The 71,413-nt window shown below is 48.8% G+C and overlaps 1 protein-coding gene across 1 annotated transcript; it reads right to left on the minus strand.

Moving 5' to 3' along the window:
- Positions 1 to 20,928: 20,928 nt before the first annotated feature.
- DISP3 (dispatched RND transporter family member 3) lies at positions 20,929 to 49,159 on the minus strand. The gene is made up of 20 exons (XM_056865223.1): positions 48,232 to 49,159; positions 46,369 to 46,588; positions 44,455 to 44,591; positions 42,683 to 42,817; positions 40,203 to 40,363; positions 38,713 to 38,852; positions 37,278 to 37,423; positions 36,600 to 36,761; positions 32,752 to 32,913; positions 31,694 to 31,819; positions 31,304 to 31,440; positions 29,558 to 29,739; positions 27,842 to 27,972; positions 26,977 to 27,152; positions 26,709 to 26,835; positions 25,976 to 26,121; positions 24,832 to 24,991; positions 23,349 to 23,462; positions 22,720 to 22,886; positions 20,929 to 21,291 (listed from the first exon to the last, which is right to left on the minus strand). Exons 1-20 carry the CDS (start codon positions 49,157 to 49,159, stop codon positions 20,929 to 20,931), a joined length of 4,020 nt encoding a protein of 1,339 aa, XP_056721201.1.
- Positions 49,160 to 71,413: the final 22,254 nt, after the last annotated feature.

Consider the following 71,413-nt stretch of genomic DNA (forward strand, 5'->3'; position numbering starts at 1 on the left):
TGAGCGCGTAGCCTCTCTCTCCAGCAGTAGGCGGTGGCTGGAGATCTCCTGGGATTATAACTGATCTTCAAATGATGGAGATCAGCTCACCTGGAGAAAATAGCTGCTTTGGAAGGTGGACTCTGTAGCATTATACTCCATTAGAGCCCCTCCCCTCCCCAAACCCCACCCTCCTCAGGCTCCACCCCCCAAATCTTCAGGTATTTCCCAACCCAGAGCTGGCAGCTCTAGCTTAAGTCTACGCTTCTCAAATTTGAGCCTCTAGTTCCACACCTCTTACCTTTTCACAGCTCAACACCAGAGGAGTGACATGGAACAGACGGTCCACCAACTTGGACTGAGCAGCCAGCCCTGAAGCTTCAGGCTTTATAGGGGCTGGTGGCCCTAGATTGGTGCAGGAAAGTCAGCTGATTAGGTGGAGCTGCTGCAGCGTAGATGGAGCTACTGAAGCCCAGATTTAGTTTGCTTGGCCTCCAGCAGCTCCAAAATGTGGGTGGCAGAATTTATTTATTTAGAAAAAAACTTATGCTGCCTCTCCAGGAGGATGCCCGAGACAGGTTGCCAAATAAAAACAAAATATTGTAAAAAACTAATTAAAACCCAGCATTAAAAAGTGGAATTCAGGCCTCTAATAGCCTTGGTTAAGACTTCTAGAACATAAGAAAAGCCCTGCTGGATCAGACCCAGGCCCATCAAGTCCAGCAGTCTGTTCACACAATGGCCAACCAGGTGCCTTTAGGAAGCCCACAACAAGACAGCTGCAGCAGAATCCTGCCTGTGTCCTACAGCACCTAAGATAACAGGCCTGCTCCTCTGATCCTGGAGAGAATACTTCTGCCTTGAGTCTCAGTGAGAAATAGGGCTGCCAATCTCCAGCTGGGGTCTGGAGATCTCCTGGAATTACAACTGACCTCCAGATGACAGAGGTCAGTTCCCCTGGAGGAAATGGCTGCTTTGGAGGGTCGACTGTATGGTGTCATTCCATGCTGAGGTCCCTCTCATCCCCCAAACTCAAACCTCCCTAGGCTCCAGTCCCCAAATCTCCAGGAATTTTCCAACCCAGGGTTGGCAACCCTGTAGTGCCTTTCACAACCATTTGGTGTGCAGATTGGTGACCTTTAAATAGGACTGTCTCCATTTGGGGCCTAACTGAACGAAGATGATGGCTTCCGCCTCTTCCTCCACCTGAATTTTAGCCCCACCTTTCACAGGTAACTCCTAGTTACCTTTCACCAGCGCTAAATGGTGCCGCTACATTTCTTGTGAAGAAAGATGTACGTAAAAATACATTGTCTTGAAGCAGGTTGCAGTGGCTCCTTAAATCATAAATAAGTTTGCCGCGCAACATGGTTCATGATATTCACCTCCATGTGCCTCTGTCAGAATCTCTCTCTCTCTCTCTCTCTCTCTTTCTCTCTCTCTCTTTATTTCAGGGTCTTCATTTATATTACATCCCACCCCCGTATCAAAACACCCAGTGCACCTTGTAGAATGAGCAGCAGGAGGTAGACAAAGAAGAGAAGGATTCATAAACTTCAAGGATGTTTGGTTAAAAAAAAAACTCCCACTTCTATCAGAAACTCTTGAATGTGCAAATAATAAGATGAAGGACCGTAATTAGCAGGCGGATTGTTGCCTTCTCAAGGCACCCGGCTGGTTCTCAGCAGAAAGGAAGAATGCGAAAGACTTTCTCTGGGTCCTTGAAGCTCCAGATAACATATTGCCAGGAGATCTGTTCTCGGTCGTCAGTCTGAACCCAGTCTTTCTCAACTCCCCCACATGACTCAGTCAGCCTTGAGAATGTCCTCTTTCACTCAGAGGCATCTTTCCCATCCCATAAACACTTGTACAGATGATACAAGCTGAATTTGAAGCACAGACGAGTATATTCTGGATGTCCGTGGGAGGGCTGTGGGATTTGGGATCTGACTGAGAATATAGGGCCCCAAAGATTTCCGTTGGAAAAAAACACACACACGCTTTTAGTTCTTTGGATCCTAGACCTTGCAAAAGAGTGGGTGGAATCTGAGAAACGGAATAATATGGGTAGGGTTGCCAACCTCCAGGTAGTGGCTGAAATCCAAAATAAACACCCTATGCTTGTAATGCCTGGAATAACTCAAACCAAGTAACAGCACGTAGCTCAAAATTATTCAATATATTTCCAACATACAGCACATACAGGACTATCTGGGGAGGGTATGATTGGAGTAGTACTGTTGGTATTATATGGTTTGTTGTGTTTGTATGTATCGTGTACTTTGGGAATTTAAAGTTTGTCTGTCTGTGCTGTGTGTTGGAAATATATTGAATAATTTTGAGCTACGTGCTGTTACTTGGTTTGAACCTCCAGATAGTAGCTGGAGATCTCCTGCTATTACAGCTGATCTCCAGCCGATAGAGATCAGTTCACCTGGAGAAAATGGCCGCTTTGGCAATTGGACTCTATGGCATTAAAGTTCCTCCCCTCCCCAAACCCCGCCCTCCTCAGGCTCCGCCCCAAAAACCTCCCGCCGGTAGCAAAGAGGGACCTGGCAACCTTAAACATGGAGGAGAGGAGTACGCTGCCCTATATCCTCTACCCAGGTTGCCAACTGTGGGTTGGGAAATTCCTGGAGATTTAGGGGTAGAGCCTGGGGGTGGTGGGGTTTGGAGAGTGGAAGAACCTCAGCCAGGTATAATGCCAAAGAGTCCTCCAAAGTGGCCACTTTCTCCAGGGGAACTTGGTTGTCTGGAGATCAGTTGTAATTCCAGGAGATCTCCAGGCCACACCTGGAGGGTGGCAAGCCTCCCCCCATAGGAGCCATGACTGCTGAGGGCAGCTGAGCATCACTTAAAGCAGTAAAAGAAAACAGCAGTAATGATGAGGGCCTGGGAAATAAATCTGCTTAGTAGCCTGGAGGGGAAATCTGGGATTGGGGTGGAATTTCTCAATCTCCTGCATTTTGCACAGGTCTCCAATTTTGCACATGCTAATTGCAAACTATCTTGCTGATGGGTTTTCCCTACTTTGCTTATTGTTCAAGGGCTTCAGTTCTTTCCCCCCTGAAGCATTCCCTCCCCACCCCCTCCGTACAAATTCTGTACAAGTTCTGTGTCTCCGTGCTCAAGGGACCTGTATAGCTGGACAGGGGATTTCTGCTTTTATTGAAGGGGTGGGGGAGTTGTATTGTACACCCCTTCAGGCAACTGCCTCGCCCCAATGAATAGAGTTTTAATGGTGCTATAAATTGCAAGGTTACTTAAAAATACGGAATCAATTTGGCTGCATTAAAGTACATTTGCTGAGAGGTTTTATTTAAAAAAAAAAAAACCCCAAAAGGAAGCTATTTAAGAAAAAAGTAAAATGCAGAGATGGCAGGAATTTACAGTCTGTTCTTTCTCCCCACTTCTCAGTGCTTGGAAGTCAGCAGTTTTTTCTTTTATGTAGATCAATATGTCCGCTGAGTGTGACCACACCGGTCCAATTATGGGCTTGGTTATGGGAGAAAACTGCTTGTGAATGTGCACCTATCCTCCTATTAAAAAATGGTCCATTCTATCCCCCCCCCCATTTCCCATTTCAGAAATGACAGCCAGGAGGTGGGGAGTATCATTAATCCACTAATTTGAAATCAATTTAAAGTGCATTTGCTTAATGGCACGAACCTTGTAAATTATCTAGAAATTGTTAATTTAAGAAGAACACCATGCTAAGGTTTTTGTTTTTGTTTTGTCATTGCCGTTTGCATCTTCCTCGTTTATTAATTGGCTTTTCCCAGATGTGTGTTGTTATTGGGAAACTTCATTAGCGCTCTCTCACTCTCTATGCAAGAAAGCTCTGCTGTTCCTTAATGAGGTGTTTCTTCAACCAAGAACAAGAAAGTTAAGGCAAACACGCTCACCAAACCGGGCGCTCCTCAAACACAAGAAAATTTGGAGATATCAGAGAAGGCAAACGGTGCGACAGCCCTGGAGAGCTGCTGCCAGTCTGAGTAGACAATTCTGTGATGGACCGATGGCTTGATTCATTAGATGGCAGCTTCATGTGTTCAAGATGAGCACAGGTCATCTGCAGTTCCCTGATGCCAGCCTTTCAGGGAGGCTTTTTGGTAATGCCTATTCTACCGTGATGGCCTAGCCTTCCCTAGTGAGTGGGCCCCTTCTGGGTCTTCCTTCCCATGATATGACAGAGGAAACAGGCTTGCCCTGAGTATTTGCGGGTGGAGAGTCCCACTGTTGTATTTAGCAGAGTGGGGCTGCAAGGCTAAATGAGGCTCGGCTGGGGTATGGAAGTGGCTCTTCTGTCTGGCTCCCTGTCTTGTGTGTTTGCCATAACTATCTGGTTGGACAACCACTTTGCTGTGTCCCACAGTCCTGAGACAGGCCTGCGATCTCAGTCCTATAGCTAAGCTAGCTGCCTGTTGGCCATGCATTGGCCATGGCAAGTCTGAGCCACCTGGCAGGATGGGACAAAGGGAACAAATTTGGATCCTCTTGGCTCATCATTTTGGTTTGTTTTTTAACACAAGAAGCGTGCGTAACTCTGTGCTTTGGAACCATGCAAAAGACTGCACAGGGTTATCCAGAAATGAAACAGAACCTGAGGAAGTGTGCACCCAGAGGAAGAAGAAGAGTTGGTTTTTCTATGCCGACTTTCTCTACCACTTAAGGAATAATCAAACCGGCTTACAATCCCCTTCCCTTCCTCTCCCCACAACAGACACCCTGTGAGGGAGGTGGGGCTGAGAGAGCGTGACTAGCCCAAGGTCACCCAGCTGGCTTCTTGTGTAGGAGCGGGGAATCAAACCCGGTTCTCCAGATCAGAGTCCACTGCTCCAAACCACTGCTCTTAACCACTACGCCTCGCTGGCCTCAGGAAGCCTCAGGTCAAATTATTCTGAGATGGCAGCTAGATTGGTGGAGAAACAGAGAGGTATTTGTGGCCCCCGGTACTGGTGTAGAGTATCATCCACCCCTCCCACCCCCACACCAGCTTGGTTCCTTGTGGTTAACCATATGAGAACAGTTGGGATTTCAAGCGGGCTTCCTCAATAAATATGAAGAATGCTAAGGGAAGGTGGCAAAGTAATTAAGTTAATTTTGGGAATAATTAGAAGCAGCCTCTATATTTTGAAAAGCGAGGGCTGTTTGGCCGCTCTAATCCCTGGGAAAGCTCAGGAGAGAAGACGGGGCTCCCTGGCACAGCTGAAATGCCAGCGACCATATGGAGGAACAAGGGAGCCAGTTGGCAACCCGATAATCGTACAGTTTGAAGGACCAGACAGCCACCTGTTCCCAACCTTTGCCAATAGGCAGGGATGCCCATCTGAGCCTTCTTCCCTTTGGGCGTCTTCCCTATCCATCCTTGTGTCCTCAACGCTATGCTTCACAGCTTCCTGCCTGCTTAGAAGAGGGGTTTTTTATATGCCGACTTTCTCTACCACTTAAGGGAGACTCAAACCGGCTTACAATCACCTTCCCTTTTCTACAACAGACACCCTGGGAGGTAGGTGGGGCTGAGAGAGCTCTAAGAGAGCTGTAATTTGCCCAAGGACACCCAGCTGGCTTTGTGTGGAGGAGTGAGGAAACAAATCCAGTTCACCAGATTGGCTTCCGCCACTCATGAGAAGGAGGAGTGGGGAATCAAACCCGGTTCTCCAGATCAGAGTCCACCTCTCCAAACCACTGTATGTAGACAATACTGACTTTGATGGACCTGTGGTCTGATTCAGTCGAAGGCAGCTTCGTGTATTCATGGACTTCCGATGGGGCAGCACAACTTTTACGTGGATCTCCAGAAACATCTTGTGATTCTCTGTTTGTTTTTGCTGCACGCTCATCAAGAGAAGGAAAAAAGACAGACCCGTCCCAATCCATCATCGGCACCATTGGATAGTAATAAGATGTATTGCATCCTTACAGCAAAATAACATTCTAGCAGGAGACCTCATTTGTTATGATCCAGCTGACTGGGAAAGGAGCACATATCAGGTCGGTAAACAGCCCGTTTGGAGGCAAGGCTGCGGAGCTTAATGCGTGCCAGCGATGCGCTGGCGCTCAGCTCTGGCATCTGTTTTCAGTGCCAGCTCTCAAGTAAGGATGGTTTGAAATTCATCAGCCCTGCTGTTTTGACCCCAAAATCTCTGTATCGATTTCGCTTTTCCGTTGCAGAGATTCAGCCTGCGATTCTTTTATTTGCATACTATTTGCTAGCGCTTAAAAGCTTACTCCTTTTCTCACCACTCTTGACTAAAGATCTTCATATTTATTATCTCATATTTACTGCCTCTCCAGGAAAGTCTCTCCTCCTCTTCATCTCCCTTCTATTCTCCATTTTACAAAATGATGTAGTTTTTTTTTTACTGTTGTAAAAATTCAAGGTCTTCCCCTGTGAAAAATGTGTTTGTCAAAAAAGCTAAACAAAGAATAAAAAAAACCCCAAACCCATTGTACATTATGATGTATATGCAACAGTGGCATTGACTTCCATGGACTTAGAAGGGTATAACTGCTTAGAATTACACTGTTAATTTTTTGATTTAAGTTCGTTCATGACCAGAGAATCAATTAAAGAATCGAAACCAATAATTTGACGATCTCTATGCATTTTAACTATTTTGTATGGTTTTTTTTTAAACAAAATCTTTTAAAATTGTTTGAAGGATGCATGCTTGGGAGGAGTGCTGGTTTTAATCATTTTATAATGTAAATCAATCGTGTCTGTTTTAAATTGTTAGCCACCTTAGCAACTCTTGTGAGTGTTGAAAGGCAAGGTACAAATTTCATAAATAATAATCATTCTGATAAGTGCCAGCTTCAAAGGCCAGTTCCGGGTGAGGCTGGCCAATCCTCTCCGATAGCTTGCAGAGCGATCTGTGTGATCTACTCAAAAGGAGGCAAAAGGTCAGTGCAAATAAATTATGCAAATCAATGCATGTATAAATCATGCAAATGAATACCTATTTTCATAAGCAAAGGCAGAGACGAGGACAGACCCCTGCCTGACAGAGCCTGCCTATTATATTTCAAATGTGTGGGACGATAAAAGGGTGAGGAGGTTATGGTGAGCAGGATCGCAGCAAACACTCCCCGCCCACAGTGCAGAATCCTGGGTATTTCTGGTTCATGTAGCCCTCAAGTTGGGATCCGTACCGAGCCGGCTCATTAGATCCATGTTCCACTTCACGACAATGAAAAACAACCCCTCCTTTCCTGTTGCGCTCCTGCAAAATGCTCTTGCCGAAAACAAACACTCCTCCTCCACATCATTGATGGCAAAAAGAAACACCGTGATTTATTGTCCCTTGTTGTGCATCAGTTTGAAAAATCGGGGGGGGGGGGTTAAAACAAGGGGGAGGAAATGCAATGGTCTAATGCCATTGTTTCTGCAATGTGAAGTTACCAAAAGGGGGGGGCAGGCACCATCTTTTCAAGGATGAACCACATGCTGTGGTCATAAGTGGGGCGGCCAGGTCCCTCTTCTCCATCGGCGGGAGGTTTTTGGAGTGGAGCCTGAGGAGGGCGGGGTTTGGGGAGGGGAGGGACTTCCATAGAGTCCAATTGCCAAAGCAGCCATTTTCTCCAGGTGAACTGATCTCTATCTGCTGGAGATCAATTGCAATAGCAGGAGATCTCCAGCTACTACCTGGAGGTTTGGCAATCCTAAAGCGTATGGATCTTCAGGCTCACTGGATGACACTCAACACCCCTAAGGAGATGGCCAGCCATGCCCCGCTTGTGGTGTTGCAATTCCATCATCAGGTCTGACTGTTTGCTATTTGCTTTGTCTCCAGGAGAAAAAAATGTATGCTCTCCAACGCTGGGCTTTGAAGGTGGGGAAGAGAGAGAAGATCTCATGTTCCCATCCAACAAACACATCTTTAAAATGGAGCTCACAGTTACGTCCTCCCGAAAATCGGCTCCCCAATCGCAGGAGGAGAAGCAATTTGCAGAATCTCATGCCGGGCTTATTGCAAGCTCTGCTTGGAAGGACCGTCCCCTCTGACCTTCTGCAGATGTACGCAGGGATGCTCTTGAAAATGGGTAGGAACATTCTTCTTCCATCAAGGATGGAAGGACCCCCCCCCACATATCGCTGAAGGCTCTTTTTCTCCCGCTGCGTTCATTTATTCTGCAAGCGCCTGTCCAGCTCTGGCTCCTGCTGCAAAGTGCATTGATAAATTGACCGTAACTGTTCTCCCTAAAAAAACCAGCCATTAACTATGTTTAATAGAATGCTTAAGCTCACAATGGATCCGGCTGTACCTATAATGGAACTGTTACAATTCAAATACATTCAGCAACTTTTACTATTGCAGGGAAATGTTGGTAGGGCAGCCACAAGAGAGAGAGAGCATGTTTCCTCAGCTGCGGCTCCTGCATTATGGAGCTCACTTCCAGCCCTTAGCCAGCCTCCCGCTATTTATTTCAGCCATTTCCAGCCCCGACATTTCTGTGGAACCATGCCCGACATTTGTCCATAAAAACACTTTGAAAACCTACAAAAACATCAGGGGAAACAAAAACCAGATTAAAAATAAAACCATTACGAATGGCATCATTAGTTTAGACAATAAAAGTCAAATATGAAGATGCTAAAACGTCGCAGCACGTAGCAAGAAACCTGAAACGAAGCGCAAGAGGCAGTTATGGAATAGTGATTAGTAGGGTTGCCAACCTCCAGGTAATCGCTGGAGAACTCTTGCTATTACAACTGATCTCCAGCTGACAGAGATCAGTTCACCTGGAGAAAATGGCTGCCTTGGCAATTGGACTCTATGGCATTAAAATCTTTCCCCTCCTCAAACCCCACCCTCCTTAGGCTCCGCCCCCAAATCTCCCATTGGAGGCGAAAAAGGACCTGGCAACCCTAGTGATTAGACTACTGGGAGACCCTGGTTCCAATCCCACTGTGCCATAAAGCTCAGAGTGGTTTTGGGCCAGTCACTTCCTCTCAACTTAGCCTACCTCCTTGGGTTGTTGCGAAAATAAGATAGGAAAGGGTAGACTCATGTACACAGCTGCCCTAAACTCTTCAGAGAAAGGGCTGTGGGACTGAGAGGGGATATGAGAACCATCTTCAAGTACTTGAAGGGCTGTCATATAGAGGAGGGTGCCGAGTTGTTTTCTGTTGCCCCAGAAGGTCGGACCAGAACCAACAGCTCGAAATTAAATCAAAAGAGTTTCCATCTAGACATTAGGAAGAATTTTCTAACCATTAGAGGGGTTCCTCAGTGGAACAGGCTTCCTCGGGAGGTGGTAAGCTCTTCTTCCCTGGAGGTTTTTAAGCAGATGCTAGATGGCCATCTGTCAGCAATGCTGATTCTATGACCTTAAGCGGATCATGAGAGGGAGGGCATCTTGGCCATCTTCTGGGCATGGAGTAGGGGTCACTGGTGGTGTGGGGGGGAGGTAGTTGTGAATTTCCTGCATTGTGCAGGGGGTTGGACTAGATGTCCTTGGTGGTCCCTTCCAACTATGAGGACTAGACCCTGGTGGTCCCTTCCAACTCTATGATTCTATGATTGTATGTGGACTAGGGACATGTACAGATTTGAGGCAGTGACATATCACATTCAACCAATGTGAATCCTCCTGTTCAAAATAATTCCAAGCAGAAGTTCTCTCGTAGAACTCTTTGGCTAGGTCCTGGCAGGCTTTGTCCCCAGTGAAGGATATTTCAGAATTTCACACGTACATTGAGTAATAGCGAGGGCATTCTCAAAACACGATCTCAAGAACCTGCGGTGTCGTTTTCTGCAGAAACCACCCAAGCGCTGTGGGGGAAAAACGTTAGTGGCTCTGAAAGTGAGAAAATGAAAACAGACACCTCCCTCAGCTGTAAATGAATCATTACATAAAGATTTACTTGCGGCAAATCAAAGAAACTTAGCCCCGCTAATGTGTAGCTTTTCTACCATTCCGAGGAACATCTGATGCTTTTCACACACCCCATCTCCTCCCCCGGGAAAAAAAGGCGCATATGGATATTTATTATTTTTAGAGCGCTCAGTTTGGGGATCTGAGCTGGGAGAAAAAATTCAATTCCTTCTACAGAATGCACATGACTCCGGCATGACACACGTGTTCAGATTCCTAATCTCTGCACAAAACTACTTGGTTTATGAATGTTTTCAAATTTCTCTTTGTTTGAATTTATCAATAAATCAAACCTTTATTGGAATACACAATACCTGCAGGGGACATATACAATTTTACTCAACAGAGCTCGCCTGTTCCCATTTACAGTGTCCTTTCACGAATTCATCAAATTTTGGAATACTGAATGACCTGACGTGTTAGAAAATCTCCATTGCTCTGACCATGGACGCTTGCGACAGCTTTAAGTTCTTGTCATTTAGTTGTGTTGACTCTTTCCCCTTGATGTGGCACAGTGGCAGAGCATCTGCTAGGCATGCAAAAGGTCCCAGGTTCAATCCCCGGCATCTCCAGTTATAGGGACTAGACAAGCAGGTGATGTGAAAGACCTCAGCCTGGCACCCTGGAGAGCTGCTGCTGGTCTGAGTAGACAATATTGACTTTGATGGACTGATGGTCTGATTCAGTATAAGGCAGCTTCTTGTGTTAATGTGTTCATGTGTTACTGATGCACTATTACTATGGGGGTAGAACCTGGATAGGGAAGGGTTTGGGGAGGGAAAGGACCTCAGCAGGATATAAGGCCATTGAACCCACCCTCCGACACAGCCATTTTCTCCAGGGGAACGGATATCTTTGTCTGGAGATCAGTTGTAATTCTTGGGGATATTCAGGCTCCACCTGGAGGTTGGCACCCGCAGTGTAGCTGCAGGTCTTTTTTGATAGACATTTGAGGTGGATGGCAGACAAGCCAAAGAATCAGAGGATTGGCTCATGGGTGAGTGTGGTTTTCGAACATGGTTTGAAACATGCTCCTTTTCTAAATTTTAATTTTTGAAATTCTTCTCCTTAAATTAGGAAATCCCTATTTATCTATGGGACACTGGAATAAAACCAGATGGAAATTTAATGTCAATAAATGGATGCCGTTTGTTTAGAAAATGTATATCCTGAACACACAAGGCCACCTGTTACTGAATCAGCCCATTGGTCCATCAAGGTCAGTATAGTCTACTCAGACTGGCAGCAGCTCCCTGCCTCTGGCCCATGGATCATGTGCAGGATTATGTTCATTGCACCCCATTTTTGCTCATGGCTGAACATCTGCTTGACACAGGCAGGGAGCTGCTGCCTGTGACAATTTCAAGGTGCCGTTAGAATTCCCAAAGATGCAAACCCACCCTTCTTTACGCATGCCTTTGTAGCAGTTATAACTATCAGAAATGCATGTATTGCAACGCCCATCCGTAGAGCAAGAGGAGAGAGAGGGAGAGGGAAGCTGCTAAGCAGAGAGCTGTAAGATTTAAGGACTCTGCATTTCTCTGCCCACCAAAGGGTGGAGAAACTCAGAGGTGGATATTTAGAAGTCAGGCACATAGTGGAGGGGGAGGGTGTGGGAGGAGAGCGCTTGGAAGAAATTCAGAGTGGTTTCTTTTTTTAGCATGGGGCTTTTGCCTCTGGGGCTGGGCATAGAAAAGGGTCAGGTCCTGGCATCTCCAGGTCAAAGGTCTCTGGCTGGTGTCGGGAAAGACCAGCAGACCCGCTGCCAGTCGAAGCAGACCATTCAGTGCTAAATGTAGCAATGGACGGGCTTAGAAGAAGGCAGCTTCACATGTGAACCGGTTTAGGGCAAGCTGCATTGCAAGTATTTTGCCTGCAGGAGACCATGGGTTCAGTTCCCGGCCCCTCCAGCTGAAGAATCTCAGGCACCTGAAGAACTGCAGCCAATCCTGGCAGAGTTCTCTTCCTGTTACTTTTTGGCCCTCCCCATGAGGAGGAGGAGGAGAAGAAGAGCTGGGTTTTATATGCTGACCTTCTCTACCTCTTAAGGAAGAATCAAACCAACTCACAATCACCATCCCTTCCCCTCCCCACAACAGACACCCTGTGAGGTAGGTGGGACTGAGAGAGCTCTAAGAGAGCTGTGACTAGCCCAAGGTCACCCAGATGGGGTAAGTGCAGGGGCGGAGGTGTTGACCCCGGACAAGAGGATAAATTTTTGACCTGTTTGGCTGGAAGACTGCAGGGGAGTCACAAGGGCACCCCTCCCTGATTGATAGGTCAGACCTCAAGAGGAAAGTGCTAATCTCTAAAGCCATTTGGATTTCTCTTTATATATTTGAGCACCTTGAAAGAAATATCCCTCACATGAAGCTGCCTTCTACTGAATCAGACCCTTGGTCCATCAAAGTCAGTATTGTCTACTCAAACCGGCAGCGGCTCTCCAGGGTCTCAGGCAGAAAAGGGTCTTTCACATCACCTACTTGCCTAGTGCCTTTAAGTGGAGATGCCAGGGATTGAACCTGGGACCTTCATCATGCCAAGCAGATGCTCTATCACTGAGCCACGGCCCCTCCCCAGAATAACCAACAGTGCCAATTATCAAAAACTTCTATCCACATGCTTTCTAAGAATGAACAAAATGCTCCCCTGTTGTGTTCCTTTTGAAAAATTTTGTCAACAGATTTTGGGTCTCTGATTTTTGGCTGTGGTTTGCATTGCGCACACCTGTCGTGCTGCTCTGAGACACAATTGAATATGGTATGCTTATGTGCATCATCTGTATGCATCATGCTGATTAATTGACTGGCGTCCATTTAATGGGGACAAATTCCATGTGAGGAAACCGAACGTAGCACGGAAATAAAGAATCGTGGGTTTGATTCGTAGAAGTGGGGAGCAGAATTAACATGGGAATTTTCCATTCGAAACAACTGGGATGAGAAATCGGAGATCCATACTAGTTCTCCCAAAACTTCCATTAAGGTGTGCTGTCGACGGGCTACTGGGAAGAGCAGTGCCTCTGCCAGAGTGGGAGAAGAAATTGGATTCCCAGCTGCTGGGAATTTGCACTCAGCACCTTGTGCCTGAGTAGAAGCTTTCACCAAGCCCCTCAGGAAGGGAGTCAGAAGAAGAAGAGTTGGTTTTTATATGCCGACTTTCTCTACCACTTAAAGAAGAATCAAACCGGCTTACAATCACCTTCCTTTCCCCTCCCCACAACAGACAACCTGTGAGGTAGGTGGGGCTGAGAGAGCTCTAAGAGAACTGTGACTAGCCCAAGGTCACCCAGCTGACTTTGTGTGTAGGAGTGGGGAAACAAATCCAGTTCACCAGATTAGCCTCCGCCACTCATGTGGAGGAGTGGGGAATCAAACCCAGTTCTCCAGATCAGACTCCACCGCTCCAAACCAGCGCTCTTAACCACGACACCACGCTGACTCTCAGAGAGACCCAGACTTCCCTATAGATTGATACAACTGATGAGTAAAGATCCAAGTTCTAAGGAGGAGCACAGAGATTTGAAAAGGATCAAAAAGGGACTGCAACACTTAGGAATTCCTTGGCATGAAGATAACCATGATGCTGGAGGGGAAGGGCTGTGGCTCAATGGTAGAGCATCTTCTTGGCATGCAGAAGGTCCCAGGTTCAATCCCCGGCATCTCCAGGTATAGGGACTAGGCAAGTAGGTGATGTGAAAGACCTCAGCCTGAGACCCTGGAGAGCTGCTGGTGGTCTGAGTAGACAATACTGACCTTGATGGACCAATGAGCTGATTCAGTATAAGGTGGCATCGTGTGTTCAGGATATATACATTTTTCTGAATCAGATCAAGGGTCTGAGTCAGTAGAAGGCAGCTTCATGTGTTCATGTGTTGGAGGTGGGGAAGATTCAGAACAGACAAAAAAGAACGCACATGAAGCAGCCTTTTACTGAATCAGACCCCTGGTCCATCAAAGTCAGTATTGTCTACTCAGACCGGCAGCAGCTTTCCAGGTTCTCATGCAGAGGGCTTTCACATCACTAGCATGGTGTAGTGTTTAGGAGTGGCGGACTTTAATCTGGAGAACCAGGTTTGATTCTTCCACATGAAACCTGCTGGGCCAGTCACAGTTCTCTCTGAACTCTCTCAGCCCCACCTACCTCACAAGGTGTCTGTTGTGGGGAGGGGACGGGAAGGTGATTGTAAGCCGCTTTGAGACTCCTTAAAGGTAGAGAAAAAGTAGGATATACAAACCAACTCTTCTTCTTTTTCTATTGCCTGGTCCTTTTAACTGGAGATGCTGGGGACTGAACCTGGGACCTTCTGCATGCCAAGCAGATGCTCTACCACTGAGCCACAGCCTCTTACCTCCATATCCCCTTCATAGTCCTTCACATGCATAAACCATATAATTAGCTTATGGAAGTTGCCACCATAAGATCCAGAACACCAAGCGAGAGACGGCTGGGTTCTGTTCAGGTCTCTGAATTCTTTATCAAATAGGCAGAGAGAAAGGAAATGAACCAGCCCCGAAAGGTGAATGTCAAAATCTTTTATTTACAACAGTCTCAAAAACAAACCAAAAACGTTTGGAACAAAGGGGTGGGGCGGGGGGTGGACCAGAAGGGTGGAGAGAAAGCATCCAGAACGCAAGCTCTTAATGGGTACATTACATGAGAAAATTGTGCTATGTAACCTTTCCAAGCAACCCATCACTAAAATCCACAACCCTAGGAGGAGAAACCTGTTCCCAACCGCCATCCCATAATACTCAGAATTCTAGCCAACAGGCCTTTCCCCTTGCCCTCTCTTCCTGGCATCTCTGCTGTCTCCATTTGTGCATAGCTAAGGCAGGTCAAGCCCACACTGGGACATTCCCAGAGAGTGGTTATGATAGAGCCAAATAGAAAATTATGGGCTGGAAATTTCAGTAAGTCGCCCACAAACCCACCCAATCCAACGTTAGAAAAAAGCGTTGATGTTTCTTAGAACACACACACCACCCAGTTTTGGAAACTGAAAAAGAATTAGGAATATTGTCGAAGGCTTTCACGGTCAGAGTTCATTGGTTCTGCTGGCGAAACGTCAGGAAAGAAAATGCCAAGACCACGGTCACACAGCCTGGATAACCTACAAGAACCGAAGAATTAGTAATATTTGCTTGCCCCCCCCCCTCATTTGAACAATGGTGCCCTCCTATTGCCTTTCCTCTAATGCAAAATTAACTGTGCATCTGGAGGCCTTTCAGGAAAACGAGGCATGAAGAAATGATAGTGAAAATCCCGGAGACGCTGGCGCAAACCTAAATGAAGGTCTCCCAATAGAACAGTCCAGAGAGCGGCTGGGGTGGGGGTGGGGGGCTGGCTTGATCTTGACAAATCTCAGAAGCTAAGCAGGGTCGGCCGTGGTCATTATTTGGATGGGAGACCACCGAGGAGTACCAAGGGTGCAACACATGAAGACATGAAGCTGTCTTATACTGAATCAGACTCCTGGTCCATCAAAGTCAGTATCGTCTACTCAGACCGGCAGCGGTTCTCCAGGGTCTCAAGCAGAGGTCTTTCACATCACCTACTTGCCTAGTCCCTCTAACTGGAGATGCTGGGGATTGGACCTGGGACCTTATGCATGCTGAGCAGATGCTCTACCACTGAGTCACACCCCCTCCCCAAATTTTGGACACATGAAGCTGCCTTATACTGAATCAGACTCTTGGTCCATCAAAGTCAGTATCGTCTACTCAGACCGGCAGTGGCTCTCCAGGGTCTCAGGCAGGGGTCTTTCGCATCACTTACCGGGGATTGAACCTGGGGCCTTCTGCATGCCGAGCAGATGCTCTACCACTGAGCCACAGCCCCTCCCCAAACACAGAGGCCCAACCTAACACAATGGCAAACCACCTCTGTTTCTCTGTTGCCTTGAAACCCCTATGGGGTTGCCATACGTTGGCTGCGACTTGACGGCAAAAATAAAAACAGAAATTCAGTAGTAAAAATGTGGTGAGTGCGTGTGAGCTGAAGATGGTGCGGGGAGTGTCTGAGCACTCTCTGAGGCGAGCATGATTTACCAAAGGAACAAGGAGAAGCCCCCACCCACCCACCCCATGTGTGCCCGGCTGGTCTCTAAATCAATCAGCAGCCGCTCCGCCACTGGAGTGTTTGGGAGGATTTATGTCAGTCGCGGTGGTAAATAACGGGCGCTTTATTACCTTCCCTGGAGAAGCAGCTTCTCTTGTAAGGAAAATTCAAGGCAAACAAATTATGCTCGAAGAACGGGCTGGCCGTGACTGGAACTGTGAAAAACACAGAAAGGGCTTGCCAAGGAGAGGGGCCTGAGATAAAACGGGGGCTGAAATCTTGCCCCGTTTCAAGCGCGGGGGAATTCCTGCTTCATTTATTCCGTTCATCCATCAGGACCATTAAAAAATAGCCCTGATGGCTGAATTAGGGTTGCCAGCCTCCAGGTGGTGACTGGAGATCTCCTGGGATTACGAGTGGTCTCTAGGCAACAGAGATCTGTTCCCCTGGAGAAAATTATTTTGGAAGGTGGGCTCCATAGCATTATACCCCATTGAAGTAGAGGGGTGTGCAGTGAGCCTCCTGCGGGCTGAAGAGAAGGCATAAAGTTCTCCACCCTACCAGGCAGCCCATCAACTTCCCATATACCTCTTTAGGTTTGCTGGGGGTAAGAAGCTGATTTGGCTCTGTCTGTCCTTCCTGCCTACCTGCCGGATCTCCCTTGGAGCTTCAACCCTGGAGGTTTTGTGGCCTCCTCCAGTATCAGAGGAACATGCTCATTAGATTAGGTGCTGTGGAGCACAGGCAGGATGGTGCTGCTGCAGTCGTCTTGCTTGTGGGCTTCCTAGAAGCATCTGGTTGGCCACTGGGTGGACAGACTGCTGGAATTGATGGACCTGGGTTTGATCCAGCAGGGCTTTTCTGATGGTCTCCTGCTCTTCGCTCTGCTTCCCTCAAGGCTGTAGAAGGGGCCCAGCCCCTCCACCAGAGCTCAGGATCAGGTCACACTGTAGATGGGAGAACCTGTCTCCTCTTTCCTTTCTGAAGCCAGCAGGATGACTGGGAATCTAAGCCCTGTGTCCAGATGCTGGGCAGCAGCTGTTGCAGAGAGATATCTCCAGCCTCGGCCATCTGGAGAGAACTCACAGCCCCAGCAAAGTCGACTCGGCAACACTGGCTGCAGAGACTTTACCAGGCGCTGCCTTCCACCCTTCCAAGCAGACCTTGGCAACCGTGAGGGCTAGGAGCTTGAAACAAAAGGGAGCCTGAATTTATATCAGTGCGTGCCAGCGTAGAAATGCAGTGCACACACACAGCTCAGCATAAGGCAATTCCTTCTGTTCACTGAATCGCTGTATCTAATTGTAAACTGGCTGCCACCCCCATGCAGATGATGAAAACTGCATAACCAGGTCAACCACAAAGTAGGGATTTCTACCTACTTGGGAGCCACACCCAGCTATGCAGAAAAAACAGGACTTTGTAAATTACCCTAAAGCACCCCCCTCCCCTTAAAAACAGCCTTGGAGGACTGAGTAAGCTCCGGGAGTCTTGGCATGGTGGGAGCAGCCAGGAGCCAATGAAAGGGTTAAAAGGGGGGGGAGAGTCAGGCTGCTTAAAATTTTGAGAGCTAAAAGAAGAAGAGGAGGAAGAGGAGGAGTTGGTTTTTATATGCCGACTTTCTCTACCACTTAAGGAAGAATCAAACTAGCTTACAATCCCCTTCCTTTCCCCTCCCCACAACAGGCACCCTGTGAGGTAGGTGGGGCTGAGAGAGCTGTGACTAGCCCAAGGTCACCCTGCTGGCTTCGTGTGGAGGAGTGGGGAAACAAATCTAGTTCACCCGATTAGCCTCCGCCGCTCATGTGCAGGAGTGGGGAATCAAACCCGGTTCTCCAGATCAGACTCCAGCGCTCCAAACCACTGATCTTAACCACTACACCACCCTGGGGAGTGTGTTCCAAACTGTACTCACTGTGTTCCCTTACACACACACACACACACACACACACACACACACACAGTTTTAGTCTATATCTAGCAGGTGTTCCACCTTGCCACGGGTTCAATATATTGAGCAGACACCTTGGCGTGGCAGAGAATTTGCATGACTAAACAGGGGCCTGAGGCATGCACAGAGTTCAGACGCTGCTGATATATCAACCCACCACACAACCTTCATTCCTTGTACTCCAGCTTTGCCAGATTTCACAGCAACACCACGAATCCTAGTTCTATGGCCAAACGCGGGTTGTGTGCAGATGAGTGGGGGGTGGGCCCTGTGCCAGACCCCTCATGGGACTATCTTGGCCACACAATAAGGGCTGAGTTGTCAACTGGATGTGTGGCCACAGCAGTCCCATGATGGTGGTGGCGCACCCCCACCCCACCTGCTCATTTGCACACCACCTGCCTTTGGTCTAGGGTTGCCAACTGCCAGGTACTAGCTGGAGATCTCCTGCTATTACAGCTGATCTCCTGCCGATAGAGATCAGTTCACCTGGAGAAAATAGCCGCTTTGGCCATTGGACTCTATGGCATTGAAGTCCCTCCCCTCCCCAAACCCTGCCTTCCTCAGGCTCTGCCCCCAAAACCTCCTGCCGGTGGCAAAGAGGGACCTGGCAACCCTACTTTGGTCACAGAACTAGCCCCAAATGGATTCTCAGCTTGTGCCGCCCACAGGAGGAACTGAGCACCAGTTCTGGATCCCTGTAAGTAATGTTTAAAATGCAGCACCCTGACAGACACCCCCCCCTCCACGCATGCGCACTTTTTCCTGCAAGGGGAACGGCTGCGGTGCACATCAGGGCAGACACTGACTAGTTCCGGTCTTAAGAATATGATGGGATCGGTGATGCGTCAAATATATGTGTTAATGGAGCTGGTTTTCGATTTCATTTGGAGCTTAATACAAACCATCTGTTCTGAACAGGCGGTTTGGGGGGGGGAAGGGAGGGCACAACACCTTTGGTAGGAGGGAGAGAAACGGTATGTAGACTTGGGTAGAAGCTGGTGCTCCTACGCCATATCCCTGAGCCTCGAGAAATCCTAACAGGAAAAGGCCAACGACTCCCTGTCACCGAGGAAGAACTTGCTGTAGCAGTTCAAGAACGTTTATCATGAGGACTAGAAACCTAATTTGAAAGTGGAAAAAATGCACGCACGGGCCACAACCCAACCACGGCAGAGCCTGGGCGATGAAACCGCCCCAAACGACAGCCCCCGCAAGCAGAGAACACAGTTCTGGAAAACAAAGGCTCCCCCACCTTTTTAGGACACAGGATGTGGGGACGACCCCCTCCCATTCCATCAGCCTCTGCACTTCTTCTTGCTATTATGGCACCCTGCCCCCAACAGATAAAATCTCACCCCCCCCAGCCACCCTGTACAGGTGTTCAACATCCATCACAATAAAATCGAACCCAGGTTCGGAGCAAGAGAAGCAGCTGGGAAATAAGGTGCTCCTGGAAATCCTGCGGGTGCGGGGAGGGGAGAGGGGAGACAAATCGGGATTAATTTTCTTCTGGCCTTACAAAAAAGTCTTATAAAACTAGATGCAGAAATCAGTGGTGCCAACTGAAGTACAAAACTGCCAGAGCTGGAAAGAAGGAACCCACAAGCTCTTGTCCCTACAAGGTAGGAGCAAAAGGTTGAATTCTCCTTCAGATCCTCCCCTCCATGTGTCATTTAACCTCCAAAAACAGACACAGGAGTATGTGTGTGTGGATCACAGCTGTGGCACTTATGAATGGGAGGTTAGATGTTTTCCGCCTGGCTCATTTCCCTGACAGAAATAACCACCAATTGCTGGTTTTAACCCCAGCAGGGTCAAAAGATTGGATATCTGTATTGTGCCTCCCCGCCTCCACTAGGGATAAAAGCATGCCTTGACTTGGAAGACCCAGACTAGCCTGATCTCATTAGATCTTGGCTGCTAAGGAGGGTGGGCCCTGATTAGACGAAGAAGAAGAGTTGGGTTTTATACACCGACTTTCTCCACCACTTAAGGAAGAATCAAACCGGCTTACAATCCCCTTCCCTTCCCCTCCCCACAACAGACACCTGTGAGGTAGGTGGGGCTGAGAGAGCTCTAACAGAGCTGTGACTAGCTCTAGGTCACCTAGCTGGCTTCATGCGTAGGAGTGGGGAAACCAACCCGGTTCACCAGATTAGAGTCAGTCGCTCACGTGGCGGAGTGAGGAATCAAGGCCGGTTCTCCAGATCAGAGTCCACCGCTCCAAACCACCGCTCTTAACCACTACACCACGCTGGCTCTCTTTCGTTACTTGGAAGGGAGACCCCCCCCCCCGCAAGGAAGTCCAGGGTTGCTCTGCAGAGGTGGGCAATGGCAAACAACCTCTGAATATCTCTTGCCTTAAAAAACCCCATGAGAGGAGTTGCTCGATGTCAGCTGGGATTTGACAGCACTTTCCACAACCACCGGGGCTAAAAGCAGCTTGGGGAGGGGGGCGGTTTTGATGAGGAAAACATCAGAGAGGGAAGAGTCAACACCCCCCCCCCCTTCTCCAGCACTCTGATCTTGGTCCATGCTCCCATGGTGGCTTTTTGAAGCTAAATTATGCATTGGGGGGGGCAGGATCCAACCACAGAGCTCCAAAATAACATGTAGTTTGACCCCAATTCTCCTCCACCTCCCCTCTCCCCCACCCCTGGCCAAAGGAAATAATCAATGTTGGCAACGGGAAGGGCTGTTGTGTTGCCTTTCCCCATGGAAACTCCAGTCCCCTTTAGACAAGAGGGAGGGGATCCAAGAGGGAAGATCAAGCAAAGAGGAAGCCGCGTGGGGCTGCAGGGCTTTCAGAGCATCTGGCATTCTCTGTGCACCCACCCTGCCCCCATGGAGGTGGGGCTGACCGTGCACACAAACACGGCACCCAGGAAATTGTGAGTGGGGAGAAAGGTCAAGTTCCCGGATTCTTCCTGGTGCATCCCTGCCTTTTAACATTCATTCTCCCAGGATTCCTGCGGTTCTCCACTTTCAAAAAAAGGGGGATGGAAAAGGAAATTGAAAGAGATTGTGGTTTTTTTTTTGCGTGGGGGGTGGAACTATAGGACCGTCCCATTGGGGAGGGGGATCTTGAATCCGCTTCTTAGCAACACCAGGCAAATGCAGAGACCCACGGCCACGGCCACGAGCACCCCTGCCAGGGCCTTGAGGAAGGAAGTCCGGGTGCGCGTGAAGGCCGCGGGTCCCATGATGCTCAGCAGAGCGGTGCTCACGGTGAGCGTGTACAGGATGGAGACGCCCGTGTTGAGGGCCACGATCTTGCCAAACTTTGCGAAAGGGGCGATGATGCAGAAGAAGAGGGGGACGGTGGCGATGACGGTGGTCACGGCGCTGGAGACGATGGCCACCCCCACGTGGCGGACCGCCTCGATAGTGCGCCACTGGCGGCTGGAGCTGGGGTCCTGAGGGTCGTTGGGGGAGGGGGACAGAAAAGAAAAGAGGACTTGTGGGCAAACAGAGGCAGACAGACACATCTGGGCTGTATCAACAGAAGTATAGTGTCCCAGTCATGCAAAATGATGGTATCGCTTTACTCTCCTCTGGTTAGACCTCACCTAGAGTACTGTGTTCAGTTTTGGGTACCGCAATTTAACAAAGATGTAGACAAGCTGGAAGGTGTCCAGAGAAAGGCAACAGAGATGGTGAGGGGTCTGGAGACCATGTCCTATGAGGAAAGGTTGAAGGAGCTGGGTATGTTTAGCCTGAAGAGGAGAAGACTGAGAGGGGATATGAGAACCATCTTCAAGGACTTGAAGGGCTGTCATATGAGGAGGGTGCCGAGTTGTTTTCTGTTGCCCCAGAAAGTCGGACCAGAACCAATGGCTCGAAATTAAATCAAAAGAGTTTCCATCTAGACATAGGAAGAATTTTCTAACAGAGCAGTTCCTCAGTGGAACAGACTTCCTCGGGAGGTGGTGAGCTCTCCCTCCCTGGAGGCTTTTAAGCAGAGGCTAGATGGCCATCTGTCAGCAATGCTGATTCTCTGACCTTAGGAAGATCATGAGAGGGAGGGCAACTTGGCCATCTTCTGGGCATGGAGTAGGGGTCACTGGGGGTGTGGGGGGAGGTATTTGTGAATTTCCTGCATTGTGCAGGGGGGTGGACTAGATGACCCTGGTGCTCCTTTCCAACTCTATGATTCTACGTGGACTGTATGGCAGGCTGAGAAAAACAGTCAACAACACAGTTGGCAGGTGGAAGGCAAAATACCATTAGGAGATTCATTTGAAGCTTTTCACCCTTTGATGAGTCACTTAGTTGCACATCTTTATATCTATATAAATATATATACGCAGTTCCCTACACCCTGCTATGAGCTGGAGTTTACTTGATTGCAGCCTTGTTTAGCATTCCCCCCTGCCCCCCCCCCCCCCGTTACTGATCTATTTATAAAACCACTACAGACCTTCGGACCCATTTCAGAAATGACAACTCCACAGTCTCAGCAAAGGAGGGTTGTGGCACAAGGAAGACGATTCCTCTCCTTTGAACAAAGCAGGTAAAGATCTTTCCTCCCCAGGAACTTCATAATTGTCGGAAAAGGTTTCCTCCTGCCTTTCGCAGGATGGAGAACTTTACAATACATCGGCTAGAAGGTGCGAGTGCGACTTTAATGAGCGTCGACAGCTGGCGGCTGCTAGGAAACCAAACTCAGGAGGAGCTGTTTGGCAGAGCTGGACTGCAGCCAGCAAAGGAGACCGAAGTTGGAAGCGAGTTTACATACAGGGGGAACACCTGACATTGTCCCCTATAATCGTACGTGAACTCGCTTTGCCACCTGGACACATCCTGCAAGCTCCCTGAGGGGCCGAGAAACCCCCCCGGCTCACCTCTAACAGGTGAAGTGGCAGGTTCTCCCCTGCCAGAAGGTAGCCTTCCACCAGGTGCACGCAGTAGTCGACGGAGGAGCCAACGAGTATGGAAAGAGAGATGGCTTCCACCGCCCCCATCTCCCAGCCGGACCAGTACATTATGGTCACTACGAGGCACACGACTCCTGCAGGAGGGAAAGGGAGGGTGTCAGTGCTGTGGTCTTGAGCTGAACCGGGCCCCATAGGCCTTAAAAAGGATGTTCCCTGCAGCTGCTGTGTGTCTGCGGTGAAAGCAAGTCACATCTGGGAAACCCAGAAAAAAGTAATGTATAGTTTGGCCTTTAGACTGAAGCCAACCAGGAAAAAAGGGAGGCGGCTATGAAGAACACCAAAAGACAAGGAAACTCTCAAAAGGTACCCAAAACATTTCAAGCTTTGCAAAAAACATCTGCAAACAAACTGAACTTTCTAAAGCAAAAACTTGGCTTAAGGAGTTTCCAAGTTTTCTTTGGGGTCCATTCAAATTCTCTTTTGTGTTTCCTTTGATTGGGATGCCTCCATGGGAAATCCACCCCTACAAGTGACTCAATATGCAAGTTGGTAAACCCGTGGCCTGGCTCATTTGGGCAGAGCTCCGTCTTCCATACCTAAAATGGTGAGTAAGACCGGAAGCAGGAGGAGGACGTGAGTGGTGAAGATGGCAACGGCGGAGACGCAGATGGCCAGGGACAGGATGAGGCCGTATAGGGCACTTTGCACACCTGGAAGGAAGAAGGCGAAAAAGAGTGAGATGCATTTCTCCCCATCTGCAACCGTTTACCAAGTAGCATAACTACTTCTGTGTAGGGTATAGATTCCCTGACCTGGATGGCCCAGGCTAGCCTGAGCTCATCAGATCTCAGTTATTATTATTGGGGAGGGGCCACGGCTCAGTGGCAGAGCCTCTGCTTGGCATGTTAAAGGTCTCAGGGTCAATCCCTGCATCTCCAGTTAAAACGATCAGGGGGTAGGTGATGTGAAAGACCTCTGCCTGAGACCCTGGAGAGCTGCCACCAGTCTGTGTAGACAATACTGACTTTGATGGACCAATGGTCTCATTCATTATAAGGCCATGTGTTCATGACCTGAACCCAGGTCTCCCCAGTCATGTTTTGACACTCTAACCCAGAGGTTCCCAAACTGTGCTCCATGGAGCACTTGGTGCTCCGCGAAACGTCTCCTAGTGCTCCGTGAAGAGATTGGAAAGAAAAATACTGCTGTCATTTGGTTTAGTATATAGGTGCTAGGTGAAAATTAGTGTTCTGTGATGAAATTCTCTCCTGAAAAGAGTTCCATGCCTCAAAATGTGTGGGAACGGCTGCTCCAACCACTACACCGCACTGACTGATCAGGCACTGTCCATGCAGAGAGCAAAATGGGAGGGGGGGTCACTACATGCTTCGCAGGCATAAAGTCCTGTGCTGAAGCCTGGAACCCCTCAGCTAGGAAGTCTGGAAAGGTCTGCTTGACCACTGAACTTCCTTCCTGGCCGAAGTGAACAAACTGGTGGCAGAACTCCTTCACCCTCACCAGAAAGGGGGAGCGAGACCCAAGCTGCTGAATTACCACCAACAATAAATAAGTAGGGTTGCCAGGTCCCTCTTCGCAACTGGCGGGAGATTTTGGGGGCAGAGCCTGAAGACGGCGGGGTTTCGGGAGGGGAGGGACTTCAACGCCATAGAGTTCAATTGCCAAAGCGGCCATTTTTCTCCAGGCAATCTGATCTCTATCGGCTGGCGATCAGTTGAATTAGCAGGAGATCTCCTGCTAATACCTGGCAGTTGGCAACCCTATAAGTAAGGTTGCCAGGTCCCTCTTCACCACTGGTGGGAGGTTTTTGGGGCGGAGCCTGAGAAGGGTGGGGTTTGGGGAGGGACTTCAATGCCATGGAGTCCAATAGTCAAAGCAGCCATTTTCTCCAGGGGAACTGATCTCTATCAGCTGGAGATCAACTGTAATAGCAGGAGATCTCCAGCTACCACTTGGAGGTTGGCAACCTTACTCAATGCTTAGGAGTTTCTCTCCCCCACCAGTTACAACAAGGATGGTGTTTGACCTTGGGGCCCCCCAGGAAGACAGAAGGCCACCTGCCTATGATCTCCATGAAGATCTGCTTCCAGTGCTCACAGGTCTGAAAGCCCCGACGCAGGGCTGAGCCTTCGGGAAAGAGGCGCAGCTGGTCTTGCAGGAAAGATTCCCACTTGAGATAATCCGAGTAGGTCTGGAAGGAGGATTTCCCCTTGTAGGTGGTCTGGAAGTGAAAGAGGGAGAGGGGTAGAAAAGAAACTTGGGCATGTGATGGACTTAAACATTCACCCACAGAGAGACCCCTACATAAGAATAGAAGAAAGGCCATGCTGGATCAGACCCAGGAGGCCCATCAAGTCCAGCAGTTTGTTCGCACCATGGCCAACCAGGTGCCTCCAGGAAGCCCACAAACAAGACCACTACAGCAGCATTATCCTGCCTGTGCTCCACAGCACCTGATACTATAGGCATGCTCCTCTGATCCACCTGGAGATCTTGGATCTCTGCCTCTCTCTCTCTCTCTGCCCAGCCAATGTCCCACTGAGTGAGGGATATGCTGCCTGACGTTATTAGACTTAAGAAAGCACGCGTGTATGCTGGGCCCAGGAGTGGCTCCAGGCCTCCGCAGCTGCCTCTGGCCCTGGCCGCAATGGTTGTGGGGCCTGGGACCGGAGCGGCTCCCCAGACTCCGCCACTACCACAGCCAGTTCTGGCGGGGCTCCCAGGACACCAGGAGGTAAATATGTTTGCGCATGTACAGACAATATTATTGTTTTGGGGGAAGGATGGAAACCTCCCCAATGTATTTTTTGTTCACTTTCAGATTTTTATGCAAACCTAAGGGGATCCCCCAAATTAGGCCACACTTGACTATTGGAATATAAAATAAGCTTTGGTTAATCTGGTGTCTGCATGGGTTGGCTATACTGTACGTGTCCCATTTTGGAACCAGTACCAATGAGGACTGGAATCTTGCTTGCCTCTTAAAAACACCTAAAAACATGAAGTCAGTACACATTTGGCATAAATACCCCTTGTGAAGAACTGCTAAATTCCAGGGAGCTGTTCAGAAAAAATCTTATTATTATTATTTGAAAAATTGATCTTTCCCTCCATCTGTGACACCCCTGCTCCTCCCAGAGAGCTGAAAGCCCCCCCCTCAAGGCACAAGAGCTGGTGACAAGAAAAAAGGCAGGGGAACCCTCACCGACTCGAAGGCCATGGAGATCCACTGTACTTTTCCGTCTTTAACTCCTACTGCCCCGTGGGAGAGCTGCCCAGGAAGGAGGTTCGGCTCAGGAAGATTCTTACACTCCGGGTGGAGCCTCTGAAGGAAGGAGGAGATGCTGTAACCTGGAACGAGACAGAAGAGGGACTGTTGGCCCACAACCGTTAACACCCACGACTGAATCCAGACAATCCTGCTGAACCCAGCAAACATGTGTCAGGGATGCTCTAGGCTGATCCTGCATTGAGCAGTGGGTTGGACTAGATGGCCCGTGTGGCCCCTTCCAACTCTGTGATCCCATGATTCTATCCCAGTTGTGAACAATGGGACAAGAGCCAGTATCCCATTGAAAGTGACGGCTCCATGCCCCTCCTCTGAAGAAGAAGAAGAAAAAGAAGAGTTGGTTTTTGTATGCTGACTTTCTCTACCTTTTAAGGAAGAATCAAACCAGCTTACAATCACCTTCCCTTCCCCTCCTCACAACAGACACCCTGTGAGGTAGGTGGGGCTGAGTGAATGTGACTTGCTTAAGGTCACCCAGCTGGCTTCGTGTGTAGGAGTGGGGAGACAAATCCAGTTCACCAGATTAGCCTCCACTGCTCACGTGGGGGAAATCAAATCCAGATTAGAGTCCACCGCTCCAAACCACTGCTCTTAACCACGACACCATGCTGGCTCCAAACGGCATCTCAAAGGCCTGGCAAGGCCATACCCGAGGGCAGGCATTGGGCTCCTCCCGGCTTGACCAGCTCAGCGTTCCCAGCAATCGCCTTACAGATCCGACACAAGTTGCCAATCTCTTTGAAGAGGTCGAAGCGCTCATCGTAGATGACGCTGCCCTTTCACAAGGAGACAAACACAGCAGGAGAGAACCACATGAGACAATACAGTTTTGGCCAAGAAGGGAAGGGTGGGCAGACAGGGGAGGTCTGCTTTCCCCACCCACTCACCCACCAACCCATGCAGGAAGACCTGTGTACCATATCCCCAATGACGTGGTTGTCCATGTGCCGGGTGCGGTTCACTCCTAATACTCCAAACACCACGAACACCATAGCACCCGTGTCCACCAACGGCCGCACTGCTGGTTTCCCACAGCCAGAACTCCCACAAGGGTTGAATCCAGAAGTGATGGAAAGCTTGGCTTTGGGAGAGGCTGCAGAGGGGGAAAGGAAGAAAGCGGAAGGGTAACAGTTAGGAATGTGTGAAATCCATCTATTTTCATGGAGTTTTCTAATTTGTCTTCCTGGGGAGGGGGGGGAGGAGGAGGAGGAGGAGGAGGAGGAGGAGGAGAAGGAAAAGAAGAAGAGTGGTCAATCAGTCAATCAAATTGACCTTTATTGGCATATTCTCAGAAATGTAGCATAGACGGTACACAAGAATCCTCAATCCATACATTTCCCATATAAATATGATTTAAACTTTGATCCTAGTCCTGACATCTTCCATCAAAAATTCCGCCACCTTTAATGTGACTTCAGGGATAGAGTCATTCATTAAAAACTCTTTAAGAAGAGTGGTTTTTATATGCCGACATTCTCTACTACAAGGAAGAATCAAGCTGGTTTACATTCACCTTCTCTTCCCCTCCCCATAACAGACACCCTGTGAGGTAGGTGGGGCTGAGAGAGTGTGACTAGCTCAAGGTCACCCAGCTGGCTTCATGTGTAGGAGTGGGGAAACAAATCCAGTTCACCAGATTAGCCTCCGCTGCTCATGTGGAGGAGTGGGGAATCGAACCCGGTTCTCCAGATGAGAGTCCACCGCTCCAAACCACCTCTCTTAACCACCATGCCACGCTAGAAGCCATATTGAAAGCTGCCAATGATTTCTTCGGCCACTCACCTTTCTCGCTGGGGACGAACAAAAAGCCTTTGTTGGGCCCATCTGGGCTAGAACTCAGGAGACAGCCGGGAGGCGTCATACACACCCTGCCATGATAAGGGGGTTTGTGCGACTGGGCAAAATAGAGCTTCCTGGAAGAAAGAAGAGTTACTAATGAACCACAATGCTCAGCAAAAGCTAAACGAGAGCCACTCATTCCTTTGGGCTTGGAGGAAGCTCCAGAACTAGTCCAGTGTCTCCGTTTTCCTCCTTCCATGCAGATGTCACAAGCTAGGTTATTTTACAATAGAACTCAATAGTAGGGACAGCTTTTCCCAGTATGGCGATACTGTGTAGGGAAATGTCTCAGCTCTTAATTTCAGCTTCTCCCACAGCTATGAAAGTCACAGAAGCTGTCTATTAGAAACATGTAGCTCTCCTGCCGGCGGAAGTTAAGGGAAGATCAGCACACATAAAATTGGGATAATAAAATATAGGAGAATCGGCGCACATGAAAACAGCAGCTTATTAGTGGCACAGCTCAGTTGTTAAATATGTGAGCCTGAATCACAGAAAATAACTCGAATAAGGAACAAGGGTACATTTATTAAATTTAAATCAGATTCAGACTACAGATATGTTATCTTTGTATTCACTTCTTTTCAAATTCATTTGTCCCATTCCTTTTGGTTACGCTAACAAAAGGGCCTTTTCAATTTGTAAATGAATGCCCCTCACTAACTGGAGTGCTTACGAATGTCGGTGTTACTTCTGAGAAAGGGACTGGGTAAGAACTGGGGAAGATCCTGCTGGTTAGCAGAGGGTGAGTAATCTCTCTCTGTGTTTACTCTGCTGTCTGTATGCAGATTTTTCACTGAGGCATGCCAGAGGCTCTTGCCCTTTGGCTCTTAGCCTGAGGGTCGAGGCCTAGAGAGGGGTAGAAGATCAGTTAGCAGAGACAGAAGACTTGCTTCGAGACTGGAAGCCTGCCCTCCCTTTCTGGTTTGAAATTGCATATTTTTCTCTGTGTATTGTTAGCCTCTTCGGGTCCTCATTCAGGAGAAAAGCAAAATGCAAATATACTAACCAACCAATCAATAATGGGAACTGTAGTTCTCTGGAATGGCTAAAATTCCAAACCTAGGAAAACTACTGTCTCCCAGTTAAACCCATTTCCGAACAACTGGGACAAGTTGGGTCAACAGTATTGGAGGCTGGATCACACACCGGGCCCTGAACTGTGGTGAGGTCAATGCGCAGTATAGAATCCTAGAATCATAGAGTTGGAAGGGACCACCAGGGTCATCTAGACCAACCCCCTGCTCAATGCAGGAAATTCACAACTACCCCCCCACACACACCCAGTGACCCCCTACTCCATGCCCAGAAGATAGCCAAGATGCCCTCCCTCCCATGATCTGCCTCAGGTCATAGGATCAGCATTGCTGACAGATGGCCATCTAGCCTCTGCTTAAAAACCTCCAGGGAAGGAGAGCTCACCACCTCCCGAGGAATCCTGTTGTTCCACTGAAGAACCGCTCTGTTAGAAAATTCTTCCTACAGTACAGCATCCAAGCGGAAAATAATGCAAAGGATGCAGACATGCACACAACTGCCTTGTGAAGCTTATTGCTGCAACCATGAGGGCTAAGAACTTGCTTTTGAAACCTGAAGCTGGGCGTCACAAGAACTGAACTGCACGTTCCGAGGGCTTTGTGCCCGACCAGATCCACTTACCGCGTCCGCTGCTGCTCCTTCGCAGCCACGTAGAAACTGAAGTCAAATTTCCATCCCTTCTTGGAGTCGCAGGACAGGGTAGTCATCATCCACTTCTTGGGGCTCGTCTGTTGGAGATGCCCTACTGTGGACATACAAGCGGTCAGCCTCTTGGTGAAGTTACCGTAAGGAACTTTATACACCTAAGCAATGGATTAATGAAAACAGAACACTTCACTACACTTGTCCGGAGCCGGGAAAGGGGGCACAAAAGAGATTAGCATCGCATTGTCTGCCCCTGCGAGGGGCTGCAGCCAGCCTGGCGAGAACGTACGAAACTGATCCATTACGCAAGCAGCAGACGGCGTGGGAAGCAGTTCTGGATTGTTGCACCACCTGAGACTGCAATGGGAGGACTGCATGACTGAATAGTCCTCTCTACTAAAAGTCTACATTGCATATGTATGTGTGTGTGATTCTAGTTTACATTTCTACCTGATATGCAAGTTTTCCAGATGTGGGGTGTTCTTAGAGGGGGATCTCCTGTCTGAGGTCAATGTCCAGGGGGCAGGGAAGAGTGTCTTTCGTATTCCTTTTTATTTTTGGCAACGGTTAGCATTCTCTGCTTTTCTAAGATGGCTTTGTAGCCTGGTTTGTATCCTGCATGCACGACGTCCGGTATTTATGTGAACAACGATATCATTTATACGTAGAATGCTAACTGACTGATACACAAATAATGTTGAAAAAGTGTGTATGTTTTACAGTAAAAAATCAACCTGAAAGTAAACAATCAGGTTTGATAGGCAGAAGGAGGAGCAGCGTCAACATGGGGTTTTAGGGGCTGAAAGAGCAGAGATGAGAAACTTCAAACTATTCCTGTGGTGGGGCGGGGCGTATTGGTAGGGATCTAGAACAGGGGTGTCGTAACTCATTTGTTACGAGGGCCGGATATGACATAAATGGCACTTGGTTGGGCCGGGCCATGCCTCGGCAGCCCAGATTGAGAGTAGGGTTGTGTGTGGCTGATTCGGCTGGCCGGATAAGAGCTCTCAAGAGGCTGGATCCAGCCTGCGGGCCATATGTTTGACACCCCTGGTCTAGAACATTAGGAACAGTCAGCACCATGGCTAGCTCACTGTGAGGCCTGGAAGAAAGTTTGCAGGCCCTGCCAATGGGGAAGCATTCAGTCACGCAATCCCCCACCTGCAGCCGAAGTGATACAACCCATTTTGCCAACTCTCAAGCATTGGTGAGTCCAAGCTGCACCCCAAGCTACCCTAACGCTAGGAAACTCTGCACCAAGCAAAGATGCAGTCTGCAGTTCTAATTAATCAACGTAATTTGCATAGATATGCTTATTTTGCATAACTGATTCTGCTTCAGAGGATTATGGGAAAGGGCAAAGACATCCAGCCACCTAACCACCAGAAATATTACTCCGATTTCCCCACAACACATGCTATTCCAACAGGCGTCGCCAGGGAAAATATGAACTACGAGGACTAGAAACATGCACCGTTTTATAGACAAAAAGAGAAATTCCAGAAGGCACTCATTGTGAATTTCTGCATGTATGCACGGTGAGCTAGAATACATGCAGTTTGTAAATATATCCCACAGTGAGATGCCAGGAAAGCGGAGGTTCCAAATTAGCTTCCCATTTCCACTCCCTCCTTCCACAATTTCTGGCTTTGCATTCATGAGAGAAGAGTGCCGTCTTTCCTCTTAGATGTCTCAGCACTGACAGATGCCCTTGCAACTCACCTGAAAAGAGGGGACCTCCCCGTCTCCTGGGGACATAGTTTGCCATGGAGCTGAGACAGTGGCATTGAGGGAGAACCTGTAGACGGCTGGCCGGCCTTTGCTTTTGGATCTGAAGATGTAGACTGTCCCCTGGGGGTCTAGAGAACACAGTAAGAGATGTCAGCCAGGAGCAGTGACTTTGGTAGCAAAGATCATTGCGATGAAGAAGCACAGATGTGATCTTTGAGGAAGGTGGACCGAGGCAGTCCATTAACTGGATTCCCCCGTCCGGGTTATCAATTCTCGTATTCCTTTACGGCGAAGAATAGGGTGGCAAATGCATGGCATGTGTGCATGGGGTTGGTTATGGAGATGGAGAAGGACAGATAAGAGCCATGCTCACACACTCACCCTGCAAAACCCCGTCACCCGCGGCACTCCCGCGAATGCCCCACGCCAGCCCCGATCCCCGTTTCTTCTTCTCCAAAGAGGTGCGGATGTTATTCTGCAGATTACGGGGCTTTTCCTGAAACAAGCCTGTCGCACAAGGTTAGTCAGGGAAGAAAGGAGACCTAGGATGGACAGCAGTTAAGCATGGCTTCTGGTTTCCCCACATCAATAAAAGAACTCCCCCCCCCGCCACCCCATTGAGTCATGCCATATATATCCCTATTGAAAAGGACTTGGGCATCTTTGTAAGCCCCTAAGGGGAAGGGAACAGTCTTACTTTGGACTTAGTTACTCTTTGTAACGCGCCATGAACTGCAGAAAGAATTTTCAAGGATTTCCAAAATGGCGAGATTTAAGTTCACTGCCAGATGAGCTTAGAAGGATTTAAAAAGGGATATAGACAAATTCGTGGAAGAAAGGGCTATAAAATGGCTACAAGTTGCAGTAGCTCGGTATATTCTCCATGTTCAAGGGCAGCGTACCTCTGACTGCTGGATGCTCGGACCAAAGAAGGAAAAAGCACTAAAGCCTTCATGGCTTGCTTGGAGAAGACTCTAGTTGCTCACTGTTGGAGACAGTACGCTGGGCTCAATGGACTTTAGGTCTGAGCCAGCTCAGCTCTTACATCCTTACATCCTTTGATCAGTTGGTGACATTGGGAAGGGACCCTCTCAGCCGAAACAACCTTGCAGGGTTATTGTGAATCCGCAATAGCACACTTGTGCACAACCACTTGGGATTGGATACCATGGAATAAATTTTAATGAAATGCCTCCTCTGGGCATAGAGCAGGAGGCACTGAGGGCGGGGGGAGGTAGTTGAGAATGTCCTGGGTTGTGCGGGGGATGGACTAGATGACCCTTGAGGTTCCTTCCAACTTTATGTTTCTATCCCTTGATGCAAAGCAGCTTTTCAGAGCTGGCCCCTACAGAGCAAACCAAGCTGGGACTGACATGTGGCTTGGGACCGTCAGCGTCCAGCAGTTCCCTGCCACCATCTCTCAGGTTGGTGGAACTCACCGGAGCAGGTGACACACGAAATGCCTTCAGCGCTCAGGTTATACTTGAGGTCCAGCAGCACCTGGATGTTGGTGTCAGGCCTGAACAGGAGGGGGGCGCGGCTCGCCGGGCGAAGTCGGCTGGCGAAGAAGATGGAGAGGATGAGAACGGTCAAGAACAGCCCTGGAAGAAGAGACAGGGTGAGAATTCAGGCGCACCTGACTGTTTTATTAAAAACTGAAATATAACACAATTACAACACCAGAACATGCGCAGGTAATAAGATTTACCCAACCGAAAATGTCCTGAGCGGATCTGTAGCCAGATAATGCATTTTCATAACGTTAAGGAAAGGCCTCTGGCTTAATTGAGAATGTTTTCAATTGTTTCCTGTTATTCATTTCTTGAATTTTCACCATAGGTTTAGCCCTCTTAGGCTGACCCCGAGATCTAGCTAACCGTGCTCAGATGGAAGAGAAAAAACAAAGAGGCCAGTACTGAGATACCAGTGTTCCAGTATGTATCAGTGGATCCTAAAAGTACATGCAATGGTTCAAATGCACGGTTCTGACCTCTTGATCTCGATTACAAAAATCTGCACATAATTGTACACTGGCCACACCAGGAGTGAACTTACTCTCCTCTCTTTCCTATAAACAGATCTGTCTGGATTAATTTAGGGCTTTTCCTGCAGCCTGAGAAGGCTAGTAATAATATTTCTTTATTGACTCCATTTATCGCCTGCCTTTCTCACTCGGACTCAAGGCGGATTACACAGAGCGAGGCAGTACAATCGACAGGACGGGACACATTCAATAAACAATGTAAAACAGGATTTGGGTTGCAGATCCAACCAGAAGTCTAAAAAACAGAACTGGAGCAAAGCATAAGCGTTAACCTGACACATTAAACCATACAAAATTATGCAACGGGAGCCAACCCACAGCAACTACAGACGGTAGTACAGACCACAGTCCCCAATAATTTATCCACCTGTGTGAAGCCTTTTGGACAGTGCTACCCTATTACCTGCGTAGAAAAGCCCTCGTAAATCATTTAGTTTTGCATAGTTTGGGGAAAGCCAGGAGACTGGGAGTCTTCCTGACCTCCTCCGGCAGGCCGTTCCATAAGGTGGGGGCCACCATGGAGAAGGCATGCGTACAGGCAGCTGTAGGTTTTGCCCATTTGCTGGTTGGCTCTTGCAGAAGGCCTTGCTTGGGTGAAAGAAGCTGTTGTGGCGACGCATAAGGGGGGAGATGGTCTTGGAGACACAAGGGTCCAAGGCCATGAAGGGCTTTGTCTGTGATAGCCAGTACTTTAAATTGAGCCCGGTTACTGATTGGGGGGGGGCAGTGGAATGACTGTAGAATGGGAGTAACGTGCATGCTCCATCTAGCTCCCAATAACAGCTGCGGCATTCTGCACCAATGGGAGTTTCTGAATTGATTTTGAGGGGAGACCAATGCACAGTGCATTACAGTAGTCTAGCCTCATACTACTACTACTGCTGCTTAGGGTTGCCCTCTTTGCCACCAGCGGGAGGTTTTGGGGGCAGAGCCTGAGGAGGACAGGGTTTGGGGAGGGGAGGGACTTCAATGCCATAGAGTCCAGTTGCCAAAACGGCCATTTTCTCCAGGGGAACTGATCTCTATTGGCCAGCGGGGTGTAGTGGTTAAGAGCGGTGGTTTGGAGCGGTGGACTCCGATCTGGAGAACCGGGTTTGATTCCCCACTCCTCCACATGAGGGGCGGAGGCTAATCTGGTGAACTGGATTTCTTTCCCCACTCCTACACATGAAGCCAGCCGAGTGACCTTGGGCCAGTCACAGTTCTATTAAGAGCTCTCTCAGCCCCACCTACCTCACAGGGTGTCTGTTGTGGGGAGGGAAAGGGAAGGCGATTGTAAGCTGGTTTGAGTCTCCCTTAAGTGGTAGAGAAAATCGGCTTTAAAAACCAACTCTTCTTCTTCTTGTAATAGCAGGAGATCTCCAGCCACCACCTGGAGGCTGGAAACCCTACTACTACTACTACATCAACTCAGATCTATTTATCTAAACATTTATATTTTACATCTTTCCCCATCTACCAGATCTAACCTGGAGGCTGATAAAAAATACCCCAAAACCTGTAACACCAATTCAAACATAATGGCGTTAAACCGAGCTGCAAACATGTAACAGCCGATTGAGCAGCAGATAACTGATTGAGTAGTGTGTGTGTGTGCGGGAGGGGAGAGAGTAATGGAATCAGCAGAGGCAGCGGTATTTTCCAAACCGGCTACTCAGAAGGACTCCCCACAGCCCTCTATGCAAAAACATTTTAATGCTAAGAAAAAGAGCGAGAGAGAAGGGAAAGCGATTCCCACACTAACGGTGCCCCGTTGAGCCGAGCGCCGCCTGCCAACCACGAACATCAGCCTGCCAGGTGCTTAATCAACCTCTTGGGTTCGCCGTCTACCTGAGAGCAGCAAAAACAGGGCAGCAGGTTGATGGACCTGGGCGGGCTGCCACAGATGGCTGGCAAGCTGCGTTCGGCTCAATGGGTCATTAAGTGGCGCAGGTTGCTCGGAAATTTATGCAGGGTTTTTCCCCGAAACGTGCAAACGATTCCATACATTTGTGGTCTGGACTCAGTGCCAAGTTTCCAGCCCCGCCACATCAAGCAGAGAGGCTCCTGGAACGGACACTGCAGCTTCTCCGGATTTGCATTGCCTTTCAACCCGTTTTATAGTGATGCCAGCATTTCGTAAGCATTTTGGATTTCCCAGAGAGGCAGAAACAGTTAGAGTGTCCAACTGGGACCTGAGAAATCTGGGTTCAAACCACCATGCACCCATTAAGCTTGAGGGGGGGTGACTAGGGTTGCCAACCTCCAGGTACTAGCTGGAGATCTCCCGCTATTACAACTGATCTCCAGCCGATAGAGATTAGTTCACCTGGAGAAAAGGGCCACTTTGGCCATTGGACTCTATGGCATTAAAGTCCCTCCCCTCCCCAAACCATGCCCTCCTCAGGCTCTGCCCCCCCAAACCCCCCAACAGTGGCAAGGAGGGACCTGGCAACCCTAGGGGTGACCCTGGGCCCCTTGCTCCTCTCTTGGCCTAACCCCTCTCTCACAGGATCAGCTTGAGGATGAAATGGGAGAGCAGAGAGCCATGACTACTCCCCTGAGCTCATCTCAGAGGAAAGGCAATGTGATAGACGGCCCTCCATCCAAAAATATCAGGTTCAGTTTCACTTCTTCCTCATGCAAACTGAAGCAGAAGAAGAACATGCGGCCAAGTTGCGACTGACTCATGGTGATTCCCACCTTTCCATGGGGCATTCCAAGCAAGAGACAAGCAGAGGTGGTTTGCCATTGCCTAGCATAGCAACCAAAGTCTTCCTTGGTGATGGTTAGTGTTGCCAGCTCTGGGTTGGGAAACACCTGGAGATGTTGGGGGTGGAGCCTGAGGAGGGCGGTGTTTGGAGAGGGGAGGGACTTCAATGCCATAGAGTCCAATTGCCAAAGTGACCATTTTCTCCAGGGGAACTGATCTCTATTGCCTTGAGATCAGTTGTAATAGCAGGAGATCTCCAGCTGCTACCTGGGGGTTGGCAACCCTAGTGATTGTCCATCCAAGTACTAACCAGGGCTGATGGTGCTTAGCTTCCAAGATCTGATGATGGTGGTTTGCCATTGGCTCATATACTTTGCAGCCATAAGGGCTAGAAGCTTGGGTGTTTAATTTAAAAAAAGACCCAAAACAATAATCTGCCCTCTCCACAATTTCTTTTGATTTACTTATTAAAATATTTATAATCTGCCTTTTTTGGCCAGGCCCAAGATGGTTTCTGGGGTCCAAGTTCTAAACACGCAAGCCCCACTTACCCACAACCAGCCACCTGCTTTTCACCGCCGACCACAGGACCCAGTGCTGGAGGAGGTCTTGCACATGAGTGATCAGGTGACCCTGGCCGCCCTTCTTGGCGGGCAGCTGCAGACTCTCAGGCAGAACCGAGACCAAGGGAACGTCCCCCATTTCCAGAGTGACTGTCAGAGGAACAGAGAACAAATTCAAGACCGTGGGTAGCAAAGATCACAGACGAAAGCTGAGCATCCCCCCCCCCGCCCCCCAGGACATCTTTGGATTGCTAGATTCGAGTCTAGTAGCAATTTACAGACCAACAAGATTTGTAGGGTATAATAGGGTTGCCAGCTCCGAGTTGGGAAATACCTGGAGATTTTGGGGGTGAAGCCTGAGGAGGGCGGGGTTTGGAGAGGGGAGGGACTTCAATGCCATAGAGTCCAATTGCTCAGGCTGCCATTTTCTTCAGGTGAACTGATCTCTATCTGCTGGAGATCAGTTGTAATAGCAGGAGATCTCCAGCTAGTACCTGGAAGTTGGCAACCCTAGGGTATAAGCTTTCTAGATCTGATGAAGGGAGGTTTGACTCTGGAACATTTATACCCCAAAACAATCTTGTTGATCTCTAAGGTGCTGCTGGACTTGAATCTAGCTCTTCTACTGCGGACCAACGTGGCCACCCTTTGGGAGGAGATGCTTACCTGGCTCCTCTTCCACATTCAGCAGAGGGATATCGTCGTCCAGGTAAGGCAGAGTCCCTGGGCTGGGCCCGCTTGTGGCCTCTGAAGAGATGAACAGGCTGTCCGAGATGTGCAAGGTGTTCTCCTTCGCACACTTCTGACCGCAGCTGCAGCAGAGGAAGGAATGAGTTGCCGAGGAAAGCCTTTGGAAGTGATTTGCCCTTTCTAACAGCTGCGGCTCCATTCGGCTGGCAAAGGTGGAAGCCAAGGGCAGGCTGACTGTTGGCAGCGCTCGCTGGAGGCAGGCATCAGGTGTGCGGGAGGTGCAAGCAATTTCCTTTGCTAATGCGCCAGGAGAGCTTCAAGCGCGCACAGGGCTGCCGTCTGCTGCTGCTTGCCCAGAGGCCCCCCCTCTCCCCCCACCCTTCTCCTGCATTCCAGAATAATCTAGTCTTGGCCAACATGCAAACAGGGGGAAAATTTGGGGATGGGGAGAACGGAAAAAGCAGGGGGTTTAACTCTGGAAACCCGTTGCCCCCCCCCATAAGAACTCAGCTCCTCCCCCCAAATGGTCCACAACCAAGACTGGCTCACTCAATCAGCCACTATGTACCCGAGCTGCTTATAATACTAATAAATGACATATTTCCTTTATAAAAGAGATCTTTCATTTGCATGTGAAGAATTTCCTTCCCTTTAATAACAATAAGCTCCTTCAACCGAAGGTCTTGAGGCCAATAAAATCACAAACATCAATAACAATTGCAAAATTATGATAAAAGAAAATTATATCAGTAGTAAAATTGCAGGAGAGGGTCTCAAAGATGAAGATGAAGAAGAAGAAGAGGAGGAGGAGTTGTTGTTTTTATATGCCAACTTTCTCTACCACTTAAGGCAGAATCAAACTGGCTTACAATCACCTTCCCTTCCACACATGCTGTGAGGTAGGTAGGGCTGAGAGAGTGTGACTAGCCCAAGGTCACCCAGCTGGCTTCATGTAGAGGAGTGGGGAAACCAACCCAGTTCACCAGATTAGCCTCCGCCACTCATGTGGAAGAGTGGGGAATTGAACCTGGTTCTCCAGATCAGAGTCCACCGCTCCAAACCACCGCTCTTAACCACTACACCACGCTGGCTCTCCTTTTTTATTATTATCATAGACATGAACTGCAGAACTAATGTCAGCCAAAGCGTTTCTCCAGGATCTCATTCTGACTCTTACCACAACCCCATAAAGTAGGTCAGCACTGACTCAGTCTATTTGTAAAGTCAGTTTGCAATAGATCAGCATTGGGACCCCCGTGTTACAGGTTGGGGGTCTGAGGCTACAAGAGCAGCTGGCACGGAGGCAAGTTTCCAGCCAGAGATTTCTGCACCCCCAGCCTGGTCTTTGTGCTGCTAAGTGACGTCGGCTCCTGGAAATATTTTCAATGGAAGGCGCTTCCGCAAGTCTCACCTGGCCTGGCAGGCGTCTTCCAGAGGGGACAGGTACTGCGACCAGATGCCCAGAGCGGCAGGCATGGTGAAGAGGACGGCTACCCAACAGCAGGAGACGATCAGGGACATGAAGAGGCCAAAGTCGTGCACGGCTGGGATCTGCAGAGAGAGCAGGTGGGAATCGGGCAGCCCAGTCTGGGATCTTCCCAGGAACAAGGCAACGAATAGGGCTACAATGAGACTGAAGAAAGGCAGCATGAAGGCTAAGAAGAAGAAGAGGAGGTGGTTTTTATATGCCGACGACTTTCTCTACCTTTTAAGGGGAATCAAACTGGCTTACAATCCCCTTCCCTTCCCCTCCCCACACCTTGTGATGTAGGTAGGGCTGAGAGAGTTCAGAGAGAACTGTGACTAGTCCGAGGTCACCCAACTGGCTTCATGTGTAGGAGTGGGGAAACCAACCCGGTTCACCAGATTAGAATCTGCTGCTCATGTGGAGGAGTGAGGAATCGAACCCGGTTCTCCAGATTAGAGTCACCGTGCTTAATAACCACGCTGGCTCTCTAAGGAAGGATGGAGTCAGTGGCTGTCCAAAGATGCCCTTTTCATTTATTTTCCTATGTGGTCTTTGCAAAAGGCTTTTCATTTCGCCTATTTGCATCGATCCATGAATACACAGTTAATACAAACAATTGATTTAAAGCGTACAGAATGTTAACAGGGAAGCGTTGGCACAAGCTAACAGAAAATGTAGTGAAAACAAAAACCTCACTGCATCTATTTGCATGAGAAAGAGGGGAACCCAAAACTGTGCTTTTTCAAGTAAGAAGCCCCAGGATGGGAAATTCAGAACCATCCCGACTGTCAATCAATGATGCGTCCATAGGAACGGAAGAGAAATCACCGCTTGTGGCCCCAACAGATGTCAAACTTTGCTCCGGTTTGAAATTTTGGCAACTCTTCAAAACTTCAGTGCCAAAATTCCTAAGCTTGGACACAAGATCTAGGTTTAGAAGTGCTTGAAAACAGATTTTACAATAAATAAATAAAAATAGTATATTAACTCCTGCCATTTAAACTGAGCCAATAGAAGATTAATTGGCTAAAGTGTCAATTGGGGCTCCCCCCCACCCGCAAAGCTGTTGATTGGCAGAACGTTGAAGAATGACACTAAGAAAGCCCTTCTGAACTGATTTATGGCATTCACCACAGAGCCCCCCCCTCTCCAGATGTGCAAATGGCCTTCAGCTTAGATTGCCTTGCAAAGAAATTGGGCAACGTCATGGAAGACAGACCTATCAAAAACTGTTAGCTACCATAGCGAAATGGAACATCTATGTTCCGGGGAAGTCTACCTCTGAGTTCTGAGGAATCTGGCCTGTAACAGAAACAGGATGCTGGCCTGGATAGACCTGTAGTCTGATCCAAACAGGCAATTTCTAGGTTCTCTTTTTGGGGAGTCTAGCCCGCGAAGAAGAATTTGCTTGGGAGGGAGAGGTTCGTGCTCACCTGAGAGAAAATGTTGGCCGCGTAAGCCGCAGCCGTGGTCAGAGAGGTGAAGAAGGTAGCCTTGCCGGCCGTCTGAATGGTGTGGATCATCCGCAGCTGGAGGTCTTTCAAATGGGTGGCCTGCCGGTAGGTGTTGATGAAGACAAAGACGTCGTCCACACCTGGGGCAACCCAAAAGGAGGAGGGGTGACACCAGAAAACACGGTCACCTGCTTAGTCCTTCTCTTGGGACTGAGTGTGAGAAGGTGTACATTCAGAAGAAGGGACACAGACAAGTGGTGGAACACACAGTGACCTTGGGCCATTGGCACACACACTGTCTCCCCCTAGCCTACTCTGCAGGGTTGTTGCAAGGATAAAATGGAGGACAGCATGGTGTCCTCTGCCCTGAGCTCTTGGGGAAAGGGAGATTAACATGATTGGAAGCCTGAAAACACACACATCTTCCATACAGAGGGTCCCAAATCCAATCCTCAACTTCTCAAGTTAAAGGATCTTTAAGAGTTATGAGTCGCCATGAGACCCTTTGAGTAAGCAGTGATTAAAAAAACCCCAATAAATAACTAAATAAAGGATCTCAACAGATACTGGAAAATACCTTCCCAGAGACCCTGGGAAGCTGCAGCTGCCTATCAGAAAAGACCAAATTGAAGAAGAAGAAGAAGAAGAAGAAGAGTTGGTTTTTATATGCAGACTTTCTCTGCCACTTAAGGGAGAATCAAACCGGCTTACAATCGCCTTCCCTTCCCCACAACAGACACCCTGTGAGATCGGTGGGGCTGAGAGAGCTCTAAGAGAGCTGTGACTATCCCAAGGTCACCCAGCTGGCTTCATGTGGAGGAGTCGGGAAACCAACCCGGTTCACCAGATTAGCGTCTGCCACTCATGTGGAGGAGTGGGGAATCAAACTCGGTTCTCCAGATCAGACTCTACTGCTCCAAACCACTGCTCTTAGCCACTACACCACGCTGGCTTCACAAATCAAGAGTCTGACTCCAAACAAGGCGGCTTCATGGAAACGAAGGCTTCCGAGACCTATTTCTCATTTTCAGCGCTGCTTATTATTTTCCCCCACATCCTAGGGTGAGCCTCCCGGTTTTAGGATGCTCACCGCTTCCCATTTCAAACTTCTGCCACCGAACCAAGAATGCTCCCTGCTTAGTTCAGAATTAAAGCTCTTTGTTTACCGGTGGCCAAAGCTAACCCAAGAGCTGAGCTTCCTTGGCCAAGTGAAACGCTTCGCAACCCTGCTCAGGTTTTGATCGATTTCCTGGCGCAGGAGCGGACGGCGGTTCATATTGTTTTGCCCCCTCGCAAGCTCGGCTCTTGGGCCTTAATAAAAGCCTTGCAGAATCCAGGCTTGCGAGATCTAAGACCGACCTCGGCTCCTCTGCAAAATAAACTGCTGGATGGTGCAGATCAAAAGTCTTGCCAAGAGGACTCGAAGGAGATGCTTGGAATTTAGAGCAGAAGATTTAAAAATTGACTTGTCAACCTGGAAGCATAGCAACAGAGCCACAGCGGTGGCTGTGATAATACAGGAAAAGGATCTGAACATCTGCAGTCGGGGAACATTACCGTATTTTTTATATATTTGTGGCTGAAATAAGAAAGGCAGAGGATGGCCCCTTCAAGAACCAGGGAAAGAACTTAAATCCCCTTTACCTTCAGAGGCTGACATATACACATGTACATGATACTTTACCAAGTTTCAGAAGCCAAAAATATAAGTATATAAAGCAAACTAAACCAAGCCATCGATCTTTGTACTGCGAAAGCAGCTCTCCAGAATCTCAAGCAGAGAAAGGTGTTTTCCAGAGGAGATCCTTTAACAGGAGATGCCGGGGATTGAACCAGGAACCTTCTGCATGCAAAACAGATGCTTCGCTGTTGAGAAAAGGCCCCTTCTCGTGTTTGAATCCCACTCATCTTCAAAGGAGCTCAATGTGGCCTAATGTAGCTCCCTCCTGGCCCAATATATTCTCACGCAATCCAACAAATAGGGTTGCCGAGTCCCTCTTCACCACCAGTGGGAGGTTTTTTGGGTGGAGCCTGAGTAGGGCAGGGTTTGGGGAGGGGCTTCAACGCCATAGAATCCAATTGCCAAAGTGGCCATTTTCTCCAGGTGAACGGACCTCTATCGGCTGGAGATCAGTTGTAATAGCAGGAGGCTTCTATGATTCTATGATCTTATGAGATCTCCAGCTGCTAACTGGAGGTTGGCAATCCTACCAACAAAGTAGGTTAAGCTGAAGGAGAGTGAGCAGCCCAAAGTTATCCAGTGAGAATGATGCTAAGCGGGAATTCGAATCTGGGCCTCTGTAGTCCAAAATCCCAACCACCACCTGACCATGGCCCTCAGAGGGGCCCTGCTCCCAAGGAGCATACAAACACAGTGTTGGCAGTGGGAGAGACGAGTAGGGGAAAGGCAAGTGACTGGAAACTTCTGGGGCAGGAATGTGCACACCGCAGTGGCTTACCTATCCCCACGACGACGAATGCAGCCACTCCATTCAAGATCCCCAGGTACTGGATTCCAAACACAACATGGTATAGGAAGAGGGCCACCAAACAGCTGAGCCCTATGCTAGCAATCCCGAAAAAGGACAGGAACACTGTAGGAGAGAGAGGAGACAGACAGGTGGTGGAAACACTTCAGCAAGAGAGCGGACCGAGAGCAGATTCACACCCAGCTAGCCCAGGGTTGACTGCCGAGAGTGTTTAGAGCCTCTCCGCTTACTGTGCGAATTTATTCATTTATTTTTATTTAAAACATTTGTTAGCTGCCTTTCTAGCTTGAGGCACTCAAGGTGGCTGACAATATAAATAAAACAACAACAGTCATAAAACACATAGAAGGTGACAGTTTCAAATCTCAATTAGGGCTGCCAATAAATTAAAGCTGAATCAGTCAAATGCAGTCCTAAATAAAACCCTCTTCAACTGCCTCCTGAAAATGGACAGGGAGGAAGCCAGAAGCCCTTCCGGGGGTGGGGAGGGGATGTTGTTCCATAAATGTGGAGCCGCCACCGAAAAGAATCTCTCTCGTGTACCCACCAAATGAGCCTCTTTAATTGGGGGGACAGTCAAGAGGGCCTCTCCCAGCCACCTTAATTCCTTGGGAAGAATGTATGGGAGAAGATGGTCCTTCGGATACCTCGGCTCCAAGCCATGCAGGGCCAGCATGGTGTAGTGGCTAAGAGCCATGGTTTGGAGTGGTGGATTCAGATCTGGAGAACCGGGTTGGTTTCTCCACTCCTCCACATGAAGCCAACTGGGTGACCTTGGGCTAGTCACAGTTCTATTAAGAGTTCTCTCAGCCCCACCTATCTCACAGGGTGTCTGTTGTGGGGAGCGGAAGGGAAGGTGATTGTAAGCCGGTTTGATTCTGTCTTAAGTGGTAGAGAAAGTCGGCATATAAAAACCAACTCTTCTTCTTAAAGGACAAAACCAACACCTTAAACTGGCCTTGGGAGCAGACAGGTAGCTAGTGTGATTGTTGTAGTATCAGGGAGTGAACCATGCTGGAAAGTCCTGCCCTTGAAACCAAAAGGCACGATACGTCTACCTTTAGTGTTTTGTGAGGGTTTGTGGGCAGAGGGAAGCCATCACTTCATCAAAATACCATTGTGCGTGAACTGTCCTGAGATTTATGCGCTAAGGAGAGGTTTGGGTGACCCCCCCTCAAGCTTTTTTCCAAGGCTTGCTTTCTTAATCCCCCAAATTAGAGATGGGCCCTTAGGGCTGTTGGCGTCCCTTTTTGATCTCGTGTATTCTCTTTGTCGTCGGGTTTGGATAGCTTAATTTTTGTTGCAGTTGTTGAGAATCCCTTTACACCCTGGACACACAACTTGATGTACGAATAACCAGGTTTTTTAACAAGAAGATTCTGATGCAAGAAAATATACCGTAGATTCTCTCATCACAAGGAGAGAAGCAAGGAGAGAAGCAAAACCCAAAACAGGATGTTTGAACCCAACCAGCCACCTTGCAAAAATCTGATCTCCTCCCTGATTCAGCGGCTGCAAACAAACCGTGCTTGTTTTTGATGAGAATATGTCAGGAGGGGCATCACTTACAGGAACCTGAAGAAGTCTCATGGGTAGTTGAACAGAGAGATGAGGAGACCCTCTCCTGACAATTAGTCATCATTGATAAAAACATTAGCGGGCCGTTCTGTCCCATTAACCCAACAAAGCAAGGTCAGGAAATAACCCCAAGATGGAGAGGCTTTATTTCTGTCACAGCTCACCTGAGCAAGATGCAAGGACGTAGACCAAGACCGCTATGCAGCTGCTGCTAATGAACGCCAGCATCATGTCGTTGTTGAAAGTCTTCCTCACTTCGTAGTCAAACAAATCCGTCCCTCCATAAAGCACTTGAACTTTGCTAGGGAAACAGAGGAGAAGAAGTCAGGGCATCCTGGAAAACATCGGGGTGGTGGTGGTGGTGGAAAGTGCTGTCAAATTGCAGCCCACTTATGGAGACCCTGTGTGTGTAGGGTTTTCAAGGATAGCGAGGAACAGAGATAGTTGGCCGTTGCCTGCTTCTGCGTAGCAACCCTGGACTTCCTTGGAGGTCTCCCATCCAAATACTAACCAGTGTCGACCCTGCTTAGCTTCTGAGATCTGATGAGATTGGGCTGGCCTGGGCCATCCAGGTCAAGGCAAGAAAAAGAGTTGGTTGGTCATTGCCTGCTCTGCGTAGCAACCCTGGACTTCCTTGGAGGTCTCCCGGACAACTGACCAGGGTCGATCCTGCTTAGCTTCCCAGATCTGATGAGATCAGGCTAGCCTGGGTCATCTAGGTCAGGGCAAGAGACAATCAGAGGTGGTTGGCCATGGCCTGCCTCTGCGTAGCAACCCTGGACTTCCTTGGAGGTCTCCTAACCAAATACTGGCCAGAGCCGACCCTGCTTAGCTTCTGAGATCTGGTGAGATTGGGCTAGCCTGGGCCATCCAGGTCAGGGTGGAAAACATCATAGATGGAGAATTGCATGCTTATTTCCCACAGGGAAGAAATAAAATATAAAGTGTGTGTGTGGTATTTTACTGGAACTAAATAGTTTTGGAGAGTCAGTCTAATTTTCCATCTATTGGGACAAGCCAGCAACGCAATGGGACACCTCCAAGGAAAACAGCGAACCTCGATCCCTTTCCCGCTCTGAGAGATAGAGAGGAGAATCTCTCCAAACAACAGAAAAGCCTAGCAGCTCTTCCTTCCAAGGGCAGCTGGATTAGATGGTTCTCAAGAAGGTGACAGCCAGTGCAGAGGAAAAGATCCCTATTGTTTACTACGTTTGATACGCCGCTCCCCAAACCAGCAATTCCACCTGGAATCTTAATCAGCATTTATTATATTAACGCACAAAAGTATAATAAACCAGCTGATTCAGGGAGTGTGGCGGCCTTCAGCAAGAGGCTCCCAGCAAAACGTAATCCGAGATAATTGAAGTCAGGAAGACAATAAAACCGCCCAGCAGGAGAGAGGCAGCAAGATACCCTTCACGGCAAGTCCTGCCAATCCCTCCTCCCCTCTCCATTTCTCTTTTAGCAGGAGCAGCCTCAAGCGCGGGTTCTTCCAGCTCTCAGATGTGCGTCATCCGCACACAGGGTTGCCAACCTCCAGGTACTAGCTGGAGATGAAGAAGAAGAGTTGGCTTTTATATGCCGACTTTCTTTACCACTTAAGGGAGACTCAAACTGGCTTACAATTGCCTTCCCTTCCGCTCCCCACAACAGACACCCCGTGAGGTAGGTGGGGCTGAGAGAGCTCTAACAGAGCTGCAACTTGCCCAAGGTCACCCAGCTGGCTTTGTGTGTAGGAGTGGGGAAACAAATCCAGTTCACCAGATTAGCATCCGTCGCTCATGTGGAGGAGTGGGGAATCAAACCTGGTTCTCCAGATCAGAATCCACTGCTCCGAACCACTGCTCTTAACCACTACACAACACTGGCTCTCTGCTATTACAACTGATCTCCAGCCGATAAAGATCAGTTCACCAGGGGAAAATGGCTGCTTTGGCCATTGGATTCTATGGCATTGAAATCCTTCCCCTCCCCAAACCCCACCCTCCTCAGGCTCTGCCCCAAAAACCTCCCGCTGGTGGCGAAGAGGGACCTGGCAACCCTATCCACACATCACCAAAAAACTCCCTCCTTCTCACCTGGTGGACTGTTTGGCCAGCAAGGCCACGTAAGTGACCACGAAGCTCTGGAACTTCCTGCGTTGCTCCTCCCACCGGTCTTCCACCGAATAGTAGCTGGGCAAGGGGGCCCCAAAGAGGATCTCACTTCGCAGAAGGGAGCTTTTCATGTTGTCGGCCGACAGACCCTCGTCCACGTACCAGTAGAACTCGGGGTGGGTCATGGCCAGCTCCAGGGAACCTAGAGGCAGGCAGGAGAAACCGGCTTGGGACTCGCCCACAACAATCTGATTTGCAATTAATTTGCTCTGTCGCTCACGGCGATCGATAATGTCAGACGGTGGAGCCCTTGACGTGTTACAGCCCTGCCGCGGGAGATGCTTTTCTATGCATGCTGGAACCGGAATATTGAAAGTTTCAAACCACGTCGGCAGGACCAGTTGCGGGGGTCCTATTACAAGACCCACATGGTTCGAAAGCTATTAAAACATTACAGCTCTACTGCGGTATGAAGCTGCAGAAAAATTAGTCCAGGGTGGGTTTGGAACATATTTTGGGCACCACAGAAATTCATTCATATCACAAACACATCGAAAATATCTGACATAGTTACAAGTGGGCAGCTGGGCTTATTTACAAGGCCACATTCGATCTGGAGGATGCCAGCCTCTGGCCACAAACATTTCATCTGCCCGTAGTAGTAGTAGTAGTAGCAGTAGCAGTAGCAGAAGCAAGAAGAAGAAACAGAAGCAGAAGAAGAAAAAGAAAAAGAAGAAGAGTTGGTTTTCATATGCCGACTTTCTCTGCCACTTAAGGGAGAATCAAACCAGCTCACAATCACCTTCCCTTCCCCTCCCCACAACAGACACCCTGTGAGGTAGGTGGGGCTGAGAGAGCTCTAAGAGAACTGTGACTAGCCCTAGGTCACTCAGCTGGCTTCGTGTGTGTGTGTGTGTGTGTGTGTAAAGTGCCTTCAAGTCGCAGCCGACCTATGGCGACCCCTTTTGGGGGGTTTTCATGGCAAGAGACTAACAGAGGTGGTTTGCCAGTGCCTTCCTCTGCACAGCAACCCTGGTCTTCCTTGGTGTTCTCCCATCCAAATACTAACCAGGGCTGACCTTGCTTAGCTTCCGAGATCTGACGAGATCAGGCTAGCCTGGGCCATCCAAATCAGGGTGTTTCATGTGTAGGAGTGGGGAAACAAATCCAATTCACCAGATTAGCCTCCGCTGCTCATGTGGAGGAGTGGGGAATCAAAACCGGTTCTCCAGATCAGAGTCCACTGCTCCAAACCACTGTTCTTAACCACTATACCACACTGGCTCTCACCATGCTGTTTAGGCTGATCCTCTAATCCAGGGGTCCCTAACATGCTGCCCACCAACACCTTTCCTGGTGCTCACCAAGTGTTTTTAGAAAGAGGGCAGGTCCAGGTGGGGCTTTTGCCCAGCAAGGCTTCTTATCGGCTATTGGAGATCTGAATGGCTGCACAGATTCTTAAAAACTGCTTTGGCAGCAGCTGCTACCACAGCACAAGGATCTCCACTGTGATTGAAGGCAAGCTGTGGCAGCCGTTTTGTGGCCGTGCCCACCACACTGTCTGAGAATGCCAAAGGTGCCCACAGGCTCAAAAAGGTCGGAGACCCCTGCTCTAGGATTGCCAACCTCCAGGTAGCAGCTGGAGACCTCCTGCTATTACAACTGATCTCCAGCCAACAGGGATCAGTTCACCTGGAGAAAAATGGCTGCTTTGGCAATTGGACTCTATGGAATTGAAGTCCCCTCCCCAAACCCCACCCTCATCAGGCTCCACCTCAAAAACCTCCTGCCGATGGAGAAGAGGGACCTGGCAACCCTACCCTGCTCTTACCCCCCAAGACTCACCTCGGATGTCAGCAAGATCCTGTCCTAGGCCATCGTAGTAGATCTTTCCACCTCTCTCAGTGGGGAAGAAATAGGTCATGAGGGAACTAGGCGGGGAACAATAGGAGTAGGAACCCAAAGGTAGGTCTTTGAGGACCTCATGGGGCTTCCAGCAGAACTCTCGGAAATGAGGGTGGTCCATAATTTTGCGCTCGATCTCATGGATGGTGACCAAACGCTCAGAAGTGAAGATGTTGTTCTCAGCATCTCCCCGGGCCAGGAAAATGAGTTCGATGCGCCAGTGCGCATGGGTTTGGGTGTTGGTGCTCACAACGGTATTAGAGTATTCCCAGTGGGGTGGGGTGTTCCGTGGCTGGCGGGAAGTTTGGTTGGCCGAGGGAGGCCGGGCTTGGGGAGAGAGGCTAGTCCGCTCCTGATCTGCACCGCGTTTCCGCCTGGCCGCTCCCAGCCGTGTGGAGTTCAAGTGGAGATGCTGCAGTTGCTCGAAGATCAGCCTCTGCAGGGTCTCCGAGGTGAAGTCGGCCAGGTCCCGCCGGTTGCGGCCCCAGGAGCCAAACTGGGACTTGAGGGCCAAGGCGAGCGCGTCAAAGCGCTGGGAGGACTCGTGGTTGCGGATCTCAAAGGCGTTGTACGAGATATCGATGTCCAAAGCGGGGTAGTGCAGGAACATCACGATGGCCAGGGTGGCAGGGATGGCGCAGCCCAAGAAGAGGATCAGACTGGCAGAGTACGGGTTGGTGAAGATCCAACCCACGACGTGCCAAAAGCTGGAGTTCAGCAGTGCTGTCGTCGAGGTCCGGGGCCGGGAGTTCCACTGGCATTTCCCGCAAAGCCGGGGCCCTTCGCCTCTTTTGCGGGGCCCAAAAGCCACCTCCTCTTCCTCATTCAGCCACACGTCCTGCAACAAGGGGTCGTCCTCAGCATCCATCGTAAATGCTGTGTCAACAGGGAAGAAAGAAGAGCCAGATGTTAGACTTCAACACAAACAGCTGTTGCATCAGCTTGCTTGCACAGAAGCCTTTTCAAGGGATGGCTGACCCAATTTTTATGGTCTAGGCTGATCTTACATTGAGCAGGGAGTTAGACTAGATGGCCTATATGGACCCTTCCAACTCTATGATTCTATGATTTACCTTTGATAGCTAAGAGATTCCCATTCAGAGGGCACCCTACTTGGCTTTGCCATGTGCTAGGGATGCCCACAGATGGTTATATCCATCATACAGCTCCGTGGGAAAGGCTGGGGCTCGGCGGGAGGGGCCACGGTTGACACGCGTGAAGGTTCAATCTCCAGCATCGCCGGTTAAAGGATCTCACAGGGAAGGACCTCTGCCTGAGAACTTGCTGTCCAAGTAGACAGCCATGGGCTGGATAGTCTGCAGGCATAGGCAGCTTTAAAAGGGGCTTAGTCTGATTCATGGAAGAGAGGTCTATCAGTGGCTACTAAAGGGAACCTCCATATTCAGATGCAGTCAGCCTCTGAATACCAGTGACAGGAGGTAGCATCAGGGGAAGGATTTAGCCTCTATGCCCTGTTGTTGGCTCTCCAGAGGAACTGGTTGGCCACTGGATAAGTCAGTGCTCTGGACTGGATGGACCACTGGTCTGATCCAGCAGGGCTCTTCTCAATTTCATTTCTGCATTGCACTCTGTTTCTTCAGGAGATGGGGTAGAGCCTTGTTGGATCAAAGGCAGGCATCTCATAGCAGATCCAACACTTTCAAGGATTCATGTGTGTTTCTTATCATTATAAAGCCAGTGTGGGATAGTAGTTAGAGTGCCAGATTAAGACTGGAGAGAGTAGGGTTGCCAGAACTGCTTCGGCAAATGTCAAATATTTTGTGGTGCTTGGGGAGGCTGTCATTTGGGAAGGATGTGATTACTTCCAGCGGATGCTCTAGGAATGCCCCTAATCTCTATGGTAAAGACCACAGAGATGTGGGGAAATTCCTAGAGTGTCTCTATAGAATCCTTCCCCCCCTCCCGCTTCTCAGTTTCTCAAGGGCAGGGGCCATGGATGAGCAAATAGCAAACCTACTGGACAGAATGAGTCCCGGCTCAGCCAGGGAGCTCACAGGCTGGCCTGGGTCTAACCTATCTCACAGGGCTGCCACAAGGGTAAAATGGGGGGTGGATGGGCTATGTATGCTTCCTTGCGCTCTTTGGAGAGACAACCGGAATGAAAATGCAATAGGTTAGTCTTTGGTGGCCTCATGGTGTATTAATATGAATGCACACCAAGTTCCACATTCCTCAGAGGGTTTTGGTTTCTTGAACCGCTCCCAATTCTCACACCACAGCGTTTTCAAAAACAGTTTCCCAGCATTGCAGAGAGCGGTCTATTGTTCAAAACCCAACAACTCCAGCGAACAAACGCTAATTCTTTAGTTTACAAAGCAATTCCCCAAATCCCAACCAGAAAGCTGAGCTGGATGGACATTTCATCTGAGCCCGAAGGCAATTTTGGTCTAAAAAATTAATTCCCTTCATATAAAAGATCCTAATTATACATGAGTACACCTTCCCCAAAACACACATCCAACATTTCTTAATTAGCAGAGTTCTCAAAATATTATTGGCAAGCTTCTCCACTGAATACACAATTTACAAAATTTAGGACAATTCTGAAACTACCACAAATATGTCTGGCATAATGTGAATGTGCCCCTGTTCCAGTTAACACTTTAAATGCTCCCCAGTTTTTCGAAAGCAAGACATTAATGTTTTAATCCCATCCTCCTTCTAATGGGCTCAGCCAGGCTGGCACCCATGGTTTGTGTGTGTGTGTGTTAAGTGCCGTCAAGTCGCCTCCGACTCATGGAGACCCTATGAATGAAAGTCCTCCAAAATGTCCTATCTTTGACAGCTTTGCTCAGATCTTGCAAATTGAAGGCTGTGGCTTCCTTTATTTATTGAGTCACTCCATCTCTTGTTGGGTCTTCCTCTTTTCCTGCTGCCCTCAACTTTTCCTAGCATGACGGTCTTTTCTAGTGACTCTGGTGACCCAATGTTTAGGGTTGCCAAATTCCAGGTGGGGCCTGGGGATCTCCCAGAATTACAACTGATCGAGGCTACAGGTGGGCATCAGGAAAGATGTTGGTGGGTGCCATGTTGGGGACCCCTGATTTAGAGGCAAGGCAAACAAGGCTGGGTGGCACATGACAGAGGTGCATAAAATTATGCATGCCGTGGAGACAGACCCCTACTCCAAAATTATTAGAACTTAGAATCATAGAGTTGGAAGGGACCACCAGGGTCATTTGGTCCAACCCCCTGCACAATGCAGGAAACCCACAACCACCTCCCCCCTACACCCCCAATGACCCCCCACTCCATGTCCAGAAGACGGCCAAGATGCCCTCCCTCTCATCATCTTCCTAAGATCATAGAATCAGCATTGCTGACAGATGGCCATCCAACCTCTTCTTAAAAACCTCCAGAATACCAGTGACATGAGGCACTGGGGTGACCAATGAAATGGATTCAAGACAGACAAAAGAAAGTCCTTATTGACACAATACATCTTTAACTTATGGAACTAACTGCCACAGGAAAGCCATACGTGTTGGGATTAGACAAGCAGATGGGTATTAGTTATGATGGCTAAATAGAGCCTCCAGTTTCATGGGCAACATATCTCTGAATCCCGTTGGCTCGGGGAGGGCTTGCCCTCTGCACTCCTGCTGTGGGTTTTCAGGGGGGTAACTGGCTGGCTGCAGTCCAAGCTCTGTTCACGACCTGAGTTCGATCCCAACAGAAGTTGGTTCCAGGTAGCCGGCTCAAGGTTGACTCAGCCATACATCCTTCCAAGGTTGGCAAAATGAGGACCCAGCTTGCTGGGTGTAAAGGGAAGATGACTGGGGAAGGCACTGGCAAAGCACCCCGCAAACAGTCTGCCTGGTAAACGTCGGGATGTGACGTCACCCCATGGGTCAGGAATGACCTGGTGCTTGCACAGGGGACCTTTACTTTTATCTTTAACTGGCTGGCTATTGTGGGGGATGATGCAGGGCTCGATGGACCACTAGCCTGGCCCAGCAAGGCTCTTACGTTGAAGGTTGCTAAGAGACACACGAAAGGGATTTAGATGGAATCAGACCGCTGATCCATCTCCTCTGACTGGCAGCAGCTCTCCTGGGCCTCAGGCAGGGAAAAGTCTATCACAACACGAGGAACGCGAGATCCCAGGGACTGAATCTGTGGCTTTCTGCATGCACACCCATGCTCTCCCTCACATTCTCATATATATGCAAATCACATGTACTACCACTGAGCAATGAGATCTCAGAATTCAGGTGCTGCTAAGCTGGATGGTTTTCACCAGCCATTCACACATTACGGCTGCCTTTGACCAAGGTAGAGCTTTGATCTGTTTCTAGGGTTGCTCCGGGTTGGGAAATACCTGGAGATTTTGGGGGGTGGAGCTTGAGGAGGGCAGATTGGAGGGGGGGGAGGGACTTCAATAGGGTATAACGCCATAAAGTCCACCCTCCAAAGCGGCCGTTTTCTCCAAGTGAATTGATCTAGGGGAGGGGCTGTGGCTCAGTGGCAGAGCATCTGCTTGGCATGCAGAAGGCCCCAGGTTCAATCCCCGGCATCTCCAGTTAAAGGGACCAGGCAAGTAGATGATGTGAAAGACCTCTGCCTGAGACCCTGAAGAGCCGCTGCCAGTCTGAGTAGGCAGTACTGACTTGGATGGACCAAGGGGTGGATTCAGTAGAAGGCAGCTTCATGTGTGTTCATGTGACCTCTTTCACCTGAAGACCAGTTGTAATCCCGGAGATCTCCAACCACCACCTAGAGGTTGGCAACCCTACCTATTTCATAAGAACCCCCGAAGTGCCCTGCTGGATCAGACCAGTGAGGGTCCATCTAGTCCAGCATCCTGCTCACACAGTGGCCAACCAATTTTTCTGGAGGGCCAACAATTGGGCATAGAGGCCGACGCCTTCCCCTGATGTTGCCTAATGGAACTGGTATTCAGAGGTTGACTGCCTCTGAATGTGGAGACCTCTCTGCCATGAATTGGGCTAAACCTAGGGTTGCCAACCTCCAGTTGATGGCTGGAAATCTCCCGCTATTACAACTGATCTCCAGGTGATAGAGATCAGTTCCTCTGGAGAAAATGGCTGCTTTGGCCTTTGGACTCTATGGCATTGAAGTCCCTCCCCTCCTCAGTCTCCAGCCCCAAAATCTCCAGGTAATTCCCAACTCAGAGCTGGCAACCCTAGTCCAATCCCATTTTAAAGCCATCTATGCATGTAGCCATCACTGCATCCTCTGGCAGCGAATTCCACATTTTAATCATTTGTCCTGTAAAGAAATATTTCCTTTTATCCATCCTTAACCTACTGCCCATCAGCTTTGCCTCAATTGTCTTCTCCAGCTGGCAGAAGCTCTCCAAGGACTCACGTTGAGGAGAGTCTTTTCTTGCAACACCTCCTGCCTGAGATCCTTTGACTGAGAGATGAACACATGAAGCTGCCTACTACTGAATCAGACCCTCGGTCCATCAAAGTCAGTATCGTCTACTCAGACCGGCGGCGGCTCTTCAGGGTCTCAGGCAAAGGCCTTTCACATCACCTACTTGCCTGGTCCCTTTAACTGGAAATGCCGGGGATTGAACCTGGGACTTTCTGCTTTCCAAGCAGATGCCACTGAGCTACGGCCTCTCCCTCAAGATCAAATGATGCTTCCAGGTGGGATCTAGTTAAAGAAGCCACCCAATCAAATCCAAAAGCCAGGTATCATCGGATGCCAAGGTCAAATCTTTGCGTGCTGATCCTGTTCTTTTGCAGACCTTGAAGTCCCAGAAGGGGCAAAATACCCGGCCCCAAACAGGTTACTTTACTTCTTTGCTCCCATCCCCTCTCCTTCCAGGGGGGAGAAAGAGCCTTGAATCATTCCTCCAAACTCTGCCTTCAGACTCCTTGGTGGATCACTGTGCCGGAACTTTTTGAATTTACTGGCCTTGTCCGGCTTGTCTGCTCAGGAGAGCTTTATGCATCAGGATGAAATACGCCCTGGCCCCTTTCTTCTTCTCATTAAGGCCAAGAGTAGATTTTGGTGCCCCGGTGCTGTATTTATAACCTCATTATTTATACTCCTTGCTGGAACAAACACGGAAAGATCAGGGCCTTCGCCTTCCATCACAAGCTGGGGGGGGGGGCAAAGGGCAGCCAGTGGGGATGGCCTAACACTTGGAGATGGATGGGAAGGGACCAGGCAACAACTGCATTTAATTTCCCAGCCTTGATTGCAAAACCACCCATCCAGAGGGCAAACAAGACCCACCCTCTGGCCAACCCAGATGTTGCCTGGCTAGGGAATTAGGAGATGCCCTCGTTCAGCTTCTTGTTATTTCCATATTTTGTCACCATGAATCTTTTCTTAGAGAGTGCCTGTGGGCTAGGGTTGCCAGGTCCCTCTCTGCCATTGGCTGTTGTGGAAACCTGTTAACACCTGAAAGCAATTCACAGCGGCGGTTTCCACAACAGCCATTTTGTATGCTGTGTCATATTACTCCTGAGTAAATTTTCTTTCTGCAATATATTACTCTTGAGTAAATTTCCTTTCTACTCCTGAATAAATTTACTTTCTTTGTTGATGAATGAAGTATACAATTTTGTTCTTATAACAATTGCTATACATATACATATATATATAAAAACTTTTCTTTGTAATTGAGCCTCGTGCTGCCTTCTCTTTCAGTCTATACTATTTCAGCACAGGTTACCTATTTTCCTGAGCTACCTGGAAGTTGGCAACCCCACATGGCGCCCAACACCTTTCCTAGTGTCTGCCAAGTGTTCTTAGAAAGTGGGCGAGGCCAGGTGAGGCTTTTGCCCAGAAAGGCTTCTGATTGGCCATTGGAGGTTTGATGATTTTTGAAAACAGCGCTTTGGCAGCAGCTGCCGCATCAGCACAAGGATCTTCCCTGTGTGACTGAAAGGAAGGTGCGGCAGCCATTCTGTGGCTGGCTGCACTACCCGTGGCAACCTTTTGTGGCTGCACCCAACATATGATGTCAGAATTCTAGCAGTGTCACAGGCTCAAAAACTGGGGACACATGAACACACAAAGCTGTCTTATACTAAATCAGACCCTTCGTCCATCGAAGTCAGTATTGTCTACTCAGACCGGCAGCGGCTCTCCAGGGTCTCAGGCAGAGGTCTTTCACGTCACCTACTTGCCTAGTCCCTTTAACTGGAGATGCCGGGGATTGAACCTGGGGCCTTCTGCCTGCCAAGCAGAAGCTCTACCACTGAGCCACGGCCCCTCCCCAAACTGCAGTGTACACATGAAGCTGCCTTCTGCTGAATCAGACCCTTGGTCCATCAAAGTCAGTATCGTCTACTCAGACCGGCAGCGGCTCTCCAGGGTCTCAGGCAGGGGACTTTCACATCACCTACTTGCCTGGTCCCTTTAACTGGAGACACCGGGGATTGAACCTGCAGCCTTCTGCATGCCAAGCAGATGCTTTACCACTGAGCCACGGCACCTCTGTTATAGACCAGTTCTGTGACTGGTGTTCCTGATCTGTATCTTTCTTGTACAGGAATTCTATGCCAGGTATATGCAAAAGTTAAAAAACAGTGTCAGTTTAGCACAAGGAAGCAGAAAAATGGCATTGAAAGATTCTCTGGCCATCTGTTCAAGGGAGAAGAAAGAGGAAAGGAGAATTTTCGTGTGGGAATGGGAGGTTGCAAAATCCAGGGGTGCCTCTGCCCCCAAACCGGTTTGCCAGGAGAATGTCTGTGAGCGTAAGGATCAGAGACACATTAGCGAATACAGGATAAGTTTCTAGTTCCTCCAATATTCTAATAATTGAGAGAGGGGAATATGACCTCGAAAGCCAAATGTTGCTAAATCATCCACTGGAGTCTAGTTTGCTAGAAGATTATTTCATTTGTGGTTATTCTGTCCTTTCCTGGAGCCAAACTCTGAAATAGGGTTGCCAGCTCTGGGCTGGGAATTTCCTGAAGACTTTGGGGTTGGATCTTAGGGAGGGTGGAATTGCCATAGAGTTCACCCCCCACCCCCCAAAAGCAGCCATTTTCTCCAAGGAACTGATCTTTGCAGCCTGGAGATCTCCAGCCACCACCTGGAGGTTGGCAACCCTACCCTGCTATGGAATTAGCATGACAACCTGATATCAACCCTGGCCCTGGCCCAAGCGTTGGACTCATGCTTAACTATAATGCTCACGTTCTCTTTAGCCTATTGCTGAAATGTGTCACCACCCCCAAGCTGCAAAATCAGAGTTGCAACTCCAGCATCTGAGTCTCCCCCCAACTCCCCTGCAAGCAAAAAAAAAAAAAAAAAATCAGTTATCTTTCCCCCTGGCAATTTCCACATCGGCAAAGTCCTCTTTGTTGCCTGACCCCGGGAGTCACAGGCAATTTTGAAACACAGGCGAGAACCAATTTGAGGCTTCACCTTTCGCAAGGTGCCCCGTTTGATGGGACTCCAAATGTGAGACTGAAACGCAGCCTCATCTCGAGCGCCTCCAGACAGAAAGCGGAGTCCTTCTAACCGGCAAGATCAGCGCCAGGGAAAAAAACAACTTGTGATTAAATCAAGTGGTGCTTTATTTTCTTTTAAAACACTTTATTAGATTTTCAGAGAGAGAGAAAAGGACCTGGTGCCAACAATATGCACTATTTTGGTTCGACAGTGCGAGCGGCTTCTATAAAGGCTCCAAAAACAGAACGCGAAAAATAAAGGGGAAAAGACAGCAAAGTATACCGGATTTCATTCAGCCAGTCAAACGCAGGTGCTTTATACTGAGTCAGACCCTTGGTCCCTCTCTCTCTGTTTCGCCTGTTGTAACCAACAACAGTCCTGCTGGTTCTCATGCAAAGAAAAACCCTTCTCAGGATCTCGGACTGTTTTAGGCGCCAGAGGAGTGATCTGGGGACTGCCCGCATGCCAAGAGAGCTCTCTGGCACTCACCCACAGCCCCTTCCAAAAACACTGCCTTATATTGACTCAAACCTTTGATCCGCCTAGCTCTGTATTTCTTCCTCTGACCAGCGACGGCTTTCTGTGGTTTCAGGGAGGAAAAAGCCCCCCCCCCGCAACACCTGATCCAAGAGACCTTTTTAATTGAAGATACAACTTGGACCAGGCAAACCAAGGCTTGGCAAGGTGTCTGAACTGGCTAACCACAGTTTGCGACAGGCACAAAAGCCACAAAGTGGGGGGAATCGCCCATACAGAAGGCTGGGGTCTCTACCTATTCAGGGACCCCCGTGCAGTAAAGATGACTTTGTAAATTAACCAAAAAGGAGGGACCTTTTAAAAATGTCCTGATGAAGACCGAGATGAGACTGGCATGCCTCAGCTATTCACACCCAACCCCTGGCCCGGCAGGCTTGTGAGTCCCTGGAGATGTTAAATAAAGCCACCCCCTTCTCCTCTCCCGGCAAAATTGACTCAGTCATCATCCCGGCAGCCTTCGTGCAATTTCCCGGGCTGATTGAAATAATTGCTTCATTAGTTGTTTTGAAGGCGCTGCGGAGCGGGTGGGGGGGGGGAATCACACACACAAACGAGAGAAATTGTTTGCCTCCTGATGTAAAGATGAGAAGGTACCAGCTTGCCCGCTGCAGGAAAGCCAGAAGATCAAGACGCCAGGTCCTTTCTAAAATCCATACCCACAGAAGAGAAACCCCACACCCAGGATTGGATATTTTACTCTTTATGTTCGGCTTCAGGGGTTCATAGGAGCCCAGTGGCGCAGAGTGCTAAGCTGCAGTACTGCAGTCCAAGCTCTGCTCACGACCTGAATTCGATCCCAACAAACCACCCCGTAAACAAAGTTTGCCTTGGAAACATCGGGATGTGACGTCACCCCATGGGTCAGGAATGACCCGGTGCTTGCACAGGGGACCTTTACCTTTACCTTTAACTGGCTGGCTATTGTGGGGGGACTACCTTTACCTTACAGGGGACTACCTTTACCTTACCAGGGTTTCATAACTGAGAAGATTGTTCTCATCCAAATCGTGTGCAGTTCTGGAGGCCTCGCTTCCAAAAGGATGTGGACAGAATCGAGTGGGTGCAGAGGAGAGCAATGAGGATGATCAGGGGCCTGGAGACCGAGCCCTATGAGGAAAGGCTGAGGGAGTTGGGAATGTTTAGTCTGGAGATGAGGAGGTTGAGCGGGGACAGGATTGTTCTCCTTAAGTATTTGAAGGGCTGTCACTGAGAAGAGAGTAGGGAGCTGTTCCTGTTGGCAGCAGAGGATCATAGGACTCGCAATAATGGGTTTAAATTGCTGGCGGAAATATACTGGCTGGATATTAGGAAAATTTTTTTTACAATACAAGTGACAGTAGAATCAGCTACCTAGGGAGGAGGTGAGCTCCCCTCACTGGCAGTCTTCACGCAGAGGCTGGACAAACATATGTCAGGGATGCTCTAAGCTGATCCTGCATTGTGCAGGGGGTTGGACTAGATGGCCTCTATGGCCCCTTCCAACTCTATGATTCTATGATCCTAGACTCACATCACCGCCACCTCTGCATCACACCTGGCCTGCTTCCTCTGGCCTCTTGAGGTTTTGTGCGTTTCTGAACACCTCTCATGCCCAGGATTAACAAGTGTACTGGGGAGATCCATTTCAGGGTTTCCATTCCATCCAGCTATTTGCATACATTCAAATTAGAGTGGCCAAATCTCTCCTGTGTTAATAGGTTCAAGATCTCCTGCAGCCCGAGCTTTGTGCCCTGTACATTCAAGAAAGACAGGGGAGCTCACCCCTCCGGCGCCTTTTCACAGGGAAGAGGCTGTCCTCCCACGGAAAAACCATTCGGATTCATTAACTAATTTCTCAGCTCCATAGGATCAGCATTCAAGCCAGGAGAGGCAATGGGGAAATGCCGCAGGTTTCTCCTCTGAAGGCCAGGCCTGGCAACCCAAGGAGGGGTTCTTCCCTCTCCCCTTTTAATACAGAGAACAGCGGGTGGGGGGGCGGGGGGGAGAGGCAGAGGAGATGTCACCGTGTTTAAAGAAGAACGCATCCTCTGGCCGGCTGCCGAAGCCCCGGCTTAGCTTCCTGCCGGTAGCACAAGCCATGCAGAAAAAGAAGGACATTAAAACATTTCCACGACTCAGTAAGCAGGGCCCTCCGCACCACAAAGCCAGGCGGGGGGTGGGGGCTGGAGGGGGAGGGGGGAGGCGAGAAGGCCAGCCACCCAAACAGAAGCAGATTAATGGCACTCGAGCCTTACCTGCCTCCAGGTAAGCAGGACTTCAAAATCTGACCCGCACCGCTGCTCTCCTTTGCCAGCTGAGATTTTTCACCAGAACGGCTAAGCCTCGATTAAGCCCCGGCACACTGGGGTGCCTCTTTCCTCAGCCCCTGTTTGCTGTCTGCCCATGTGAAAACACTGCTCTGAACCCATCAGGCAGCCAATTGGAAGATATGGTTTTTATTAGGTGTTTCTGCTCTTTGTTTGGATGAGTTTTTGGCTGCTTTCAGCTGAAACTTTTTTTTTTAAGGCTGCTAGTTTTTACAGTTTTTATCGATCCTGTCGGAGTGCGTCCCTGCTGGTTCTGCTGGGCCCATCGGGGCCTCTGTTACCATCAACCGCTCTGGCCTTCTGCAGCAGCCATTGCCAGAAGGTGGAGCTGAAGGGGTATGCTTGGCACCATGGTGGTTACGCTACGGCGATCCTCTGAGCTTTGTTCTCTGCCCAATGGGGTTTAATATCTACATGAAAGAAGGGTGGCGCCATGACTCAATGGTAGAGCATCAGCTTGGCATGCAAAAGGTCCCCGGTTCAATCCCGGGCACCTCCAAATGGAACAATCAGGTGGTAGCTGATGCGAAAGACCCAGACTGAGACCATAGAGAGTGGCTGCCAGGCAGAGTAGACAAGATTGGTCTTGATATACAAAGGGTATGATTCAGTCGAAGGCAGTTTTAGATGTTCAGGCACTGGGTGAGATCATCCCGATTGGTGGGGGTTAGGTGTTACCAATATGCTGATGACACAGAGGTCGTTCATCCTCCCTCCTCCTTCCTCCTTCTCCCCTTTCCACCCAGATCAAGCGAGGCTATGGATGTTCTGGCCTCTTTGCTTTGCACAAACTCGGCACTCACAGCCCGTCCCTACTGCAAATGAGTCTTTATCGTACATGAAGCTGTGTTATACTGAATCGGATCCTTGGTCCAGCAAGGTCAGTATTGTCTACTCAGACCGGCAGCAGCTCTCCAGGGTCTCAGGCAGAAAAGGGTCTTTCACATCACCTGGTCCTTTTAACTGGAGATTGAACCTGGGACCTTCTGCGTGCCCAACGGATGCTCTACCACTGAGCCACAGCCATAGATCTGCACTTCGGACATGTAAGGACCATAGTTTTAGCACATCCAGTTTAGCAAACTTAAGCTGGTGTAACTGAGTGATCAGTTCCATATAAAGAGCACATCTAGTTTCAGAGGAGGGAACATCTTATCTTAGCTTTAAGTGGGTCTCCTGGGAATAAAAGCATTTCCTTGCCGTTGATCTGGCTCTTTCCTTATCACTGAACGCAGCTTTATTGCTACACATGATGGGGTAGAAAATTTGTCACCTGAAGTCCCCCTCCCCATCCACTGGTAACTATGACAATGTACATACACAAATGTTAGAGAGCCCATAATATTAAAGATTACGGCTCCCTCAAAAAGTAGTGCAGTTTAAAAGATGCAGGAGAGAAAAGAGAAGAGTCACTCTCGCTTCCAGATTTTTTGGGGGAATTATTATTATTATTATTATTATTATTATTATTATTATTATTATTATTATTATTATTATTATTATTATTATTATTCAAAGGACCCAAAAATATACCTGCATTGTTTTGTAATTTTATGCTGGCCATTAAAATAGGCCAGGAGCGAAACAGAGAAGGGCTTGAATGCACAGAGAAGTACCCTGTGCATTCAGTGGGTATAATAAGAAGTCGGTGTGTTTGAATTGTATAGACACAATAAGAATACAATAGAACAACAAATTCAATAAACCACTAAAAATACTGCAGAGCTTTAACTACAATATGTTGAAAGGTAAAGCAAAAAATAACAACTTCAGTTGGTAATCTAGGACTGTAAAGAAGAACCCCAGCTATTATAAAATTCAAAAATTTAAACTTGACATTGGACTGGAAATACAATACCTGTTCTGAATGCAGTGATTCAAAGATTGGACTAAGAATGGGAAGGCATGGGTTCGAATGCGCACATTCTCATAATGCACAAGGGTGACCTTGGGCCTCTACCCCCTGATCATTCAACCTAGCCTACCTCACAGAGTTGCTGTGTGTCTGAAATGGCAAGGGAAGATCTGTGGACATTAGTCAGGAGAAAGGGTGGGAAATACATGAAGTAAATTAATAGACACGGCTCTCTGCAGAGTGAGACACGGGCAAAATTGACAGGAAATTGCCCCCAAAGAGGTCACAATCAACAACAGATGGGGGGGGGAGGAGGGGGACAAGAGAGAAAGCAATGTGGACTGAGTCCATCCCATGTATTGAAGACTCAGCTAGAGTGCAATGGATTTCCCCCAGCCCCTTCCTTGACCATTCCAGAATTGTGCTCCAAACCAGACTTCACTGCTCTCAAATTTTGATTCAACTTGATCACATGATCACATGAAGCTGCCTTATACCGAATCAGACCCTTGGTCCATCAAAGTCAGTATTGTCTGCTCAGACCGGCAGTGGCTCTCCAGGGTCTCAGGCAGAGATCTTTCACATCACCTACTCACCTGTGTGTGTGTGTTAAGTAGTCGTTTCAAATCTTCACTATTTTCTGCCAATAATGTAGTGTCATCAGCATATCTCAAATTATTAATGTTCCTCCCTCCAATTTTCACTCCACCTTCATCTAAATCTACCTACTCACCTACTCACCTACAGAGGTCTTTCACATCACCTACCTGTTTAGTCCCTTTAACTGGAGAAGCCGAGGATTGAACCTGGGACCTTCTGCAGGCCAAGCAGAGGCTCTACCACTGAGCCACGGCCCCTCCCCTTGCAGAAGTACCAAAATTAAAAAAACAGGAACACAAGCTATTTGCTGCCACGTTCAGTTCCAACCATCCCCTGGCATCACCCTGTTTTGAATGCATGCACGCGTCTTGATTTTTTGTAGCATTTTCTCAATCTTAATGCAATTGTACGTGTTGTGGATAGCTGTAACACACTGTAACACACACACACACACACTTCTATGCATTGGTAAAGCACCAAAACACACACACTCAAAACCAAATGCGTACAACCACACAGATAGCTTGCTAGATAAAATGCTGCCGTGCGCAGACTCGCTCGGTGGATGCAGAGGGAGAAGAGATACCAGCGTGGAAGAAGCCAGGCTACGTGGCACCCTGCGCATTAGGCATGCTCCGTGAAAACACTGGACTTATAACATGGAGGGTTCCTCGTGCATGGATCATAGAATCATAGAGTAGGAAGGGGTCATACAGGCCATCTAGTCCAACCCCCTGCTCAGTGCAGGGTCAGCCTAGCCCTAGAGCATCCCTGACAAGTGTTTGTCCAGCCGCTGCTTGAAGAGGGCCAGGGAGGGGGAGCTCACCACCTCCCTAGGTAGCTAATTCCACTGTTGAACAACTCTTACTTAAAACATTTTTTCCTAATATCCAGCTGGTACCTTTCCTCCCACAATTTGAACCCATTATTGCAGGTCCTATCCTCTGCTGCCAACAGGAACAGCTCCCTGTCCTCCTCTAAGTGACAGCCCTTCAAATACTTCAAGAGAGCAATCCTGTCCCCCCTCAACCTCCTCTTCTGCAGACTGAACATTCCCAACTCCCTCAGCCTTTCCTTGTAGGGTTTGTTCTCCAGGCCCCTGATCATCCTCATCGCTCTCCGTTGCACCAGCTCGATTCTGTCCACATCCTTTTTGAAGTGAGGCCTCCAGAACTGCACACAATACTCCAGGTGCAGCCTGACCAAGGCAGTGCACAAAAGCAGGTAATTTGAAGCTCCAGACTACAGAGGAGAACTGCTGAAGCCTCCCTCCGTTCCTGGGATGAGGACAATATGGTCATGTAACAAGGATGGGTCTGAGAGGGATTTGGTGGGAGAGCAGGGCAGAACCGGGGAGATGTTCAGAGAAGAAGCTCTGTGCACGGAGAGACAGAAAGATGAAAAAGGAGGAGCAGATTTATAAATCAAGAGATGCAGCTATCTAATTCTGCCCTTCGGAGATTCTGCCTTTTAAAGATATCTGGAGATACTGTTTCCCCTTTAGAAGGCATTGCTCTGACCAAGGGTGCTTGGTTTAGCAAGGGCTGTGTGGATCCTTCATGACTGCTTTGCTTTCTTTCATGCTGGATAATGCACTGGGACCCAAACACAGTGATGGTGGTAGTGGTGTAATGGTTATAGGGTTGCCAACCTCCAGGTACTAGCTGGAGATCTCCTGCTATTACAACTGATCTCCAGCCAACAGAGATCAATTCACCTGGAGAAAATGGACAATTGGACTAAGTCATTGAAGTCCCTCCTATCTCCAAACCCCGCCCTTCTCAGGCTCCACCCCAAAAACCTCCCGCTGGTGGCGAAGAGGGACCTGGCAACCCTAAGTGGTTAAGAACTGTGGTTTGGAACGGCGGACTCTGATCTGGAGAACCAGGTTTGAGTCCCCATTCCTCCACATGTGGCTGATGCTAATCTGGTGAACTGGATTTGTTTCCCCACTCCTCCACATTAAGCCTGCTGGGTGACCTTGGGCTAGTCACAGTTCTCTCTGAACTCTCAGCCCCACCTATTTCACAAGGTGTCTGTCGTGGGGAGAGGAAGGGAAGGCAATTGTAAGTCGGTTTAATTCTCCCTTAAGTGGTAGAGAAAGTCGGCATATAAAAACCAACTCTTCTTCTTCTGATGCCCTATCTTGTTTGCTGAGAACAGCTATGATGGATGGCCTAATTTGGCCCGCTCCATGCTCCAATCACACTCATGTCAAGCTGCTAGAATGAGCTGTACATAGTGCTGCTTCTGAAGAGCAGTCAGAAACTGGAGAGGTGTTAATCTACTCATGGGAGGGGAATCCAACCATTGTCCAAGGCTGGAGGAAGGCTTCACATGAACACATGAAGCTGCCTTATACTGAATCCTTACTGGAGCATACAAGAGAATTTCAGAAGAAAATCAGCTTGTGTTTCATAGATTACAGCAAAGCTTTTGACTGTGTGGATCATGAAAAGCTATGGTTGTTTTTAAAGGAAATGGGTGTGCCACTACATCTGATCGTTTTGAGGCGCAACCTGTACTCTGGACAAGAGGCCTCAGTTAGAACAGAATATGGAGAAACGGAATGGTTTCCAATTGGCAAAGGTGTCAGACAAGGATGTATTTTATCTCCCTATCTCTTCAATCTATATGCAGAACATATAATTAGGAAAGCTGGATTAGATTTAGATGAAGGTGGAGTGAAAATTGGAGGGAGGAACATTAATAATTTGAGATATGCTGATGACACTACATTATTGGCAGAAAATAGCAAAGATTTGAAACGACTACTGCTGAAAGTTAAAAGAGAAAGTGCCAAAGCAGGACTACAGCTGAACATCAAAAAAAAAAAAAAAAAAAAAAAAGTAATGACTACAGGAGAATTACACAACTTTAAGGTTGACAATGAGAAAATTGAAATTGTTCAAGACTTTCTATTCCTTGGCTCCACCATCAACCAAAAGGGAGACTGCAGCCAAGAAATCAGAAGGAGATTGAGACTGGGAAGGGCAGCCATGAAGGAGCTAGAAAAGATTTTGAAGTGTAAGGATGTGACTCTGGCCACCAAGACTAGATTAATTCATGCCATCGTATTCCCTATTACTATGTATGGGTGTGAAAGCTGGACAGTGAAGAAAGCTGATAGGAAGAAAGTAGATTCCTTTGAAATGGGGTGTTGGAGGAGAGTGTTATGGATACCGTGTACTGCCAAAAAAACAAATCAGTGGGTTATAGATCAAATCAAGCCTGAACTGACCCAAGAAGCTAAAATGACTAAACTGAGGCTGTCGTATTTTGGTCACGTCATGAGACGACAGAGTCACTGGAAAAGACAGTCATGCTAGGAAAAGTTGAGGGCAGCAGGAAAAGAGGAAGACCCAACAAGAGATGGATGGACTCAATAAAGGAAGCCACAGCCTTCAATTTGCAAGATCTGAGCAAAAGGCTGTCAAAGATAGGACATTTTGGAGGACTTTCATTCATAGGGTCGCCATGAGTCGGAAGCGACTTGACGGCACTTAACACACACACATACTGAATCAGATCCTTGGTCCATCCAAGTCAGTATTGTCTACTCAGACCAGCAGCGGCTCTCCAGCGTCTCAGGCAGGGGTCTTTCACATTACCTATTGCCTAGTCCCTTTAACTGGAGATGCCGGGGTTTGAACCTGGGACCTTCTGTATGCCAAGCAGATGCTCTACCACTGAGCCACGACCCGTCCCCAAACTTCACTCGGTGGTGTGGATGGGTAGGGGCAGGATCCACTATACTGCCCTCTCTTTCTGATTCTGCATGCGGGTCTTGGTTTCAGGCAGCCTCATTTTTGTTTTTGGTGCTGTTGATTTATGCTTTGGAAACCGATACAAAAATAACATTGGGGAAATGTGTTCATCTTGATGGGAAACGCTTGGCACCAGGGAAGAGAAAATGGTGTGAAAGCAAGAGTCGGGTTCATTTCTCACAAGGGAGAAGCAAAATTGAGATGGGGATATTGGCACTGAACGGGGCAGCTTTCAAAATTCAGTCTCATCCCTATTAGGAAACGTCAGGTGGTCCAAAATTTAGCTGTGTTGCTGCCAAAGAACTGTGGCTCAGCGGTAGAGCATCTGCTTGGCATGCAGAAGGTCCCAGGTTCAATCACTGGTGTTTTGGCCACTAGTATTTATCCTACCCTGCCCTTCCTCCAAGAATCTAAGGGTTCTTCATATGGTTTTCCTTTCCCTGTGTGATCCTCACAGCAACCCTGTGAGGTAGCCTGGGCTGAGAGAAAGCGACTGGCCCATAGTCCCCAAGTGAGCTTCAAAGAAGAGTGAGGATTGGGAGGGCCATGGGTCACTGGTAAAGCATCTGCTTGGCACGCGGAAGGTCCTGGGTTTAATCCCCGGCATCTCCAGTTAAATGAGCTGGCAGTAGGTATGATTCTATGATTCTAGGTGATGTGAAATACCTCTGCCTGAGACCCTGGAGAGCTGCTGCCAGTTCAAGTAGGCAATACTGACTTTGAGGGACCAAGAGTCTGATTCAGTACAAGGCAGCTTCATATGTGTGTGATTTGAACCTGTATCTCTTAGAGTGCAGTTCAGCGTTGTAAGCTCTACACACCAGCACCCATTAAAGACATTTGTTTTCCTAGGCGACAGATACGAGGGCCCCCCCTACCCCACTCATTTCCTCGTTCTGGCTTTATGTTTGCTGTGCAGCTCCTGCCAACGTTAACTTGGGTCAGGCTGATTTAGTCATTAATTATTCATTTTGGCGGTTAATATTTTATTGTTGTGTTTTTACTGTAGACTTAGTCTGCAAGGTAGCTTGCAAACAATGCTCAGGGGCAGCACAGAAACAGTTTCTAAAGTAACAATCACCCTCAAGACTGGATGCCCTGGGAAAACTTAAACACGCCTCCGGAAATCAAAGGCTCAGCTACTCGCCTAAAGCAGTAGGTCTCAAGGGAGGCTGCCCACTGCCTCCCTGCATGAGTTATTGTTCTCTGACCTTTCTTCCTTCTAACTCACTATCTACTGGGAGTAGACAGTCCTCGTTGCTGAGTTAACTGCAGAGGAGGCTGCCTTTGGCACCTCTGCATGAGTCACTCATTGGACTCACTTCCTCCTTTCCAACTCATGCGGGAACAGGTGTGCAGGTCAGAACTCCTCTTCAGGTGTTAGAGTGTTGTGTGGCTCCACTAATAATTTAACAAAGGGAGCCAAAACTAGCAGCAGATTTGGAGTGTGTGTTGTGTGTGTGTGTGTGGGGGGGGAGAGATGATACATGGAGGAATGTTAGACAAACATAATTTGTTCCATAATTCTGGCATTAAGTGTTCTGTCCTTCATCCTCCTCACGTTCTACTGCATATATATGAGCTTAATTTTTGTGGAATTGCAATGCTATTTGAAAAGGCTGTAATCAATATTTCCATAATATCCAAATGCATCTGCCTCCCCCTTCCTGTACAATGGAAAGTGCAGAAAATATCATATGTATCTTTGCAGGCCATGGTATGGAGGATTTTAACAACCAGCGTGGTGTAGTAATTATCATGGAGAGCTGGGATCTGGGAAACCTGCGTCCAAATCCCCCACACCAGCATCAAGCTCTAAAGCTTACTAGGTGACTTCGGACTAGTCATACACGCTCCCTTTCGCCTACATCTAGGGTTGCCAGGTCCCTCTTTGAAACCAGCAGGAGGTTTTGGGGGGAGAGCTTGAGGAGGGCAGGGTTTGGGGAGGGGAGGGACTTGCCATAGAGTCCAATTGCCAAAATGGCCATTTTTTTCCAGGTGAACAGATCTCTATTTGCTGGAGATCAGTGGTAATAGCAGGAGATCTCCAGCTAGTACCTGGAAATTGGTAACCCTACCTTCTTCACAGGATTGTTGCAAGGATAACCAGGAAAGGGAGAACCACATACACGCTGCTGCAAACCTTGGAGAAGAGCAGGCCAAGGAGATAATAAAGAATTGAGGTTTCTGGGGAAGGAATTTGGAATCCCTGCTGTTTCAACCCACATTTTCCACTTCCAATTCTTTTGTGTGTAAATGGACCTCTGATTCTTCATCCTTGCCTCATTTTGTTTCCTTCTTCCGAGGTTCTCCCCCCCCCCCGCTATAAATTGGGGGAGGGAGACGTGTTTTGTACATGAATAGATCACCGTTATAAACATCACGGAAAATTGCAACGGTACCTTGATACAAAGAAGACTACAAAACCAACGGCGAAAAGCAGCGCTCCAAAATCCTTTACAAAAATACAAGCAAGATAAAGGAAGATCTGTTCAACTCTAATTCCAAAGCTGCCTCAGCCAGTGGGGAGAATCGGTCCTTCTCCTCCTCCTTGGGCTCCATAAATCAAAAGCAGGAGATAGATATCTGCCCTCTTCCCACAGCCTCAAATAAAGCATTTGTGCATCAAGGGAATAGCTATTAAAAAGGGTGTACGGCAGGTGCTACTGGAGTATTCAGACATTGTGTGTTTTTTTAAAGGTAAAAAAACAGACGCGCGCAAAAAACCTGGAGTCTGTTTTTTTTATTGAGTCACTTTCATGCTCTCCTGGGCCCGTCCATCTTTCTGTTTCAATTCTGCCATAAAAAGGGTTTGCAAGATGCCGATTGGCGTGCGGAGCTGGAAGTTGACGAGCAAAACCCGGCTCTAGCAGGGGAGGGAAGGAGGAGAAAAAATTTCAAGAGACACATTTGGGTTGGTTTCAATTTACGGGTACTGGGAAAGATTGCGCGAGGGGGGCGGATTTTGTGCTTTTGAGCGCACTTCTACGACAACAACCCTTCCAGTGCAGGCAAAATGGCCTTTTTATTTTTGGCAAGGGAGGGCTGAAGGCTTGTTAAAAGCCCCCCTTGTATGCATGCGTGTGCGTTTGACAGAGAAAGACTCACACAGACGCACCATCAGCACATAGAGATGTTCCTTTGATTGGGGAGAGGCTAGGTTGACAAGCCAAGAGCTAGAAATTGCCAACATGAAAGACAATGTCTTTCGGAGCAAAGGAGGCGGGAGAGAGGCAGGAACAGCGCGACCCGTTCACTGTCAACCAACACGCCTTCTGAGTGATCCTGCGCACTTCTGAGCAGAGGCTCTCCATTCTTCCTCTGAGGAGATCCAATTATTCTTCAAGTACCTCCTTGTGCAAAAGTAGGCATTAACACGCTAAACAGGCCCCTAAATACAGAAGAAAAGAGCAGCCCTGCTGGATCAGACCCAGGAGGGTTGTTCACTTGGTTCCAACAGCGGCCACCCAGGTTTGTAGGACAGGATTAGAACCCACAACTCCCATGGTTAGGGTTGCCAAGGCCCCCCACCCCTGCCACTGGTCGGGAGGGTTGCCAGCTCCAGGTTGGGAAACTCCTGGAGATTTGGGGGGCGGGTGGAGTACTGTTGCCAAGACCCTCTTTGCAACTGGTCGGAGGTTTTTGGGGTGGAGCTTGAGGAGGGCGGGGTTTGGGGAGGGGAGGGACTTCAGCGCCATAGAGTCCAATTGCCAAAGCAGCCATTTTCTCCAGGTGTACTGATCTCTATCGGCTGGAGATCAGTTGTAATAGCAGATCTCCAGCTAGTACCTGGAGGTTGGCAACCCTAGGGTGGAGCCTGAAGAGGACAGGAGCCTCAGTAGGGTTGCCAACCTCCAGATACTAACTGGAGATCTCCTGCTATTACAACTGATCTCCAGCTGATATAGATCAGTTCCCCTGGAGAAAATGGCTGCTTTGGCAAGTGGACTCTGCGGCATTGAAGTGCTTCCCCCTCCCCAAACCCCACCCTCCTCAGGTTCCCCCCAAAAAACCTCCTGCCGGTGGCAAACCCTAGACCTCAGTGGGGTACAATGCCATAGAGTCCACCTTCCAAAGCAGCCATTGTCTCCAGGGGAACTGATCTCTGTAGTCTGGAGATGAGCTGAAATTCCGGGGGACCCCCAGGTCCCACCTGGAGGATGGCATCCCTACCTGTGGTCTCCAGCAACACCATGCTGAAGACCAAGCAGCCATTATTGAACTTTCTGAAGCTGCCTTATACTCAGAAGACTGGTCCTTCTGGGTCAGTTCTGTCCACTCTGAACGGGCGGGAGCTCAATGGGGTTTCTCCACCATCTGAGACCATGCCAGAGATTGAAGCAGGATCTTTTGCATGCAAAGCAAGTACCATGCCACAGAGCCGCAGCCATTGTGCACATGGGGAGAACAGGGACCAGTGAATTCCCAGCACACTCCGGCTAGAATTCCCAGGATCCTTGGCTGGCAGCCATGACAGCTATGAGCTAGCACGAAACCGACGCCAAGAGAGTGGACTGTTTGAGTCGCACACGCCTCCTCCAGCCCCTCTGTGCTCTCCTCCCCCATAAGAAGCAACCCGGAGCCAGCAGCTCCTTAACCATCCAGACTGTCCGAGCACGCTCCCCGTGCCCGCCCTTGGCACGCCTGCCCGCCTCTGCCACAATGTTTAGACAGTGAGAACTGCCCACTCTCTGGCAGCCCAATAGTCTCTATTAACAACGGCTGGCGCAGACGAGGGCTCTCCGGCGCCAACTCAGAGGCACGTGGGGCCTCCAGGCAGATGGCAAGAAAAATGCGGGGTGGGGGAACAAAGAGTACTTGGTCTTCTACACCCCCCTCCTCAAAGGGGGGCAGGTGGTCTGTGGGTAAGCCAGCCAAGGAATTCTATGTGAGGCTGTGTGTTTTTCCCTAGGTCAGTTTCTGCCAGAAAGGAAATACAGTATGAGGTACCTGGATCAAGGCTGAAAGAAGAGTCATGATTTCAGCCCCCGATTAAGATCGGGGGGGGGTTTAACCCCCCCCCCCCGCATGCCAATCACAGCTGTCCCTTCCTGGGATTTTGTTAGCCCTAGCAGGGAACGGAGCACAAACCAGCCTCTCTGTGCTTGTTTTCTTCCCCCCCAGAGCGGCCAAGGAGAGCTCTACGTTCAAACTGCGAAGCTACAGCAGGAGGAGGGAAGCTTCCCAGTAGGGCCGGCATACACCTTCCTGCTTTCCTTACATCCTTATGCAATCTAATAAGCAAGAACATACATGTGCAAGAAGGAAAGCTTGTCCTAAATGCGATACTCATGTGCAACAGCTGTTATGGTGGCCAAGGATCTGAATCACACCAAAAGGTCTAACTTGTTCTTTGTTTTCCAACCATGTAGCCCTGGGAAGCTTCTGTGCGAAGTGTTTGGCAGTCAGCTATACTTGTCCTGCAACTGGAGGTTTCATTTCGCCTTCACGGCCGACAGACCGATCCTTTTAAAAATGCTAACGAAACCGTCAGCCATCCTGACAGCTTGTGGTAGGGAGTTTCACAAGCTAATGTGACAGGGTGTGAAGTGCTCTGGGGGAGGGTTGGGCCTCTATTCAGGGGCATCTGGCTGGCCACTGTGAGAAACAGGACGCTGGACTGGAAGCCACTCAGGACTGAAAGAGCGTGA

The sequence above is a fragment of the Euleptes europaea genome, chromosome 19, assembly GCF_029931775.1.
Source record: "Euleptes europaea isolate rEulEur1 chromosome 19, rEulEur1.hap1, whole genome shotgun sequence".
NCBI classification, from domain to species: Eukaryota; Metazoa; Chordata; class Lepidosauria; order Squamata; family Sphaerodactylidae; genus Euleptes; species Euleptes europaea.

Coding starts and splice junctions, on each gene's coding strand:
- DISP3 (XM_056865223.1), bottom strand. CDS start 49,159: ATGGATGCTGAGGACGACCCCTTGTTGCAGGACGTGTGGCTGAATGAG. Junction 36,762..37,277: donor GAATGTGGAAGAGGAGCCAG/GTAAGCATCTCC, acceptor TTCCTCTGACAG/TCACTCTGGAAATGGGGGAC. Junction 22,887..23,348: donor GGTCTTACTCACCATTTTAG/GTATGGAAGACG, acceptor TCCCTCCTGCAG/GAGTCGTGTGCCTCGTAGTG.